General features: G+C 31.4%; 2 protein-coding genes across 2 annotated transcripts; both read right to left on the reverse strand.

Annotated features, from left to right (window-relative positions):
• Positions 1-19,004: 19,004 nt before the first annotated feature.
• Positions 19,005-19,340, reverse strand: LOC139859862 (secreted RxLR effector protein 161-like). The gene has a single exon (XM_071848629.1). It carries the CDS (start codon positions 19,338-19,340, stop codon positions 19,005-19,007), a length of 336 nt encoding a protein of 111 aa, XP_071704730.1.
• Positions 19,341-19,478: 138 nt separating this feature from the next.
• On the reverse strand, positions 19,479-22,668 carry LOC139859863 (uncharacterized). The gene is made up of 6 exons (XM_071848630.1): positions 22,438-22,668; positions 22,264-22,353; positions 21,587-22,215; positions 21,139-21,211; positions 20,943-21,027; positions 19,479-20,449 (listed from the first exon to the last, which is right to left on the reverse strand). The coding sequence occupies exons 1-6, from the start codon at positions 22,666-22,668 to the stop codon at positions 19,479-19,481; spliced, it is 2,079 nt and encodes a 692-aa protein (XP_071704731.1).
• Between the last annotated feature and the right edge of the window lie 49,421 nt (positions 22,669-72,089).

The following is a 72,089-nucleotide window of genomic DNA, read 5'->3' on the forward strand; positions in this document are numbered from 1 at the left end:
ATTGGGGTGGACTAGTTGACCTAGTCAACTAGTTTGCCCCGTGTCAATTTTAGTCCCTCGAGTTTAGAAGCGGGTGCGGGATTTTACCGAACGGATATTTTGAAAACGCTCGAGTAAATGAGTGATGTTATAATTAAATAATGGAAATATTATGAACGTTAGTCAACGAAAGTTACGAATTTTTAATAACGAAAGATATTATAATAAAAAAAAAAGACAGTGTTAAAAATAAATTTAACGGAAAAACGCGGGATGTTACACCAATCATTTTTATTGGTTCAACGGTTTTGGTTGGTAGAGATTTAGACTTTCGAATCATAAAGGTGATCAATTTTTCACCATTACTAAGTGTCATTATACCATCTATTACATCAAATAATGCCCGGCGGACGCTAAGAATGGTCGACCTAAAATTAGAGGAACGTTTGAGTCCTCTTCTATGTTAATGACAATAAATTTGACTAGAAAGTCCAATTGAACGGGTAGGTTGTCAGCAATTCCAACTGGGTGCCTAATGGTTTGATCAAAGAGCCGAACACTCATCTTCGTTGGACTTAACTCACCTACTCCTAATCTCTTATATAATGAAAGTGGCATAATACTCACACTTGAACCTAAATCTACTAGTGCATCATACATGACACAATCACTAAGTAGACAAGGAACAATAAATTCACTCGGATCACCCAACCTGGGTGGAAGTTTCGGTGGAACTGTCTTCACCGGGTTTATTTTTACGGTTTTTATTTCTTGTACTTTCTTATTCTTCTTCTTCTTCCCAAGGGTGTCACAAACTTTATTACCTATTACTTGCTTATACTCAACTCCCTTTCTTGGAAACGGGATGGGTGGTCTGTATGGTGCCACCACTGGCTTTACATACTCGAGTGGTGGTGGTGTTGTAACTTCTTCATTGTTACTCACATCTAAAACCTTCCCATCTTCTGGTGTTGGTTTTTCAGAATTTGTTGACATCATATTAACATTATCATTCCGAGGATTTACTTCATTATTACTCGGTAGATTTCCTTGTTCCCTCTCACTCATTATGCTAGCAAGAGTACCTATGTGTTTTTCTATATTCAAAATGGAAGCTTGTTGAGTTCTAAATGACTGATCAAACCTCTCATTCATTTGGGTTTGAGTTACAATAAATTGTGTTTGAGATTCAACTAGCTTTTGTTCTATTTCTTCTAGATTTGACTTTTTCTCTTCGGTTTGTTACTGTGACAACCCGAAAATTTCCAACCAAATTTAAACTTTAATCTTTATATGTTTCCAACACGATAAGCAATATTTGTTAAGTTAAATTTCAAGAATTTTAAACTATGTTCATACATTCATTCAACCTCGACCAAGTTCCAACGATTCACGAACCATTAAACGAATATGATTATATATGTATATGTGTATATATATTATAACTTGAAACGTAAACAAAATATTAGATTAAATACTTTATATGATTGTATCAGTTTCAAAATGTTTATCAATGGAATTAGAAGATAAGATCAAATGATTGAATTATCAGATATATTGAATTATGATTACAAGTCTCTGTTGAAAGGCCCACGTTGATTTGAGAAATCTTTCCATTTTAACAATATTCGAAAAATGGTAAAGTGATTTATAAATAAGAACAAATTGTCAATCATTGAGAACTAGACAAAGGATAGTGGAAGATTGAATCTCATAAAGACTCGATTGATCTATTTAGTTTCAAACGTACAAAAACGTTTTCAGTTTAAAAAGAACTTTATTATTAAAACGTATATAACTTTTATAAATATCTAGAACCACTTTTGACAACTCATTACTTAACTAGTATGATAAAGATAACGATATTTATATTTTATTTTATTAAATATATATAACGATTTAAATTAATATTATATATATTTATACGCGTATTATACGTACATAGTTTTATACTTTTACTATACTTAAACTTTACCTTTACTTTATTTTTACTTTACTTTAACTTTAATAATTCACTTTAATAATTCATACTTTAATAATTCACTTTAATAATTCATACTTTAATAATTCACTTTAATAATTCATACTTTAATAATTCACTTTAATAATTCATACTTTAATAATTCACTTTAATAATTCAAAAATCTATTATAAATAGAATTCAATATGTTTCATTATTTCATAGAAACTTGAAAATATTTTTCTCTAAACTCTCTCAATCGATTTACATATATATATTTACTCAGTATTATTTCAAGATATTATTAGTATACATAAAATATTACGACGGAGTGCTGTCCGAGTGATTTCGAAATTATTTTTCGAGTAGGATAGGATTAAGGAAATTATGGGTTATAGCTATGGAGGTGATTGAGTATGGTTCATGGGTATGCTCGTAAGGTCAATATAGTGTTTATCATTTCCGTTGCATCTACGTACCTTTCCTGCAATATTGAATCTCAATATTGATACGTGAGTACTCATAATTTAACTTTTACATACTAATAGTGTATCCCTGACTAGTGCTCGAGTATTTAGGATTATGCATGCTTGTACTTTTGATATTGCCCTTAGACAGGTTAGGTTGAATCTTGAATTAGTTACACTTGCGGTTGAGATAAGGTATAAGATATGCATGTCCTTGGAAAGCTAGCGAAAAATTAAGAACTTTTCCTTTAGATATCGAATGGTTTCGATGAACGGATTAGAAGTTATAATCAATTGAATTTTCGATATTTTTATTAAAAATGATTATTATTATCGTCGTTTTTATCGTCGTTCTAGTTTTATCTTATTATTATCATTATTATTATCTTTATCAATAAAAGGGATTTATCATTAAAAATTGTTATTTTTTTATTATTACTATCGTTATTATCGTTAAAGTTATAATTAGTATTATTATTATTATTATTATCATTATTAATATATATATATATATATCATTATTTAAAAATGGTTATTGTTATTGTTATTATTATTATTACTATATTATCATTAAGATAATTATTAGTATTATCGTTAATAATGTTATAGTAACTATCATTATTAATATTAGTGTAATTAAAACAAATATTTGTAACACCTAATTATTTTGATTACTATTATTATCATTATTATGAACACGATATAAAAGACGATTAAAAGCTATTAAACGAAACGATTAGGAAATAATGAGTAAGAGTATCATGATGAAATTAAAATATTATAAGATATTGATTTAGATAAAATTATTGTTCTTATTATTTTTATCATTACTATTATTATTAAAAGTATCGTTAGTATTAAAACTATCATTTTAACAAAAATTATCATTTTAGTAGAAATGTCATTGTTACTATAAAATATCATTATTATTATTATTTTAAATTGAATTATTATTTTAAAGATAATTTTAAAAATTATCGTAAATATTAAAGTTATCATAATTAGAATTATCGTTTTATCATAATGTTATCTTAGTAATTATAAATATTGATATTATTATAATAATTATTATTATTACAAAATAATACAACTTTTACTTACTATCATTATAGATATTATTTTATCAAATAAATATGTGATACAAACATATTTTACTACGTGTAATAACTTACTTTAATAATACCTATCATATTATCTTTATGATATTAAATGAACCCTATAAATTTTATTACTTAACATATATAAAAGTATATTTTATTATATAAATTTAATATAAAATTTTATTTATTAATAAATAAATTATATTATTTACTCTAATAAATCTTTTAAAAATATTTAAAAATATAAAACGACGATATTTAAACTATATACTAATCATGTATAGATTTTTGGAAATTATTTTGAGTCAAATTTACTTTTGTTGACTTTTGCATATTAGTCTCGAGCATTAGGATTGTGGTACACTATGACTTAACCTAATTTGTTAGACAAATATTGACCAACACATAAATATATATAATTAATTTAGGTTCGTGAATCCGAGGCCAACCTTGCACTTGTTCAATGACGTTATATGTATTTTTACTACGAAATACAGTATGGTGAGTTTCAATTGCCTTTTTACCCTTTATATTTTTGGGACTGAGAATACATGCGCTTTTATAAATGTTTGACGAAATAGACACAAGTAATTGAAACTACATTCTATGGTTGAATTATCGAAATCGAATATGCCCCTTTTTATTAAAGTCTGGTAATCTAAGAATTAGGGAACAGACACCCTAATTGACGCGAATCCTAAAGATAGATCTATTGGGCCTAACAAACCCCATCCAAAGTACCGGATGCTTTAGTACTTCGAAATTTATATCATGTCCGAAGGAGGATCCCGGAATGATAGGGGATATTCTTATATGTATCTAGTTAATGTCGGTTACCAGGTGTTCGCCATATGAATGATTATTTTTGTCTCTATGCATGGGACGTATATTTATGAGAACTGAAAATGAAATTCTTGTGGTCTATTAAAATGATGGAAATAAATGATTATGATAAACTAATGAACTCACCAACCTTTTGGTTGACACTTTAAAGCATGTTTATTCTCAGGTGTTAAAGAAATCTTCCGCTGCGCATTTGCTCATTTTAAAGATATTACTTGGAGTCTTTCATAGCATATTTCGAAGAACGTTGCATTCGAGTCATTGAGTTCATCAAAGATTATTATTAAATCAATTTATAGTTGGATAGTGGATACTATGAAATGGTATGCATGCCTGTCAATTTTCGATGTAAAGAAAGTTGTCTTTTAAAAACGAATGCAATGTTTGTAAAATGTATCATATAGAGGTCAAATACCTCGCAATGTAATCAACTATTATGAATCGTTTATAATGTATATGAACGGGTCCTTTCAGTTGGTATCAGAGCGGTGGTCTTAGCGAACCAGGTCTGCATTAGTGTGTCTAACTGATAAGTCGATAGGATGCATTAGTGAGTCTGGACTTCGACCGTGTCTGCATGTCAAAAGTTTTACTTATCATTTTGTGTCAAAAATTAACTACTTATCATCCTCAGGAAATTACCTGCTTATCATTTTTAGTCTAAGACACGTCTTGCTGCATTGATTGCATGAATAGTGTATAGACAAAAAAATTCATATCTTAGCATATCTGCTAAATCATATCTTATCGTATCTGTTACTTTAAACTTTGCCTGACATATCTCGCAAAGTCCTCCGTAATCTACGAAATCTTTTGATCTATATATATATATATATATATATATATATATATATATATATATATATATATATATATATATATATATATATATATATATATATATATATATATATATTGAAATAAATCTTTCCGTGCTAAGCTATTGTGTGTGAATCTTAACTACTCGGTTAATTCATATTACAAATATGCAATAATGTACGTCCTTCGGCCGCAACTTAACCACCGTTAACTACAATCTCTGTCGCAATTCAACAAATTCTAATTCATAATAAATCAAGTATATATTTGATTTTACACTTTCATCATCGATGTACCCGAAACTTTTCAGATAACATCATTCGTACTTTGCGAAATTCACAAGAATTCCACGAACCGAACATCATACATCAACAAATAACGAAGTATTGATTCATAATTTCAATGTCATTAAAGAAATACTGCGTAAAAGTTATGTACTTTTTAAAGCCTTTAGGGAATATTCAATTCTAGTTTCAACCGTAAATCAAATGAGTTTAATTTAACATTAACTCATTAAATCTATGTTACATCTGAAGAAAATATACATATATATATTTTCATAAAGACTGTAATAAAATTCTTTTGTACAAAATATTAATTGTGAAATTTTTTTTAACGGGTAGGTAATACCCGAGAGATATATAAATTCACAATTAATATGTTACATTCTTCGAATCTGATTCAGCAAATCATCCATTATACTCCCTACTTTCACAACAATATACATTATTTTATAGAAATCAAAACAACCATACTCATTCAAAATTTAATTACATATTCTGATTTTGAAATCTCAAAATTCAACTTGAGATATGACCAGAATCATCACTCTTAGATCCTTACATCTTTCACAAGCTATATTTTGACTTCAAAACTGTGTTAGAATATCAAATGTATGTTAACGATTACAATCTGTGTTCAAAACCTTCGAAAATTTCTGAAGACACTTCGAATGATGAGCAATGGAGATAATGATCCAACCACATGTTACCCACAGTTATGTACCCGAAAAACTCTTGAAACCAAAGTAAAAGTTTAGACAACGTATCCGCGTCAGATTCTTTGGCATTTATTAGCAAAAATAACTTTGCGACTCCTATTCAAAGTAGCCAGTTTTGTCACAGCTCCAGCAAATCAACTTCGACTTTTCAGTCAGACTAACCTTATTATAACCTTGAGATATACACCAACGTTACCAGGGAACCTTTTACATTCCACCACATTATTAGCAGATGTACCAACAACTTCATTACCCTTTGACTTTATCCTCTCCAAGAAGTCATTATAATTATTCATTGAAACCCCATCATTTACTCATTCGCATCTTGTAATGAGAATTACCATACGAATCATTGGGAATTAGCAATCAGTATTTTGAAATCTCGCAGCATGTCTACGCCAACAGTTATATGTGTATATATAACGTCTATCTTCTGGACTTAATTTGAATGTGAAGTTTCTAAAAAACACTCCGAACTACGAATTGGTTCTCCGAAAATGGAAAAAAAAAAATGCTGATGAAGCAGCAAAAACTATAAACGACTTTAAACGGTAAAAGCTGGATGATAATGATGAAGTGTGCTGGCAAAGCGCAGAAAAAGAGAAGTTTTGGAACTGGAAAACGGATTGAGCAAAGTAGGAATGAGGCTGTGGACAAATTACAAAGACTGAACCTGACTTCAAAGGATCCAAATGATTCAGTACCTGCTGAAGTCATTAACGAATACCTTTCTCCTGACTATAAACCCCTGCGGACAATATTCTTCATCATCCTCTGATATTAGAAATTCTAAAATATCATCATATCTTTCATTATAAATATCCTCCATATTTCTGAAGATATTTTCTTAATTTTTCTTATTTGAAATCATTTACCTCTTCGCGCTATCTGTATTACATCATAAAAGAAACTATTTTAGTTTCTAAATTCTGAAACATTCAAGTTTAAAATAGGAATATTTTGAAGTAGTGTTGGGAACTGAAGCATGAATTAGTATAATATAATGACACTTGATCAATGTGATTATATTACAGTAAGTCATGCTGAGTTTCTAAATAGAACGTGATGATTCACAGATCATAACATCATCATGTGCCATGTTATACGACTCTTGTATTCTATTTAACCTCTAAAATATCAAGAAAATATTTCTTGATGATTCGGCCTTTTCCAAGGTATTCTAGTAATTTGACAAGTCAAGATCGTGCCATCACAATTTCCTTCCTAGAACATTAACAATGTTCATTCCGAAATTCGTATCTGTGAATTCTGGACCATTACAAGCGGTGCTTAATCGCAAGAAGAAGAAACGAAAGGACAAAACTCCGAAATAGAAATTGGGGTATAAATTGCAGCAAATAAAAGAGAGCATTAACTGTGAATGATAATGATTATAGAAGACAGAAGCAGAGACTTTGAAATATAAGGGAACATATAAAGCCCAACGACAAACCATAAATTATAAACCATATATATCGATGCATATAGCAATATAAAGACACGGGAGAACTAGAAACACTATAAACCCAAGAGTATAGTAGAAGTAAATAGATTCTTCCGGCGGTAGATGAAAAAGAAGAATGACCGATATGAAAGTTAGAAGTATATCGAGAATCAGAACTGGATGGAGCATATTGATGAATACTTTAAAATATGAGTTGAGGGGGAAAGAATAGAAGGTGATGAAACATGACTAGGAACTTAGAAATCAATAGATTTAACTCACACAATGGCAGAATAAGTGAATCAAACCCTCTAGTGAATAGGTTAAGTTTTTTTTTTTTTGATTAATTTAGTCAAACCACAACTAAATCAAGTGTGATTAGATCAACACCTAGAGCTATTATTCACAACCTAGGAGATTTGGACTGAGAGAGAATCGGAGGAGCTCACTAGATCTGAGTGTGTGTAACAAATGAGAGGCTTAACCTAAAATGAAGAACATAAGACTTTATATACCCCTGCTGTTGACTCACCCATATGATTCATTCATCACACGTACGAGTTGTCTTCATCAGCCGTACGAGTGATCACTCACTCGTGTCTTCTCATTTAGATTGTAATTGTGACCTAGCTCAGCATCAACCGTGCGTATGAGCCTGTCAGCCGTACTAGTGAGGCTTCACTCGTACGTCTGACTAAGTCTAACATAGTCAAACATCTAAATCTCGTTCCTGCAATTCCTGTAACCACATACAAACACGGATAGGATAATAACGAGCAATCATGGTGGCCTGTAAACTGTTGTACCTGCAATGGACGTGGGTAGATGTCTAGGGACTTGCATAAAATGCATCAACAGAAGGTGTGAGTTGTAAAGAAACGAAGGAGGTAAATTTATAAGAAAATCTCCGACAAAACAATTAAAATGGACGATCGCATTTAAAGCGGATCCTAATTCCCTTGATTACCGGAGAGTCAAATCTTATTAAGAAGATTTTCTTCAAATCCCTTGAAATCTGGGAATCAATCATATCTACGTCAAATGATAAGATAAATTTACACTTACTCATTTCACTCTTCTATGTTAGCTTCATTCGTACTCTTCATATAAATGGATTGTTTATCCAAATTATTCGCTGATGATAAAACTCTAATTTTCAGCCCGTATGCATCATGAAAACATACTTATTATCATTCATGACCTTTCCACTCAAATTTCGGGACGAAATTTCTTTAACGGGTAGGTACTGTGACAACCCGAAAATTTCCAACCAAATTTAAACTTTAATCTTTATATGTTTCCAACACGATAAGCAATATTTGTTAAGTTAAATTTCAAGAATTTTAAACTATGTTCATACATTCATTCAACCTCGACCAAGTTCCAACGATTCACGAACCATTAAACGAATATGATTATATATGTATATGTGTATATATATTATAACTTGAAACGTAAACAAAATATTAGATTAAATACTTTATATGATTGTATCAGTTTCAAAATGTTTATCAATGGAATTAGAAGATAAGATCAAATGATTGAATTATCAGATATATTGAATTATGATTACAAGTCTTTGTTGAAAGGCCCACGTTGATTTGAGAAATCTTTCCATTTTAACAATATTCGAAAAATTGTAAAGTGATTTATAAATAAGAACAAATTGTCAATCATTGAGAACTAGACAAAGGATAGTGGAAGATTGAATCTCATAAAGACTCGATTGATCTATTTAGTTTCAAACGTACAAAAACGTTTTCAGTTTAAAAAGAACTTTATTATTAAAACGTATATAACTTTTATAAATATCTAGAACCACTTTTGACAACTCATTACTTAACTAGTATGATAAAGATAACGATATTTATATTTTATTTTATTAAATATATATAACGATTTAAATTAATATTATATATATTTATACGCATATTATACGTACATAGTTTTATACTTTTACTATACTTAAACTTTACCTTTACTTTATTTTTACTTTACTTTAACTTTAATAATTCACTTTAATAATTCATACTTTAATAATTTACTTTAATAATTCATACTTTAATAATTCACTTTAATAATTCATACTTTAATAATTCACTTTAATAATTCATACTTTAATAATTCACTTTAATAATTCATAAATCTATTATAAATAGAATTCAATATGTTTCATTATTTCATAGAAACTTGAAAATATTTTTCTCTAAACTCTCTCAATCGATTTACATATATATATTTACTCCGTATTATTTCAAGATATTATTAGTATACATAAAATATTACGACGGAGTGCTGTCTGAGTGATTTCGAAATTGTTTTTCGAGTAGGATAGGATTAAGGAAATTATGGGTTATAGCTATGGAGGTGATTGAGTATGGTTCATGGGTATGCTCGTAAGGTCAATATAGTGTTTATCATTTTCGTTGCATCTACGTACCTTTCCTGCAATATTGAATCTCAATATTGATACGTGAGTACTCATAATTTAACTTTTACATACTAATAGTGTATCCCTGACTAGTGCTCGAGTATTTAGGATTATGCATGCTTGTACTTTTGATATTGCCCTTAGACAAGTTAGGTTGAATCTTGAATTAGTTACACTTGCGGTTGAGATAAGGTATAAGATATGCATGTCCTTGGAAAGCTAGCGAAAAATTAAGAACTTTTCCTTTAGATATCGAATGGTTTCGATGAACGGATTAGAAGTTATAATCAATTGAATTTTCGATATTTTTATTAAAAATGATTATTATTATCGTCGTTTTTATCGTCGTTCTAGTTTTATCTTATTATTATCATTATTATTATCTTTATCAATAAAAGGGATTTATCATTAAAAATTGTTATTTTTTTTATTATTACTATCGTTATTATCGTTAAAGTTATAATTAGTATTATTATTATTATTATTATTATCATTATTAATATATATATATATATATATATATATATATATCATTATTTAAAAATGGTTATTATTATTGTTATTATTATTATTACTATATTATCATTAAGATAATTATTAGTATTATCGTTAATAATGTTATAGTAACTATCATTATTAATATTAGTGTAATTAAAACAAATATTTGTAACACCTAATTATTTTGATTACTATTATTATCATTATTATGAACACGATATAAAAGACGATTAAAAGCTATTAAACGAAACGATTAGGAAATAATGAGTAAGAGTATCATGATGAAATTAAAATATTATAAGATATTGATTTAGATAAAATTATTGTTCTTATTATTTTTATCATTACTATTATTATTAAAAGTATCGTTAGTATTAAAACTATCATTTTAACAAAAATTATCATTTTAGTAGAAATGTCATTGTTACTATAAAATATCATTATTATTATTATTTTAAATTGAATTATTATTTTAAAGATAATTTTAAAAATTATCGTAAATATTAAAGTTATCATAATTAGAATTATCGTTTTATCATAATGTTATCTTAGTAATTATAAATATTGATATTTTTATAATAATTATTATTATTACAAAATAATACAACTTTTACTTACTATCATTATAGATATTATTTTATCAAATAAATATGTGATACAAACATATTTTACTACGTGTAATAACTTACTTTAATAATACCTATCATATTATCTTTATGATATTAAATGAACCCTATAAATTTTATTACTTAATATATATAAAAGTATATTTTATTATATAAATTTAATATAAAATTTTATTTATTAATAAATAAATTATATTATTTACTCTAATAAATCTTTTAAAAATATTTAAAAATATAAAACGACGATATTTAAACTATATACTAATCATGTATAGATTTTTGGAAATTATTTTGAGTCAAATTTACTTTTGTTGACTTTTGCATATTAGTCTCGAGCATTAGGATTGTGGTACACTATGACTTAACCTAATTTGTTAGACAAATATTGACCAACACATAAATATATATAATTAATTTAGGTTCGTGAATCCGAGGCCAACCTTGCACTTGTTCAATGACGTTATATGTATTTTTACTACGAAATACAGTATGGTGAGTTTCAATTGCCTTTTTACCCTTTATATTTTTGGGACTGAGAATACATGCGCTTTTATAAATGTTTGACGAAATAGACACAAGTAATTGAAACTACATTCTATGGTTGAATTATCGAAATCGAATATGCCCCTTTTTATTAAAGTCTGGTAATCTAAGAATTAGGGAACAGACACCCTAATTGACGCGAATCCTAAAGATAGATCTATTGGGCCTAACAAACCCCATCCAAAGTACCGGATGCTTTAGTACTTCGAAATTTATATCATGTCCGAAGGAGGATCCCGGAATGATAGGGGATATTCTTATATGTATCTAGTTAATGTCGGTTACCAGGTGTTCGCCATATGAATGATTATTTTTGTCTCTATGCATGGGACGTATATTTATGAGAACTGAAAATGAAATTCTTGTGGTCTATTAAAATGATGGAAATAAATGAGTATGATAAACTAATGAACTCACCAACCTTTTGGTTGACACTTTAAAGCATGTTTATTCTCAGGTGTTAAAGAAATCTTCCGCTGTGCATTTGCTCATTTTAAAGATATTACTTGGAGTCTTTCATAGCATATTTCGAAGAACGTTGCATTCGAGTCATTGAGTTCATCAAAGATTATTATTAAATCAATTTATAGTTGGATAGTGGATACTATGAAATGGTATGCATGCCTGTCAATTTTCGATGTAAAGAAAGTTGTCTTTTAAAAACGAATGCAATGTTTGTAAAGTGTATCATATAGAGGTCAAATACCTCGCAATGTAATCAACTATTATGAATCGTTTATAATGTATATGAACGGGTCCTTTCAGTTGTGATGGTTTATACAAGCTAGGTCTTTGTTGATTGAAAGTGTTGTTTTGAGTTGGTTGGTTATTCAGACCTTGTTGGCTGTATGAGTTATTGTTGGGTCCATTTAGATTGTAAAGAATGTTTTGATTTCGATTGAAGTTTGGCCTTGGCGGTTGATAATTATTTTGATAATTATTTCCCGGCCTTTGGTTCATATAGGAAACATTCTCACGTTGTTCCATGGTTTGTTCAATGTGACAATCTTTTGTTAAGTGTGGTCCACCGTATTGCTCACCACTGATTCGTATTGCGTGAATATCTTTATTCATCTTTTCCATTCGTCTCTCGAAAGCATCTATTTTTGCGGAAACAGAATCAAAGTCATGGCTAGAATCGGCTCTAGCCGCTTTAGATGAATGAAAGATATCTTTTTCTTGATGCCACTCATGAGAGTGGGAGGCTGTGTTATCAATTATATTTTGAGCTTCAGTTGCGGTTTTCTTCATAATGGAACCACCAGCTGCTGTGTCGATGTCTTTTCGTGTGGTGAGGTTGATGCCTTTATAGAAGATTTGCACTATTTGAAAAGTATCTAAACCGTGTTGAGGACATCCTCTCAACATCCTTCCGAATCTTGTCCACGCCTCATATAACGTTTCATTTGGCTTTTGCATGAATGTGACAATTTCTCCTTGAAGTCTCACGGCTTTAGATGCTAGAAAGAATCTTTTAAGAAATTTCTCAACTAAAACATCCCATGTATCAATTGCTCCTTCAGGTAATTCTAACTAATCTTTGGCTTCTCCTTTTAACGTCCAGGGGAACAGCATAAGATAAATAGTTTCATCCTCAACTTCTCGGATTTTGAATAGATTACAAATCCTATTAAAAGTTCGAAGATGTTCGTTTGGATCTTCTTTTGTTGTACCACTAAATTGGCATTGATTAGTGACCATGTGTAGGATTTGTCTTTTGATTTCAAAATCTGGCGCATTAACATCTGGCTGAATAATGGCGTGACCTTGGCCCGTGCGTATGGCTCTCATTCGGTCTTCCATACTTTGAGGTTTCGTTACTTCCATATTTGAATTTGTTGAATCTGAATCACTAGAAGATTCTGATTTAACGGTTTCTGGTTCAGGAGGAATGATTAGTGGTTCAGGATCTTGGAATTGTCCTTGAATATCCTCCGGGTTCTCAATTGTGAAGTCGGGTTCAAAAATGGATTATCGGATTTTTGAATTGGAGTACTTATTCGACTTGACGATGATTCTAAAGAAAATTCAACGGTGATAATATTGGCTAGATGTCTTGATCGGGTTACATGTGGTGAACGTATGAAAGGTGGTGAACGTTTTGCTCGGTGCATTCACTGAATATCCTATTAGTTATAAATATAAAAATTATATAAGTTATCAAATTAATAGACTTTTTTGATTTTACCCTCGTTTCGAATAGCCAATAGATGCAGCAGGTAGCCAGGACCCTTTAAATCGGAAGCCCACAACTCGCCACTAACAAATTCAACTATTACTACAAACTAGAAAATTTGGATGTCTATTGATTTAATCGCTTAAAATAATTTTTCGTCGAAATTTAAAGATTAAAAATTATATGTCCTAAAAACTAGAGCGTAGAAATGAAAAAGAAAAAGCACGCGTCGAAAAACGTCAAAAAATAGAAATAAGAAAAAACGTCGAAACTTAAAAGTCTAAAAATTAAATCTAAAAAGTTGCGCCTAAAGGTATTAAAACTTAAATGCAATTCTATTCGAAAAACGGCAATTACTTAAAAGGCACTAAAATTTAAAACGGCGTCGCAAAATTTAAAGCGCCCAAATCTTAATTCTAAAGAAAAAGCACTTAAGGGATTTTACGGCAAAGTCTTAAAAGCTAAAAATCTACGGCAAATCTATAACTACGAAACTAATATTACAAACGACAAAAATAAGAATTATGAATTTAAACAAATAAAAAGATACAAAATATAAAACTGAAAATATAAAAATACAATTTTTATAAAAATATTATTTTTATATTATTTATATAAAAGTATTAATATAAATATGTAAATAATAATAACTAAAACTTAAAATACAAATTTAATTAAAAATTAAAACTAAATATTATTAAAAATAAACCCTAATTGATTTAAATAATAATAATAAAAATTAAACCTACTTCGTAATTAATGTGGTCCGAGGTCAGGCCTGTCACATCATCTCATGCGATCGCATGAGATAATGCCTGCAGGCTCATGCGGTCGCATGGGCCAGTAATCCAGAAATGATTCGAAAGCCCAATTTGTTTCGTCCCGTTTAAAATTTAATTATTTTTATGATTTAATTTTCTAAATATTACAAAAATATTAATATATTGAAAATAAACTTACATTTTAAAAATCTAAAAATAAAAATACTTCTTATAGAAAAAAAATATATATATATATTTTTATATTTTTATTATTATTTTTTAACACTTATAATAAATACAAAATATTTTTACGAAATAAGAAATAATATATTTTTACAAAAATATAGTTTTAATATAATATAGCATTTTTCACCGAGTACTCGGCAGCGGCGCCAAAAACTTGATGTGTGAGCGGAGGTATACGAAATACTATTATTTTCAATACGAAGTATGATACAATTTACACAAGTTTTAATTATTTATTTATGGATGGGATATACCTAAACCTTGCTACAACACTATAGGCAGTGTATCTAATCGTAGAGTAGTGTAGTTTTTAGTAAGTCTGGTTCATTTCAAAGGAAGCTAATGATTACGTACTATATTTTTAAAAACTATATATATATATATATATATATATATATATATATATATATATATATATATATATATATATATATATATATATATATATATATATATATATATACAAAAAGGGGGTTTTACCGTTTAAAAGCGTAAAGATAAATGATGATAATTTAAATGCGTAAAATAAATAACAATATTTAAAGTTGCGATAATTAAAATTGCGAATAATAAAATGACAATAATTAAAAGTACGATGAGAAATACAATAAAATAATTATGCTTATTTAAACTTTCGCAATCATGATGTTTGACATTTTGATTTTAATTTATTTCTCTGGATTAATTGTCCTTGTTAACAATTACACCAATTACCCTTGTATGTAATCCACCCCTATTTTAATTAATCCATGATACATTAATTTATTCACTTGGCCATAATGAATAATAAATTACCCAATCTAATTGATTAATTAAATGATTTGTAAAAGATGTCGTATAAACGTCACTAAATAGGACATTCATAATCATTTAATAATTATTAGATTAACTAATTTGAAGATAGGTTCGACAGATTCTATTGAGTTGTCATTTGATTAGACAATACCCCCCATCTATTAATAGTCCATAGTCCAATGTCCACAAGTGTCGGTCTTTTGTCCAAACCCTAATTATGGTACAAAATCCAATAACCCCATCTTAATATTTAGTCCAACATCACGATTACTTTGATTTAAATAAGCATAATAATAACTTAGTTACGATACATTAATTTAAAAAGGAAGAACATAGCTTACAGTGGTTATTAATCGCATAGCGTTACACGGACAGAGTTCCGACTTTTAAAACCCGTAAAACATTTCTTACAATAACCCAATTATTATTAAACTTAACTTAAACTTAAAATTATAAATATAAATATATATAATTCTTTACAGAGGAAGAAAGAAAATTGTGGTGTGTAAACTCGTCCAAAAATTGCTAAATTTATAGACTTAGCCAGGATTCTGAAGCTATGCGGTTTCATGATTTTTCTTCTTCCTGGCCATGCGATCGCATGGCCAGCTGTACTCAGATATTTTGCTTTTAAAACGTGGGATGCTCGATTATTTAATATATATAATATAATATATAATTTTATATAATTATATATATATAATATTATATTCTTGTGCAATGTTGACTTGTAATTTTAGGTCCGTTGACTCGCGCATTGATGCTCGGTTTATGTCTCGGTTCTAGATTTTTGAACGTCCTTTCGTACGCTTAGATATCTTGTACTTTGCGTTTCGCGACTTGTACTCTTATCAATATTTAGACGTTAATTATCAATAATTGGTACCACTTGGAGTTTAACTTGAACATTTGAGCTTTTTGGTCATTTGCGTCTTCAAATCATCGTTTTCTTCTTTTGTCTTCGCACTTATTTATTTAAACGAATATTACATAAAAATAGAACAATTGCAACTAAAAGCTTTACATATTGGAAGGATATTGCTCCTAAATATATGTTCATTTGGAGTACTATCAGCCACCAATATTTTTCCTTGAGATCGTGGTATATCTTACCAGCTTCGGGATGAATCGAATACCGTGACTTATGGGTCTCGTCTAGAATAAGGCCTCGTAAATCCCCAGAACTAGGTACCCAAATTCTTCCAGTGAAATATGAAGGGTTTTGTATGAAATTTCATAAAAATATTTAGCAGCGAAAGCATGTACAACAATTTTCAAACCTTTCAAAAACTCCCCACCAAGGATCCAATTGCATGTTGTTAAGAAAACTAAATAATAAAGAGTGAGTTTAAAGACTACAACCTTTGAAGACTTTGAACTTGAGAAGTATGAATGCTAAGAATGTAGGAGCCAAAGTAGCCTCCCTCTATCGATAATCCACACGAAAAAAACTCCAATATCAACCGGATGCTAGTCCTTTATAACCCTTGAAAACAAGTATAAGAAACAATCTTTCTTATTTTTTATTTTCTAAAACTATCTTGTTTTAGTAACTCTTTCAACTTGAAAGAAAACTTAGAATCTTTTGTAAGTAACTAAAAGAACATGTTTGATAATACTTGCAAAATATGTTTTCTTCAAAAAAAATACAAGTATCCGTATGTATTCTTTCATTTTAAAGAAAACCACAAATAAGCCATCATGATTCATCATTTCACTTTTGCTTTTCTTCCACCAATTAGTGTAAGGTTATCATGAGATCCATTATATGTTTATAATACACATTTATCTTTTAAAAGGTTGAATAAATAATGTGTATGTATAGCCTTTAATGATATGACTTAGATAATGTATACTTGCACATTATATAATTAAATTACTAGATAGAATCAAGTAACAAATTTTACTTGTTATATTTATATATATTTGTGATATTATTACTTCAATCAAATAATAATGTCAAAACATATATAATAGGGTTAAAATTATTCAAATCATATTCAAATATGCAATTGATATTTATTTGCTCATTGTGTGTGACCCTATAGGTTCAAATGTTATTAGTAGTATAGACATAAGTTGTGTCTTGGGCATTAATAATCAACAATTTCCCACTTGCACAAGATTCAACATATGTCAACACAGACAGTGGTAAACGTCTAGCAACATGCCACTGCCCCTAACAACACATGAAAAATGTCATTCCGAGCATCCATTGATTCTTAAGTTACTTCTTCAAATCAATATATAGGTAAGGTATCAGTTATCCCTTTGTTACTGACATCACGTTGAGCATGAGACATGGATAGCAATCAATCTCATATTTAGCTCATACATTATGTTACTCGATCAAGATTGAAAATGATAAAACAAACACCATTGAATACATCAATATAGTTTGAGCGTGGCCACGCATCTTAATCAATTTAAATCATCGAGGGGCCCATAGATGTCAATCTCTTATCCAGATAAGAGGAACAAATCCCATCTAGACTACACACGTCGCTCTTGTGTCTCATATTATACTTAACAATAGCTTTTATGATTGCCTGGCTAAAGAACAATGTTTGACTATGTTAAAGTATAACAATCCTCACACTTAAGACCCAATATGTATCTACGGTCTAAGGATATAAACATATTACCATTTTCAAGAATCACTTATGACATCGATCCATGAAGTGATCTTGAAAGCGGGTCATGTCCAATGTTTATTCTCTAATAAACATAGGTGAATTTGGTTGCAACTCCCTTGCTCTACTTTCATCTTCATGAAAGTCAACCAACTTATTCACATTAGTCTTAACTCACAACTATTCCCATAATTGTGATCGACTATGGACGTTTTAGAATAACAATGTTATTCAAGGATTTAAACATACTAATAAGGAACACAACAATTATTAATGAGGATGATTATATCCTAATACATCATATCATTTAAGATAAATGTTGCATAAATGTTCCAAAATATCATAATACTAAATTACAAATCATTCCAATCATTAACATTACGAAGCCCTATGCACCGAGCATGACCCTCGTGTTTTGATTGTGCCAAAGCCTTTGTAAAAGGATCAGCAAGGTTTTAGTCTGTGTGAACTTTACGAATACAAACATCTCCATCTCCCACTATGTGATGTATGTAGTTGAATCTCCTAAGGATATGTTTGGTGCTGTGATGCGATCTAGGTTCTTTTGCTTGAGCAATAGCACCATTGTTGTCGCAAAATATTTCTATGGGGTCTTCTATGCTTGGTATCACCCCTAAATCAGCAATGAACTTTTTTATCCATGCAGCCTCTTGTGCTGCCTCCTATGCAGCAATGTATTCAGCTTCTGTAGTAGATTGTGCAACTACTTTCTGCTTAGAACTTTTCCAAGTTATAGCTCCTCCATTCAAGATAAAGACATATCCAGATTGTGATCGTGAATCATCTCTATCAGTTTGGAAACTAGCATCTGTGTAGCACTTTACAGTAAGATCTTCTTCCACACCACCATAAATTAAGAACATATCTTTAGTCCTTCTCAAGTACTTTAGGATGTTCTTGACAGCCATCCAGTGGCTTTCACCCGGATTTTGTTGGTATCTACTCGTCATGCTCAAAGCATACGATACGTCTGGTCTTGTGCATAACATGGCATACATAATGGATCCAATTGCAGAAGCATATGGAGTTCAATTCATTCGTCTAAGCTCATCATTTGTGCTAGGACTTTGAGACTTGCTCAATATTTTACCATGTGACATTGGCAAAAATCCGCGTTTGGAATCTTGCATCTTGAATCATTTTAGAATCTTTTCAATATATGCACTTTGGCTCAAGCCGATTAGCCGCTTTGATCTATCTCTATGAATTTTTATTCCTAGAATATAAGCAGCATCGCCAAGATCTTTCATTTGAAAACACTTCCCAAGCCAAGACTTTACCTTTTGTAAAGTTGGGATGTCATTTCCAATAAGTAGTATATCATCTACATATAAGATTAAAAATACTACTATGCTCCCACTAGCCCTTTTGTAAACACATATATCATCTTCATTTTGGATAAAATCAAACTCTTTTATTTTCTCGTCAAAACGAAGATTCCAGCTTCTAGATGCTTGCTTTAATCTGTAAATGGCTCTTTTAAGCTTACACACTTTATTAGGATACTTAGGATTTACAAAACCTTCTGGTTGTTCCATATAGACATCTTCACTTAAGTATCCATTAAGGAATGGGGTTTTGACATCCATTTGCCATATCTCATAGTCATAATATGCGGCTATGGCGATGAGTATTCTAATTGATTTTAGCATGGCTACTGGAGAGAAAGTTTCGTCATAATCAACACCATGAGTTTGAGTGAAGCCTTTCGCCACTAGTCTTGCCTTAAATGTATGTACATTTCCGTCCATATAGGTTTTCTTCTTGAAAATCCATTTGCTCCCAACAGCCTTGCTATCAGGAGGTAGATCAACTAAGTCCCATACTTCGTTGTCATACATGGACTGCATCTCTTCATTCATGGCTTCATTCCATTTCTTAAATTCAGGATCTAATGTAGCATCTTTGTAGTTAGTGGGCTCACTTTCATCCACTAAGAAAATGTCGTCATATCTTTGGGGACTATGACGAGGTCTACTAGATCTACGAATGTCTTGTGTTACTTCAGGTTCTTGAGCAACCAATTGTTCAGGTTCTTCAACAATTTGTTGATAGCTAGTGCCAACCTCAGGTGTGATATTTTGTGATTCTTGAATTTCTTCAAGTTCTACATTACTCCCACTTGCTTTATTTAATAGAAACTCCTTTTTCTAGAAAAGTAGCGTGTCTAGAAACAAACACTTTGTTCTCGGTAGGATTGTAGAAATAATATCCCATAGAATCTTTTGGGTATCCCACAAAAATGCATTTGATAGATCTGGGATCAAGTTTGTTGGAAGTTTCTTGTCGAACATGAGCTTCGCAACCCCAAACTTTCAAATAAGATAAATTTGGAACCTTTCCATGCCATAACTCATATGGTGTCTTATTTACCTTTTTGGTTGGTACCATATTTAGTATGCGAGCAGCATATAATAAGGCATAGGTCCAGAAAGATGGAGGAAGTGAAGTATGATTCATCATAGATTGAACCATATCAAGTAGGGTTCGATTCCTCCTCTCAGAAACACCATTATGTTGTGGTGTTCCGGGTGGAGTGCGTTGTGAAATAATTCCACAATTCTTTAGTTGATCGTCAAACTCTTGACACAAGTACTCACCTCCTCGATCCGATCGAAGAACCTTTATCGTTTTGCCTAGCTGATTTTGAACCTCATTTTGAAACACTTTGAATGTTTCAAATGCCTCATGTTTATGTTTCAATAAGTAAACATAACCAAATCTACTGAAATCATCAGTAAATGTAATGAAGTATCTTTCACCATTTCTTGACATAGTTCTAAAAGGACCACATACATCGAAATGTATAAGTCCCAAAAGATCCTTTGCTCTTTCTCCGGAACTGGAGAAAGGTGCCTTTGTCATCTTCCTGCTTAAACAAGATTCACATACATCAAATGACTCAGAGTTAGTTGATTTTAAAATTCCATCAGATTAGAGTTTGGTTATGCATTTCTTGTTTATGTGACCAAGACGACAATGCCATAGATAAGTTTGATTCAAGTCATGCTTGGATCTTTTGGTGTTTATGTTATACATAGAACTATTATTGGATGAATCTTGTATGTTAACTTCATATATGCCATTGTGAGGCCGTGCCTCAAAGTAAAAAACATCTTTATTGAAAACTGAAATATTACCATTAGGAAAAACATACGAATAACCGAATTCATACAAATGTGCAGCTGAAATAATGGTCCTAGTTAGACTAGGGACATAATAACAATTATTTAATATTAAATACATGTCATTTGGTAATAAAAGTTCATAAGTGCCTATTGCTACGACCGCAACATGTGCTCCGTTGCCAACATGTAATACCAAATCGCCTGGTTTCAGCTTCTTAATCTTTCTTAGTCCCTGCACATTATTACAAATGTGAGTTCCACAACCAGTATCAAATACCCATGAATTACTAGAGAAAACAAATAGTTCTATCATATAGATACCTGAGGTGCTAGCATTGCTAGCCTTTGTCTTCTTCAGCTCTGCAAGATAAGTCGGGCAGTTTCGCTTCCAATGACCAATTTCTCCACAATGGAAACAAGTGGCATCTTTGGCAGGTTTTTCTTTCTTCTTGACAGAATCCTTTGGGATAAACTTTTTGCCTTTGTAGTTGCCCTGACTCTTAGGTTTGCCTTTACCTTTGCCTTTGGCTTGTGGCTTCTTGATTTTTCCTTCCCGAATCATGAGGACTTTAGAGGTTTTGGATGGAATATTCTTCTCGGCAGTCTTAAGCATTAAATGCAACTCTGAGATAGATTTCTCCAAATTGCTCATATTGTAGTTCAAGACGAACTGGTCATATGACTTTGGTAGTGAGTTGGGGATCAAGTCTATTGCCAACTCAGGACCAATGGAAGATCCAAGCCTCTTAAGTTAATCTATGTAGCTCTTCATTTTTAGAACATAAGAGCTTACAGATGTCCCCTCTGTCATCTTGCATGCGTGTAACGCTCTGACAGTTTCAAAGCGTTGTTGCCTAGCTTGTTGCTGGAACATTTCCTTTAGCTGCTTAAGCATCTCAAAGGCGTCATGATGTTCCAGGTCCTTTTACAAGTCTGGAATCATGGTGGCTAACATGAGGCATGCTACCTCTGTGGAGTCATCCATATGCTTAGTACAAGCATCTCGGATGCTCTTAGTGGCATTAGTAGGGGGTTCCTCGGGAACGGGTCCATCAAGTATATACGACTTCTTTTCGACTTTGAGAACAATTCTCAAATTACGATACCAGTCTAAGAAGTTCGTATCATTGAGTTTTTCCTTCTCTAAGACAGATCTTAGAGAAAGGTGGTGAACGGGTGTAGTTGCATTGGGTGACATCTACAAAATTAACAAAGTTCTTTTAGTATTTTAATATTTGATCCTTTAATAATTAATTACCCTAACTTTGTTATGAAAAATTAATTTGTTAAAGGCTAGAATCCAAGTTACATTTAACCTTGAGTGGTTGGCTGATGCTCTCTCCACTAAGTTTAAATTAACAAGGTAGGTAGCGATTACCAATTGCAAGTCTAATACAATATCTATATCTTAATGGGATCTTTAACAACAATTGTCAACTGGTATGTTTAATCCCATCTATGCCTTGGGCCTCTTGTGTTTGGCTCATGCTCTCTCCACAAGAAGCACCAATTAAGTTGTCCTATTTAAAAACTATGATGTTCAGCCCAAGACTGTCATGGGAATCGCGAAACACCATCTCGGTAATCACAAGACGACCATGGTGGTTGGATGATGCTCTCTCCACAACGACGTACAAATGACAAGCGAGTGTCTTAAAAAGGATGGCATAAACTTACATTTTAAAAGGGATTTTGTGTTTTGTATTATTTCAATTTGACAAAACATTTCGTATAATAATTGTTGCATGCATTCAACAATATATTATACATATACTTTAGATAAAATCATATTTTATATGTTGGTCTTAAGTTTATAGAATCTCTATTTTAGTCACTCACGGCGTGTCCAATTTTAAACTAATATCCTATATTAATATGTATACATTGAGCGCGCTAACTTAAGACCAATTTTAGTTTCTAATAAAACTCATTTTATTTAAAACTTTATACAAGAGTTTGGTTTAAATTTATTAAATTCATAATTTTAATGTTAACTTTGAGCTTTATGTAAAAACTCATTTTTATTAAAACTCATTTTATACTTTTACAAAAAACCATTTTCAAAATTATATATAAATTTACCAAACTCTTATTTGTGTTTGATTTGTTAAAAAAAAATTATTTTCTAGCATGCAAATATCCTATATTCAAACATGCAACATACAAACATAAACACAACAATTAATAAGTGCATAGCCAAGCCTTTTCCTAATCGGTTTTCGTGAGCCAAATGAAGGGACCGGGTCAATCTAAGGACATAACAAATATCCATGCTTTATTGTGATGTCTTGAAGCTCCCACTTGCCTAGTCAACATTTGGTGTTGCAAATGGCTCCAAAATTGCTTAGAACTCCATCTTGAATTTTCTTCATGTGTTGTTACATTTTTATAGATAAAATATACAAGTCTACACTAATACTTTTACATCTCAAAATTAAACAAAACATGAAAAATAAAATTATTACAAACCATTATAAATGAAAGAATAATTTACAACCCAATCGAATTTCAACACAACCAAACATCACAAAATGGTCTAAAGGCTTTCTATGCACTATGCAACTTAATATATCAACTATTTATATATATATATATATATATATATATATATATATATATATATATATATATATATATATATATAGCAACTTCTACAACCATACATGCATGTAAAAGGAATGGTTGTAGCAAATAAAATAACTAAGTTGCATTTTAGAAATCTACAACTTTTCCTTTTTAGAAAAAAAAAGTTGTTCATTTTTAATAATAAGAACAAGTTCTTATTGTATATAACATAAGTTTCTTAACACATGCAAAAGCGGCTCTGATACCACTGAAGTGTTTTGTATGAAATTTCATAATACTATTTAGCAGCGGAAGCATGTACAACAATTTTTAAACCTTTCAAAAACTCCCCACCAAGGATCCAATTGCATGTTGTTAAGAAAACTAAATAATAAAGAGTGAGTTTAAAGACTACAACCTTTGAAAACTTTGAACTTGAGAAGATTGTATGCTAAGAATGTAGGAGCCAAAGTAGCCTCCCTCTATCGATAATCCACACGAAAACAAACTCCAATATCAACCGGATGCTAGTCCTTTATAACCCTTGAAAACAAGTATAAGAAACAATCTTTCTTATTTCTTATTTTCTAAAACTATCTTGTTTTAGTAACTCTTTCAACTTGAAAGAAAACTTAGAATCTTTTGTAAGTAACTAAAAGAATATGTTTGATAATACTTGCAAAATATGTTTTCTTCAAAAAAATACAAGTATCCGTATGTATTCTTTCATTTTAAAGAAAACCACAACTAAGCTATCATGATTCATCATTTCACTTTTGCTTTTCTTCCACCAATTAGTATAAGGTTATCATCACATCCATTATAAGTTTATAATACACATTTATCTTTTAAAAGGTTGAATAAATAATGTGTCTGTATAGCCTTTAATGATATGACTAAGATAATGTATACTTGCACATTATATAATTAAATTACAAGATAGAATCAAGTAACAAATTTTACTTTTTATCATTTATATATATTTGTAATATTATTACTTCAATCAAATAATAATGTCAAAACATATATAATAGGGTTAAAATTATTCAAATCATATTCAAATATGCAATTGATATTTATTTGCTCATTGTGTGTGACCCTATAGGTTCAAATGTTATTAGTAGTATAGACATAAGTTGTGTCTTGGGCATTAATAACCAACAAAATATCGGTGTCCGGTCTCTTTAACCTCGGATCGAGAGACGATAACGTTCGAGCGTTCTTGGGCAATATTCTTCTCAGTCTCCAATTTCTTCACATGTGCCAAAATAGCAAAACGTCCTTTTCTCATGACCTTTTGTGCCTTCATGCAACTAATAAGGTTCAGCTTCGGGCTACTTCTCTCCCCGTAAACTATTAATGGCTCACCATTCTCGCGAGGTATACGAATAATCTTCTCACTATAAATAACTTTCGCTTTCATCCTTGAAAGCCAGTCCATTCCAACTATTACATCAAAGCTTCCTAACTTGAATTGTATTAGGTTAATCCTAAAGTCCATTCCAACTATTACATCAAGCTTCCCAAATTGATGGGTGTTAGGTTAATCTTAAGGTTCAACCAAATCTTATTATACTACCTTGAAAAATTATATCAATCTTCTCAAATAACATATGCTTGTGCGTAGGTAACTAATCCTTTCCAACTACTACTTTAAAACTTCCAAGTTTTGTTGACATGAGGTCATCTTCAGATGACCCACCCGTTAATTTTAAGGTACTACCTTAAATTACTCCTCTATCTCTGCCAGCTAACCATTAGCTTTTCCTATAGAATACTTAATTTTCATGGTTGTTAATGGCTTATTAGTCATAACACTAAGGTTCTTAGATATACGGTTTCTATCGCTCTAGTATTAAACAACTTCGAGATAATAAAACGTTGTGAAGAAACGTACTCTAACTAAAATCAGGATCCATGCGAGTCTCCATAGCTGAGATAACGATTGCTCTACCACAAGTAAGTCCAATGTTTTTCCTATTTGAGAACTTTTTCTTATGTGTCCAGGGTGGCTATATCTATAACAAATTTTCGAGTTATCAATTCTGCAATCAAGGCCCTTCTTGTACAGTATCTGGGCTACGTGGTTATTCTTTCCCTACCTCTAACAGACCATAATGCGTATACTCAAGTGGTTCCTACCAAAATTTTCTTAAAATCACTTCATATTCCTTATGTAGTAACATTGGAACTTCTGCATGATTTACTTCAATATAATCACGCTGGCCGGGTGTCAATATATTGTACTAAATCGTACGTTCATTCCAATATCACTCCATATGGTCAATGTAACGTGATCACTTCAAGTTCTACTCAATTTCATCTAACGGTGCTTTATCTATGCTATCTCAAAACAAAATCAACATAATTAATCTCACGGCTTCTCAGTGTGGGTGCGTAGGTTACGTAGGTCATGCATCAATGCCTAAATGTCCCAAAATTTTCTTCCAAATGTTCAGATTCAGGTAATGTCATTAGGTTCCTTTCTAGAAATTTAATCTGGGTCTCGTGTCGAGTTGTACGTGTAGCAAGTAGTAATACGATATGTCTTGAGGCGACTCCCAAGTCTTTGGGTATGGCTGAGCATCAGTAGAAGACACTCTGACCTTGTGAAAGGAGATGCCTCCCCGAATTCTCCAATGCCTAAGAGTGTTAGGGACCTAAGTCCAGAAGTGTCGTTAGATCGTTGAGTAGTGGTGAAGGATGAAAGAGATAAGTGACGGTCATGAAAGCGTACGGGATACGGGTCAACTTGCAGAAACTGAACAACCTTCTAATATTCATACATTGTACGTGGCTAATTAGGGTTGAGCTCGGGGGGTGGGGCGAGGTGCGGTTACTCCGACAAGTCCTCACATATCTCCTCCTCCGAAGATCAACTTTAGTGGGCGTGTAATCTGAGGGGTACTCTTCCTAGATTCCGTGAAGTAATGTTTCGATCTCTGGAACGGTGGAACGGTAGCAACAGGTGGATTACATTACTAGTTCTTAAGGTTAGACGAGTGAAAAAAAGGTTCAGAAAAATATCTGAACTAGAAAAGATAAATTTTCCAAGTCGGTACAACGGATAGCATAAATGTTGCAAGAAATAGCATCAACAATAACCTAGGTAGTCTATTGCAGTACACAAACTGTAGTAGATAGTAGTGTCATGCAGTAGTTGAAATGTCCCGTTCATATTGATTATAAACAATCCATATTAATTGATTTCGTTGCGAGGTTTTGACCTCTATATGAGACGTTTTTCAAAGACTGCATTCATTTTTAAAATAATCATAACCTTTATTTTATTAATAAAGGTTTTAAAAACATTAGGTATATTATCAAATAATGATAATCTAAAATATACTGTTTACACACGACCATTACATAATGGTTTACAATAGAAATATATTACATCGACATATGTTTCTTGAATGCAGTTTTTACACAATATCATACAAACATGGACTCCAAATCTTGTCCTTATTTTAGTATGCAACAGCGGAAGCTCTTAGTATTCACCTGAGAATAAACATGCTTTAAACGTCAACAAAAATGTTGGTGAGTTATAGGTTTAACCTATATATATCAAATCGTAACAATAGACCACAAGATTTCATATTTCAATGCACATCCCATACATAGAGATAAAAATCATTCATATGGTGAACACCTGGTAACCGACATTAACAAGATGCATATATAAGAATATCCCCATTATTCCGGGACACCCTTCGGATATGATATAAATTTCGAAGTACTAAAGCATCCGGCACTTTGGATGGGGTTTGTTAGGCCCAATAGATCTATCTTTAGGATTCGCGTCAATTAGTAGATCGGTTTACTAATTCTTAGGTTACCAAGCAAAAAGGGGCATATTCAGCTTCGATCATTCACCCATATAATGTAGTTTCAATTACTTGTGTCTATTTTGTAAAACATTTATAAAACTGCATGTATTCTCATCCCAAAATATTAGATTTTAAAAGTGGGACTATAACTCACTTTCACAGATATTTCCTTCCTCGAAAATAAGACTTGGCCACGGATCGATTCACGAACCTATACAAATATGTACATATATATCAAAGTATGATCAAAATATAATTACAACCATTTTTATTATGTTTTAAAGATTTGACTGTATTAAGTCAGCTGTCCTCGTTAATAACCTACAACTAGTTGTCCATAGTTAGATGTACAGAAATAAATCGATATATATTATCTTGAATCAATCCACGACCCAGTGTATACACATCTCAGGCTAGATCACAACTCAAAGTATATATATTTTTGGAATCAACCTCAACCCTGTATAGCTAACTCCAACATTACTGCATATAGAGTGTCTATGGTTGTTCCAAATAATATATATACATGGGTCGATATGATATGTCAAAATATTTGCATACGTATCTATGGTATCCCAAGATTACATAATATATTAGAATACATGTATAATACAATATAAGTTAGCTAGGATATGATTTGTATAGATTTGTTAAACATTTCCCGTAGCTAAAAAGATCAAAAATATCCAATCTTGTTTTACCCATAACTTCTTCATTTTAAATCCGTTTTGAGTGAATCAAATTGCTATGGTTTCATATTGAACTCTAATTTAAGAATCCAAACAGAAAAAGTATAGTTTTATAGTCAGAAATTTAAGTTACATGTCAATTACTAAAGAGGTAGTCATTTCCGTCGAAAGAATGACATCTTGATGACCATTTTGAAAAACATACTTTCACTTTGAGTTTAACCAAGATTTTTGGATATAGTTTCATGTTCATATGAAAAATCATTTTCCCAGAAGAACAACTTTTAAATCAAAGTTTATCATAGTTTTTAATTATCCAAACCAAAACAGCCCCGGTTTCACTACGACAGCGTATATCCGATTTTATGGTGTTCATCGTGTTTCCAGGTTTTAAATCATTAAGTTAGCATATCATATAGATATAGAACATGTGTTTAGTTGATTTTAAAAGTCAATTTAGAAGGATTAACTTTTGTTTGCGAACAAGTTTAGAATTAACTAAACTATGTTCTAGTGATTACAAGTTTAAACCTTTGAATAAGATAGCTTTATATGTATGAATCGAATGATGTTATGAACATCATTACTACCTCAAGTTTTCTGGATAAAACTACTAGAAATGAGAAAAATGGATCTAGCTTCAAAGGATCTTTGGATGGCTTGAAAGTCCTTAAAGCATAATCATGACACGAAAACAGTTCAAGTAAGATTTTCACTCGAAATAAGATTGTTATAGTTGTAGAAATTGAATCAAAGTTTGAATATGAATATTACCTTGAATTAGAAAGATAACCTACTGTAAATAACAAAGGTTCCTTGATCTTAGATGATTACTTGGAATGGATTAGAAAGCTTGGAAGTAGACTTGCAAACTTGGAAGTATTCTTGATTTTTATGAAACTATACTTATGGAATTTATGAAGAACACTTAGGACTTGAAGATGGAACTTGAGAGAGATCAATTAGATGAAGAAAATTGAAGAATGAAAGTGTTTGTAGGTGTTTTTGGTCGTTGGTATATGGATTAGATATAAAGGATATGTAATTTTGTTTTCATGTAAATAAGTCATGAATGATTACTAATATTTTTATAATTTTATGTGATATTTCATGCTAGTTGCCAAATGATGGTTCCCACATGTGTTAGGTGACTCACATGGGCTGCTAAGAGCTGATCATTGGAGTGTATATACCAATAGTACATACATCTAAAATCTGTGTATTGTACGAGTACGAATACGGGTGCATACGAGTAGAATTGTTGATGAAATTGAACGAGGATGTAATTGTAAGCATTTTTGGTAAGTAGAAGTACTTTGATATGTGTCTTGAAGTCTTTCAAAATTGTAAGAATACATATCAAAACACAACATGTATATACATTCTAATGGAGTCGTTAAGTCTTCGTTAGTCGTTACATGTAAGTGTTGTTTTGAAACCTTTAAGTTAACGATCTCAATTAAAGTTGTTAACCCAATGTTTATTATATCAAATAAGATGTTAAATTATTATGTTATCATGATATTATGATGTATGAATATCTCTTAATATGATATATACATTAAAATATCATTACAACGATAATCGTTACATATAAGTCTCGTTTCGTAATTCTTGAGTTAGTAGTCTTGTTTTTACATATGTAGTTCATTGTTAACACACTTAATGATATATTTAAATATCATTTTATCATGTTAAATATAGTGTATAAATATCTTAATATGATACATATGTATTTAGTAGACGTTATCATAACGATAATCGTTATATATATCATTTCGAGTTTCTTAACTTAGTAATCTCATTTCTTATGTATATCACACATTGTTAATATACTTAGTGAGATACTTACTCATCATAATCTCATGTCAACCATATATATATGTCTATATATACCACAACATGTAGTTTTTACAAATTTGAAACGTTCGTGAATCGCCGGTCAACTTGGGTGACCAATTGTCTATATGAAACTTATTTCATTTAATCAAGTCTTAACAAGTTTGATTGCTTAACATGTTGGAAACATTTAGTCATGTAAATATCAATCTCAATTAATATATATATAAACATGGAAAAGTTTAGGTCACTAAAGTACCTACCCGTGAAATAAATTTCGTCCCGAAATTTTAAGCTGTTGAAGGTGTTGACGAATCTTCTGGAAATAGATGCGGGCATTTCTTCTTCAGCTGATCTTCATGCTCCCAGGTGAACTCAGGTCCTCTACGAGCATTTCATCGAACCTTAACAATCGGTATCTTGTTTTGCTTAAGTTTCTTATCTTCACGATCCATTATTTCGACGGGTTCTTCAATGAATTGAAGTTTTTCATTGATTTGGATTTCGTCCAATGGAATAGTGAGATCTTCTTTAGCAAAATATTTCTTCAATGTCGAGATGTGGAAAGTGTTATGTACAGCTGCGAGTTGTTGAGGTAGCTCCAGTTGGTAAGCTACTGGTCCGACACGATCTATAATCTTGAATGGTCCAATGTACCTTGGATTTAGTTTCCCCCGTTTACCAAATCGAACAACGCCTTTCCAATTTCAAACTTTATATCTTTTCTTTTACTGTCCGTGTAGCTCTTTTATCGACTCTGGGCGGTTTTCAATCGTTGTTGAATTTGGATGATTTTCTCGGTAGTTTCTTGTATTATCTCCGGACCCTAATCTGTCTATCCCCCACTTCATTCCAACAAATCAGAGACCTGCACTTTCTACCATAAAGTGCCTCAAACGGCGCCATCTCAATACTAGAATGATAACTGTTGTTGTAGGAAAATTCTGCTAACGGTAGGTGTCGATCCTAACTGTTTCCGAAATCAATAACACATGCTCATAGCATGTCTTCAAGCGTTTGTATCGTCCTTTCACTCTGCCCATCAGTTTGTGGATGATGTAGTGACCCGAACTTTTCCATGTTTATATATATTAATTGAGATTGATATTTACATGATTAAATGTTTCCAACATGTTAAGCAATCAAACTTGTTAAGACTTGATTAATTGAAATAGGTTTCATATAGACAATTGACCACCCAAGTTGACCGGTGATTCACGAACGTTAAAACTTGTAAAAACTATATGATGACATATATATGGTTATATATATAGTTAACATGATATTATTATAAGTAAACATATCATTAAGTATATTAACAATGAACTACATATGTAAAAACAAGACTACTAACTTAATGATTTTGAAACGAGACATATATGTAACGATTATCGTTGTAACGACATTTAATGTATATATATCATATTAAGAGATATTCGTACATCATAATATCATGATAATATAATAATTTAAAATCTCCTTTGATATTATAAACATTGGGTTAACAACATTTAACAAGATCGTTAACCTAAAGGTTTCAAAACAACATTTACATGTAACGACTAACGATGACTTAACGACTCAGCTAAAATGTATATACATGTAGTGTTTTAATATGTATTCATACACTTTTGAAAGACTTCAAGACACTTATCAAAATACTTCTACTTAACAAAAATTCTTACAATTACATCCTCGTTCAGTTTCATCAACAATTCTACTCGTATGCACCCGTATTCGTACTCGTACAATACACAGCTTTTAGATGTATGTACTATTGGTATATACACTCCAATGATCAGCTCTTAGCAGCCCATGTGAGTCACCTAACACATGTAGGAACCATCACTTGGCAACTAGCATGAAATATCTCATAAAATTACAAAAATATGAGTGATCATTCATGACTTATTTACATGAAAACAAAATTACATATCCTTTATATCTAATCCATACACCAACGACCAAAAACACCTACAAACACTTTCATTCTTCAATTTTCTTCATCTAATTGATCTCTCTCAAGTTCTATCTTCAAGTTCTAAGTGTTCTTCATAAATTCCAAAAGTTCTAGTTTCATAAAATCAAGAATACTTTCAAGTTTGCTAGCTCACTTCCAATCTTGTAAGGTGATCATCCAACCTCAAGAAATCTTTGTTTCTTACAGTAGGTTATCATTCTAATACAAGGTAATAATCATATTCAAACTTTGGTTCAATTTCTATAACTATAACAATCTTATTTCAAGTGATGATCTTACTTGAACTTATTTTCGTGTCATGATTCTGCTTCAAGAACTTCGAGCCATCCAAGGATCCGTTGAAGCTAGATCCATTTTTCTCTTTTCCAGTAGGTTTATCCAAGGAACTTAAGGTAGTAATGATGTTCATAACATCATTCGATTCATATATATAAAGCTATCTTATTCGAAGGTTTAAACTTGTAATCACTAGAACATAGTTTAGTTAATTCTAAACTTGTTCGCAAACAAAAGTTAATCCTTCTAACTTGACTTTTAAAATCAACTAAACACATGTTCTATATCTGTATGATATGCTAACTTAATGATTTAAAACCTGGAAACACGAAAAACACCGTAAAACCGGATTTACGCCGTCGTAGTAACACCGCGGGCTGTTTTGGGTTAGTTAATTAAAAACTATGATAAACTTTGATTTAAAAGTTGTTATTCTGAGAAAATGATTTTTATTATGAACATGAAACTATATCCAAAAATTATGGTTAAACTCAAAGTGGAAGTATGTTTTCTAAAATGGTCATCTAGACGTCGTTCTTTCGACTGAAATGACTACCTTTACAAAAACGACTTGTAACTTATTTTTCCGACTATAAACCTATACTTTTTCTGTTTATATTCATAAAATAGAGTTCAATATGAAACCATAGCAATTTGATTCACTCAAAACGGATTTAAAATGAAGAAGTTATGGGTAAAACAAGATTGGATAATTTTTCTCATTTTAGCTACGTGAAAATTGGTAACAAATCTATTCCAACCATAACTTAATCAACTTGTATTGTATATTATGTAATCTTGAGATACCATAGACACGTATACAATGTTTCGACCTATCATGTCGACACATCTATATATATTTCGGAACAACCATAGACACTCTATATGTGAATGTTGGAGTTAGCTATACAGGGTTGAGGTTGATTCCAAAATATATATAGTTTGAGTTGTGATCAATACTGAGATACGTATACACTGGGTCGTGGATTGATTCAAGATAATATTTATCAATTTATTTCTGTACATCTAACTGTGGACAACTAGTTGTAGGTTACTAACGAGGACAGCTGACTTAATAAACTTAAAACATCAAAATATATTAAAAGTGTTGTTAATATATTTTGAACATACTTTGATATATATATGTATATATTGTTATAGGTTCGTGAATCAACCAGTGGCCAATTCTTACTTCCCGACGAAGTAAAAATCTGTGAAAGTGAGTTATAGTCCCACTTTTAAAATCTAATATTTTTGGGATGAGAATACATGCAGGTTTTATAAATGATTTACAAAATAGACACAAGTACGTGAAACTACATTCTATGGTTGAATTATCGAAATCGAATATGCCCCTTTTTATTAAGTCTGGTAATCTAAGAATTAGGGAACAGACACCCTAATTGACGCGAATCCTAAAGATAGATCTATTGGGCCTAATAAACCCCATCCAAAGTACTGGATGCTTTAGTACTTCGAAATTTATATCATATCCGAAGGGTGTCCCGGAATGATGGGGATATTCTTATATATGCATCTTGTTAATGTCAGTTACCAGGTGTTCACCATATGAATGATTTTTATCTCTATGTATGGGATGTGTATTGAAATATGAAATCTTGTGGTCTATTATTACGATTTGATATATATAGGTTAAACCTATAACTCACCAACATTTTTTGTTGACGTTTAAAGCATGTTTATTCTCAGGTGAATATTAAGAGCTTCCGCTGTTGCATACTAAAATAAGGACAAGATTTGGCGTCCATGTTTGTATGATATTGTGTAAAAACTGCATTCAAGAAACTGATTTCGATGTAACATATTTGTATTGTAAACCATTATGTAATGGTCGTGTGTAAACAGGATATTTTAGATTATCATTATTTGATAATCTACGTAAAGCTTTTTAAACCTTTATTTATGAAATAAAGGTTATGGTTTGTTTTAAAAATGAATGCAGTCTTTGAAAAACGTCTCATATAGAGGTCAAAACCTCACAACGAAATCAATTAATATGGAACGTTTTTAATCAATAAGAACGGGACATTTCAGTTGGTATCAGAGCGTTGGTCTTAGAGAACCAGAATTTTGCATTAGTGTGTCTTATCGAGTTTTTTAGGATGCATTAGTGAGTCTGGACTTCGACCGTGTTTAGTTGAAAAATGATTGCTTAACAAATTTTGTTAGAAACTATATATTTTTAACATGTGAATATTATGTGATATATTAATCTCTTAACGCGTTTGATATTATGTGATAGATGTCTACCTCTAGAACAAGTCCCATTGACTCACCTAATAATAATGAAGAGTCAAATGTAAATTGGAATGATTCGTGGACTGATTCACAAGTTCCTGAAGAGGAACCGGAAGAAGAGTCGGAACCGGAAGAAGAATCGGAACCGGAAGAAGAATCGGAACCGGATGAAGAAATAAAACCGGTGGGGGAAATAATAAAACGGTTAAGTAAAAGAAAATCCTCAACCAACCGACCAAGGTTAATTATGGTCAATGGTGTTTCCGCCAAGGAAGCAAAATATTGGGAGAATTACCAATTCTCTGATGAATCGGATTCCGACGAGAATTCCGGTGATGTTATAGAAATTACCCCAACTGAATTTAAAAAGGCAAAAGAAAATAATAAGGGAAAGGGCATAAAAATAGAGAAATCTAATTCCAACCCCGATGAACTTTATATGTATCGTCAACCCCCGAAGTCCTTAAGTTGTAACAATGACCCGGGAACCTCTAAACCACCAGGTTTTTCTAAACCAATGTGGATAACGACGGCTCGTATTAGGGGAACATCATATATCCCTAGAAACTTGGCAAAACGAACCAAAACTGAAGAAGAAGAAGAAACAAGCGAGTCGGAATAAGATAGTTGTATTCGTGTGGTGTAATATAAGTAATATAGTGTGCTTATGCTTTATGATATATGTAAAAATTGCTTGTATTAATAAGTATTTTTTTATGAATCTAACTCTTGTTTATTTTACAGTATAAAAACACAAAATGGATAGACAACCCAATATTTTAAGAGACCTACCCGGAGACATGATTGATGAAATCTTGTCTAGAGTCGGTCAGAATTCTTCGGCACAACTATTTAAGGCGAGATCAGTTTGTAAGACATTCGAAGAACGTTCCAAGAATGCCTTGGTTTATAAAAGGCTTTCGTTCGAAAGATGGGGGATATCACATTGGGAAATCCATAAGTTACGATGTGTTTACTTTGACGCATATATTGCGGGGAACCCAAATGCTATTTTACGCAATGGGTTAAGAAATTATTTTGACTCAATATATCCGAATATTGGACTTCGTGATTTAGAAAAAGCGGCTAACATGCAACATAAAGAAGCATGTTATGCTTACGGATTAGTAATGTTCGCTTCTCACCAAAGTGAGAACAAGAACATCGGGCTACAACTATTAAACAAAACGTTCCCACAAGTGACGGAGTCGGTAATTGGGGTAAGAAATGAGGTTTTTAGATTGTTACGGGACTGTTGGACATTACATAACCCTCGTCCCTTTGACGACGTTACAACACGCTGTCTTATCAACGGCCATAACGGTTATGTTCCACAAGACCAAGGATGGGAAGTAATCCTAGTAAAACCAGAATGCGTGACTTGTTTCTGGACGTATGAATTACGTGTCTTTATTGCCTTTGCTGAACGACTTGTGTACTAGCTAGAACTATCTTCACAACCATCTTGTATCAAATTTATTGTGTGCTATATTTCATGCTATATGTAAAATAAGCGGTATTGTAAGTTTGTAAAATATTGTGTAAAAGTTTGAACGCGAAATATTATTATAATCAGTTTTTCATATAGAATTGTAGTAGTTGAATTGTATATTAGCTACTAAGTATGAACTTAACGGGTAGGTACTACCCGAATTTAAACTTATAAAACGCTAATATGAAGAAAAAGCTTTTATAAATGAGTTCATATTATGCTACAAAATACTATTAACTACTCTTAATATTCTGTATGATTAACTTGTTCCATTTGACTATTTTGAAGGCAATGGCACCGACTACTCGACACACCGTGAATATGAATGAAGAGGAATTCCGTACTTTTCTAGCTTCAAACATAGCCGCAGTACAGGCTGCGCTACCAGGAAATCGTGTAGGATGCACCTACAAAGAATTCACTGCCTGCAAACCTTTGGAATTTGATGGAACCGAAGGACCGATCGAATTGAAACGGTGGACCGAGAAGGTCGAATCGGTGTTTGCCATAAGTAAGTGTACTGAAGAGGACAAAGTGAAGTACGCTACGCATACCTTCACAGGTTCTGCGTTAACATGGTGGAATACCTATCTAGAGCAAGTGGGACAAGACGATGTGTACGCACTACCGTGGTCAGCATTCAAGCACTTGATGAACGAGAAGTACCGTCCCAGAACCGAGGTCAATAAGCTCAAGACAGAACTTAGAGGGTTACGAACCCAAGGATTTGATATTACCACGTACGAAAGACGATTCACAGAATTGTGCCTATTGTGTCCGGGAGCATTCGAAGATGAGGAAGAGAAGATCGACGCGTTTGTGAAAGGATTACCGGAAAGAATCCAAGAAGATATAAGTTCACACGAGCCCGCCTCCATACAACAGGCATGTAGAATGGCTCACAAACTAGTGAACCAGATTGAAGAAAGAATTAAAGAACAGACTGCTGAAGAGGCCAATGTGAAGCAAGTCAAAAGAAAGTGGGAGGAAAATGGTGATAAGAATCACCAATACAACAACAACAGCAATCGCAACAATTATCCCAACAATCGCAACATCAATCGCAACTACAACAAACGGCCCAACAACAACAACAACAACAACAACAGCAACAGCAACTACAACAATCATCTCAACAACAATAATAACCGCAACAACAACAACAACAACAATCAGAAGCAGCTATGCCAAAGGTGTGAAAAGTATCACTCGGGATTCTGCACCAAATTTTGCAACAAGTGTAAAAGAAATGGTCATAGCGCGGTGAAGTGTGAGGTCTACGGACCAGGGGTTAATAGAACGAAAGGAACAAATGGTGTCGGAACGAGTAATGGCGGAGCAAGTAGTGTCGGAGAAAGTTATTCCAATGTAGTTTGTTATAAATGTGGAACACCGGGCCACATTATTAGAAATTGCCCGAACCAGGAGAACACGAATGGACAAGGCCGCGGAAGAGTTTTCAATATTAATGCGGCAGAGGCACAAGAAGACCCGGAGCTTGTTCCGGGACGTTTCTTATTGACAATAAATCTGCTTACGTTTTATTTGATCCGGGTGCGGATAGAAGCTATATGAGTAGAGATTTTTGTGCTAAATTAAGTTGTCCATTGACGCCTTTGGATAGTAAATTTTTACTCGAATTAGCAAATGGTAAATTAATTTCAGCAGATAATATATGTCGGAATCGAGAAATTAAACTGGTTAGCGAAACATTTAAGATTGATTTGATACCAGTAGAGTTAGGGAGTTTTGATGTGATAATCGGTATGGACTGGTTGAAAGAAGTGAAAGCAGAGATCGTTTGTTACAAAAATGCAATTCGCATTATACGAGAAAAAGGAAAACCCTTAATGGTGTACGGAGAAAAGGGCAACACGAAGCTACATCTTATTAGTAATTTGAAGGCACAAAAACTAATAAGAAAAGGTTGCTATGCTGTTCTAGCACACGTCGAGAAAGTACAAACTGAAGAAAAGAGCATCAATGATGTTCCCATAGCAAAAGAATTTCCCGATGTATTTCCGAAAGAATTACCGGGATTACCCCCACATCGATCTGTTGAATTTCAAATAGATCTTGTACCAGGAGCTGCACCAATAGCTCGTGCTCCTTACAGACTCGCACCCAGCGAGATGAAAGAACTGCAAAGCCAATTACAAGAACTTTTAGAGCGTGGTTTCATTCGACCAAGCACATCACCGTGGGGAGCTCCTGTTTTGTTTGTCAAGAAGAAAGATGGTACATTCAGGTTGTGTATCGACTACCGAGAGTTGAACAAACTTACCATCAAGAACCGCTACCCACTACCGAGAATCGACGACTTAATTGATCAACTACAAGGCTCGTCTGTTTATTCAAAGATTGACTTACGTTCCGGGTATCATCAAATGCGGGTGAAAGAAGATGATATTCCAAAGACTGCTTTCAGAACACGTTACGGTCATTACGAGTTTATGGTCATGCCGTTTGGTTTAACTAATGCACCAGCTGTGTTCATGGACCTTATGAACTGAGTGTGTGGACCATACCTTGACAAGTTTGTCATTGTTTTCATTGATGACATACTTATTTACTCAAAGAATGACCAAGAACACGGTGAACATTTGAGAAAGGTGTTAGAAGTATTGAGGAAGGAAGAATTGTACTCTAAGTTTTCAAAGTGTGCATTTTGGTTGGAAGAAGTTCAATTCCTCGGTCACATAGTGAACAAAGAAGGTATTAAGGTGGATCCGGCAAAGATAGAAACTGTTGAAAAGTGGGAAACCCCGAAAACTCCGAAACACATACGCCAGTTTTTAGGACTAGCTGGTTACTACAGAAGGTTCATCCAAGACTTTTCCAGAATAGCAAAACCCTTGACTGCATTAACGCATAAAGGGAAGAAATTTGAATGGAATGATGAACAAGAGAAAGCGTTTCAGTTATTGAAGAAAAAGCTAACTACGGCACCTATATTGTCATTGCCTGAAGGGAATGATGATTTTGTGATTTATTGTGACGCATCAAAGCAAGGTCTCGGTTGTGTATTAATGCAACGAACGAAGGTGATTGCTTATGCGTCTAGACAATTGAAGATTCACGAACAAAATTATACGACGCATGATTTGGAATTAGGCGCGGTTGTGTTTGCATTAAATACTTGGAGGCACTACTTATATGGGGTCAAAAGTATTATATATACCGACCACAAAAGTCTTCAACACATATTTAATTAGAAACAACTGAATATGAGGCAGCGTAGGTGGATTGAATTATTGAATGATTACGACTTTGAGATTCGTTACCACCCGGGGAAGGCAAATGTGGTAGCCGATGCCTTGAGAAGGAAGGACAGAGAACCCATTCGAGTAAAATCTATGAATATAATGATTCATAATAACCTTACTACTCAAATAAAGGAGGCGCAACAAGGAGTTTTAAAAGATTGAAATTTAAAGGATGAAATACCCAAAGGATCGGAGAAGCATCTTAATATTCGGGAAGACGGAACCCGGTATAGGGCTGAAAGGATTTGGGTACCAAAATTTGGAGATATGAGAGAAATGGTACTTAGAGAAGCTCATAAAACCAGATACTCAATACATCCTGGAACGAGGAAGATGTACAAGGATCTCAAGAAACATTTTTGGTGGCTGGGTATGAAAGCCGATGTTGCTAAATACGTAGGAGAATGTTTGACGTGTTCTAAGGTCAAAGCTGAGCATCAGAAACCATCAGGTCTACTTCAACAACCCGAAATCCCGGAATGGAAATGGGAAAACATTACCATGGATTTCATCACTAAATTGCCAAGGACTGCAAGTGGTTTTGATACTATTTGGGTAATAGTTGATCATCTCACCAAGTCAGCACACTTCCTGCCAATAAGAGAAGATGACAAGATGGAGAAGTTAGCACGACTGTATTTGAAGGAAGTCGTCTCCAGACATGGAATATCAATCTCTATTATCTCTGATAGGGATGGCAAATTTATTTCAAGATTCTGGCAGACATTACAGCAAGCATTAGGAACTCGTCTAGACATGAGTACTGCCTATCATCCACAAACTGATGGGCAGAGCGAAAGGACGATACAAACGCTTGAAGACATGCTACGAGCATGTGTTATTGATTTCGGAAACAGTTGGGATCGACATCTACCGTTAGCAGAATTTTCCTACAACAACAACTACCATTCAAGCATTGAGATGGCGCCGTTTGAAGCACTTTATGGTAGAAAGTGCAGGTCTCCGATTTGTTGGAGTGAAGTGGGGGATAGACAGATTACGGGTCCGGAGATTATACAAGAAACTACCGAGAAGATCATCCAAATTCAACAACGGTTGAAAACCGCCCAAAGTCGACAAAAGAGCTACGCTGACATTAAAAGAAAAGATATAGAATTTGAAATTGGAGAAATGGTCATGCTTAAAGTTGCACCTTGGAAAGGCGTTGTTCGATTTGGTAAACGAGGGAAATTAAATCCAAGGTATATTGGACCATTCAAGATTATTGATCGTGTCGGACCAGTAGCTTACCGACTTGAGTTACCTCAACAACTCGCGGCTGTACATAACACTTTCCACGTCTCGAATTTGAAGAAATGTTTTTCTAAAGAAGATCTCACTATTCCGTTAGATGAAATTCAAATCAACGAAAAACTCCAATTCATCGAAGAACCCGTCGAAATAATGGATCGTGAGGTTAAAAGACTTAAGCAAAACAAGATACCAATTGTTAAGGTTCGATGGAATGCTCGTAGAGGACCCGAGTTCACCTGGGAGCATGAAGATCAGATGAAGAAGAAATACCCGCATTTATTTCCAGAAGATACGTCAACACCTCCAACTGCTTAAAATTTCGGGACGAAATTTATTTAACGGGTAGGTACTGTAGTGACCCGAACTTTTCCATGTTTATATATATTAATTGAGATTGATATTTACATGATTAAATGTTTCCAACATGTTAAGCAATCAAACTTGTTAAGACTTGATTAATTGAAATAGGTTTCATATAGACAATTGACCACCCAAGTTGACCGGTGATTCACAAACGTTAAAACTTGTAAAAACTATATGATGACATATATATGGTTATATATATAGTTAACATGATATTATTATAAGTAAACATATCATTAAGTATATTAACAATGAACTACATATGTAAAAACAAGACTACTAACTTAATGATTTTGAAACGAGACATATATGTAACGATTATCGTTGTAACGACATTTAATGTATATATATATCATATTAAGAGATATTCGTACATCATAATATCATGATAATATAATAATTTAAAATCTCTTTTGATATTATAAACATTGGGTTAACAACATTTAACAAGATCATTAACCTAAAGGTTTCAAAACAACATTTACATGTAACGACTAACGATGACTTAACGACTCAGCTAAAATGTATATACATGTAGTGTTTTAATATGTATTCATACACTTTTGAAAGACTTCAAGACACTTATCAAAATACTTCTACTTAACAAAAATGCTTACAATTACATCCTCGTTCAGTTTCATCAACAATTCTACTCGTATGCACCCGTATTCGTACTCGTACAATACACAGCTTTTAGATGTATGTACTATTGGTATATACACTCCAATGATCAGCTCTTACCAGCCCATGTGAGTCACCTAACACATGTAGGAACCATCATTTGGCAACTAGCATGAAATATCTCATAAAATTACAAAAATATGAGTAATCATTCATGACTTATTTACATGAAAACAAAATTACATATCCTTTATATCTAATCCATACACCAACGACCAAAAACACCTACAAACACTTTCATTCTTCAATTTTCTTCATCTAATTGATCTCTCTCAAGTTCTATCTTCAAGTTCTAAGTGTTCTTCATAAATTCCAAAAGTTCTAGTTTCATAAAATCAAGAATACTTTCAAGTTTGCTAGCTCACTTCCAATCTTGTAAGGTGATCATCCAACCTCAAGAAATCTTTGTTTCTTACAGTAGGTTATTATTCTAATACAAGGTAATAATCATATTCAAACTTTGGTTCAATTTCTATAACTATAACAATCTTATTTCAAGTGATGATCTTACTTGAACTTGTTTTCGTGTCATGATTCTGCTTCAAGAACTTCGAGCCATCCAAGGATCCGTTGAAGCTAGATCCATTTTTCTATTTTCCAGTAGGTTTATCCAAGGAACTTAAGGTAGTAATGATGTTCATAACATCATTCGATTCATATATATAAAGCTATCTTATTCGAAGGTTTAAACTTGTAATCACTAGAACATAGTTTAGTTAATTCTAAACTTGTTCGCAAACAAAAGTTAATCCTTCTAACTTGACTTTTAAAATCAACTAAACATATTTTCTATATCTATATGATATGCTAACTTAATGATTTAAAACCTGGAAACACGAAAAACACCGTAAAACTGGATTTACGCTGTCGTAGTAACACCGCTGGCTATTTTGGGTTAGTTAATTAAAAACTATGATAAACTTTGATTTAAAAGTTGTTATTCTGAGAAAATAATTTTTATTATGAACATGAAACTATATCCAAAAATAATGGTTAAACTCAAAGTGGAAGTATGTTTTCTAAAATGGTCATCTAGACGTCGTTCTTTCGACTGAAATGACTACATTTACAAAAACGACTTGTAACTTATTTTTCCGACTATAAACCTATACTTTTTCTGTTTAGATTCATAAAATAGAGTTCAATATGAAACCATAGCAATTTGATTCACTCAAACCGGATTTAAAATGAAGAAGTTATGGGTAAAACAAGATTGGATAATTTTTCTCATTTTAGCTACGTGAAAATTGGTAACAAATCTATTCCAACCATAACTTAATCAACTTGTATTGTATATTATGTAATCTTGAGATACCATAGACACGTATACAATGTTTCGACCTATCATGTCGACACATCTATATATATTTTGGAACAACCATAGACACTCTATATGTGAATGTTGGAGTTAGCTATACAGGGTTGAGGTTGATTCCAAAATATATATAGTTTGAGTTGTGATCAATACTGAGATACGTATACACTGGGTCGTGGATTGATTCAAGATAATATTTATCAATTTATTTCTGTACATCTAACTGTGGACAACTAGTTGTAGGTTACTAACGAGGACAACTGACTTAATAAACTTAAAACATCAAAATATATTAAAAGTGTTGTTAATATATTTTGAACATACTTTGATATATATATGTATATATTGTTATAGGTTCGTGAATCAACCAGTGGCCAAGTCTTACTTCCCGACGAAGTAAAAATCTGTGAAAGTGAGTTATAGTCCCACTTTTAAAATCTAATATTTTTGGGATGAGAATACATGCAGGTTTTATAAATGATTTACAAAATAGACACAAGTACGTGAAACTACATTCTATGGTTGAATTATCGAAATCGAATATGCCCCTTTTTATTAAGTCTGGTAATCTAAGAATTAGGGAACAGACACCCTAATTGACGCGAATCCTAAAGATAGATCTATTGGGCCTAATAAACCCCATCCAAAGTACCGGATGCTTTAGTACTTCGAAATTTATATCATATCCGAAGGGTGTCCCGGAATGATGGGGATATTCTTATATATGCATCTTGTTAATGTCGGTTACCAGGTGTTCACCATATGAATGATTTTTATCTCTATGTATGGGATGTGTATTGAAATATGAAATCTTGTGGTCTATTGTTACGATTTGATATATATAGGTTAAACCTATAACTCACCAACATTTTTTGTTGACGTTTAAAGCATGTTTATTCTCAGGTGAATATTAAGAGCTTCCGCTGTTGCATACTAAAATAAGGACAAGATTTGGCGTCCATGTTTGTATGATATTGTGTAAAAACTGCATTCAAGAAACTGATTTCGATGTAACATATTTGTATTGTAAACCATTATGTAATGGTCGTGTGTAAACAGGATATTTTAGATTATCATTATTTGATAATCTACGTAAAGCTTTTTAAACCTTTATTTATGAAATAAAGGTTATGGTTTGTTTTAAAAATGAATGCAGTCTTTGAAAAACGTCTCATATAGAGGTCAAAACCTCGCAACGAAATCAATTAATATGGAACGTTTTTAATCAATAAGAACGGGACATTTCAGATGATAGGCAGTACTCATGTCTAGACGAGTCCCCAATGTTTGTTGCAACGTCTGCCAGAACCTTGAAACAAATCTACCATCCCTATCAGAGATAATAGAGATGGGTATTCCATGTCTGGAGACAACCTCCTTCAAATACAATCGCGCCAACTTCTCCATTTTTTCATCTTCTCTCATTGACAGGAAGTGTGCTGACTTGGTGAGACGATCAACTATTACCTAAATAGTATCATAACCACTTGCAGTCCTTGGTAATTTAGTAATGAAATCCATGGTAATGTTTTCCCATTTCCATTCCGGGATTTCAGGTTGTTGTAGTAGACCTGATGGTTTCTGATGTTCAGCTTTGACCTTAGAACACGTCAAACATTCTCCTACATATTTAGCAATATCAGCTTTTATACCCGGCCACCAAAAGTGTTTCTTGAGATCTTTATACATCTTCCCCACTCTGGGATGTATTTAATATCTGGTTTTATGTGCTTCCTTAAGTACCATTTCTCTCACATCTCCAAACCTTGGTACCCAAATTCTATCAGCCCTATATTCAGTTTTGTCTTCCCGAATATTAAGATGTTTCTCTGATCCTTTGGGTATTTCATTCTTCAACTTTCCTTCTTTTACAACCCCTGTTGCGCCTCCTTTATTTGAGTAGTAAGGCTAGTACGAATAATTATATTCATAGCTTTTACCCGTATAGGTTCTCTGTCCTTTCTACTCAAAGCGTCAGCTACCACATTCTCCTTCCCCGGGTGGTATCGAATCTCAAAATCATAATCATTCAACAGTTCAATCCACCTGCGTTGTCTCATATTCAGTTGCTTCTGATTAAATATATGTTGGAGACTTTTGTTGTCGGTATATATAACACTTTTGACCCCATATAAATAATCCCTCCAAGTCTTTAATGCAAAAACAACAGCACCCAATTCTAAATCGTGAGTCGTATAATTTTGCTCGTGAATCTTCAATTGTCTAGACGCATAAGCAATCACCTTCGTTCGTTGCATTAATACACAACCGAGATCTTACTTTGATGCGTCACAATAAATCACAAAATCATCATTCCCTTCAGGCAATGACAATATAGGTGCCGTAGTTAGCTTTTTCTTCAATAACTGAAACGCCTTCTCTTGTTCATCCATCCATTCAAATTTCTTCCCTTTATGCCTTAATGCACTCAAGGGTTTTACTATTTTGGAGAAATCTTGGATGAATCTTCTGTAGTAACCAGCCAATCCTAAAAATTGACGTATATGCTTCGGAGTTTTTGGGGTTTCCCACTTTTCAACAGTTTCGATCTTTGCTGGGTCCACCTGGATACCTTCTTTGTTCACTATGTGACCGAGGAATTGAACTTCTTCCAACCAAAATGCACACTTTGAAAACTTAGCGTACAGTTTTTCTTTCCTCAATACATCTAGCACTTTTCTCAAATGTTCTTCGTGCTCTTGATCATTCTTTGAGTAAATAAGTATGTCATCGATGAAAACAATGACAAACTTGTAAAGATATGGCCCACACACTCATTTCGTAAGGTCCATGAACACAGCTGGTGCGTTAGTCAATCCAAACGGCATAACCATAAACTCGTAATGACCATAACACGTCCTAAAAGTAGTTTTTGGAATATCATCCTCCTTTACTCGCATTTGATGATATCCAAAATGTAAATCGATTTTTGAATAAATGGACGAGCCTTGTAGTTGATCAAATAAGTCGTCAATTCTCGGCAGTGGATAACGGTTTTTGATGGTAAGTTTATTCAACTCTCTGTAGTCAATACACAACCTAAATGTACCATCCTTCTTCTTGACAAACAAAACAGGAGCTCCCCATGGTGATGTGCTTGGTCAAATGAAACCACATTCTAATAGTTCTTGCAGTTGGCTTTGTAGTTCTTTCATCTCGCTGGGTGCGAGTTTGTAAGGAGCATGAGCTATTGGTGCAGCTCCTAGTACAAGATCTATTTGAAATTCAACTGATCGATGTGGAGGTAGTCCCGGTAATTCTTTCGAAAATACATCGGGAAATTCTTTTGCGACGGGAACATCATTGATGCTCTTTTCTTCAGTTTGTACTTTCTTGACGTGTGCTAGAATAGCATAGCAACCTTTTCTTATTAGTTTTTGTGCCTTCAAATTACTAATAAGATGTAGCTTCGTGTTGCCCTTTTCTCCGTACACCATTAAGGGTTCTCCTTTTTCTCGTACAATGCGAATTGCATTTTTGTAACATACGATCTCTGCTTTCATCTCCTTCAGCCAGTCCATGCCAACTATTACATCAAAACTCCCTAACTCTACTCGTATCAAATCAATCTTAAATATTTCGCTACCCAGTTTAATTTCTCGATTCCGGCATATATAATCTGCTGAAATTAATTTACCGTTTGATAATTCGAGTAAAAATTTACTATCCAACGGCATCAATGGACAACTTAATTTAGCACAAAAATCTCTACTCATATAGCTTCTATCCGCACCCGAATCAAATAAAACGTAAGAAGATTTATTATCAATAAGAAACGTACCCGTAACAAGTTCCGGGTCTTCCTGTGCCTCTGCCGCATTAATATTGAAAACTCTTCTGCGGCCTTGTTCATTTGTGTTCTCCTGGTTCGGGCAATTTCTAATAATGTGGCCCAGTTTTCCACATTTATAACAAACTACATTGGCATAACTTGCTCCGACACTACTTGCTCCGTCATTACTCGTTCCGACACCATTTGTTCCTTTCGTTCTGTTAACCCCTGGTCCGTAGACCTCACACTTTGCCGCACTATGATCATTTCTTTTACACTTGTTGCAAAATTTGGTGCAGAACCCCGAGTGATACTTTTCACACCTTTGGCATAGCTGCTTCTGATTGTTGTTGTTGTTGCGGTTGTTATTGTTGTTGGGATGATTGTTGTAGTTGTTGTTGTTGTTGTTGTTGTGCCGTTTGTTATAGTTGCGATTGATGTTGCGATTGTTGGGATAGTTGTTGTTGTATTGGTGACTCTTATCACCATTTTCCTCCCACTTTCTTTTGACTAACTTCACGTTGGCCTCTTCGGCCACCTGTTCTTTAATTCTTCCCTCAATCAGGTTCACTAGTTTGTGAGCCATTCTACATGCCTTTTGTATGGAGGCAGGCTCGTGTGAACTTATATCTTCTTGGATTCTCTCCGGTAACCCTTTCACAAATGCGTCGATCTTCTCTTCCTCATCTTCGAACGCTCTCGAACACAATAGGCACAATTCTGTGAATCGTCTTTCGTACGAAGTAATATCGAATCCCTGTGTTCGTAACCCTCTAAGTTCTGACTTGAGCTTATTAACCTCAGTTCTGGGATGGTACTTCTCATTCATCAAGTGTTTGAATGCTGACCACGGTAGCGCGTAAGCAGCATCTTGTCCCACTTGCTCTAGATAGGTATTCCACCATGTTAACACAATACCTGTGAAGGTATGTGTAGCGTACTTCACTTTGTCTCCTTCAGCACAATTACTTATGGCAAACACTGATTCAACTTACTCGGTCCACCATTTCAATCCGATTGGTCCTTCGGTCCCATTAAATTCTGAAGGTTTGCAGGCAGTGAATTCCTTGTAGGAGCATCCTACATGATTTCTTGCGCCGTTAGCTGTATTGCTAGATTCAGAGTTATTGTTGGTATGTAGCGCGGCCTGTACTGCGGCTATGTTTGAAGCAAGAAAAGTACGAAATTCCTCTTCGCTCATATTCAAGGTGTGTCGAGTAGTCAGTGTCATTTCCTTCAAAATAGTCAAATAAAACAAGTTAATCATACAGAATATTAAGAGTAGTCAATAGTATCTCATAGCATAATATGAACTCATTTATAAAAGCTTTTTCTTCATATTAGCATTTTATAAGTTTAAATTCGGGTACTACCTACCCGTTAAGTTCACACTTAGTAGCTAATATACAATTCAACTACTACAATTCCATATGAATAACTGATTATAATAATATATCACATACAAATATTCTTCAAACTTACAACTTCGCTATATTACATATAACATGAAATATAGTACACTATGATACAGGACAGTTTTGAAGATAAATCTAGTTAATACGCAAGTTGTTCAGCAAAGGAAATAAAGACACGTAATTCATAAGTCCAGAAACAAGTCATGCATTCTGGTTTTACTATGACAACTTCCCATCCTTGGTCTTGTGGAAAATAACCGTTATGACCATTGGCTAGGCAGCATGTTGTAATGTCGTCAAAAGGACGAGGGTTTCGTAATGTCCAACAGCCCCGTAATAATCTAAAAACCTTGTTTCTCACCCCAACTACTGAATCCGTCACTTGTGGGAAAGTTGTATTTAAAATCTGCAATCCGATGTTCTTTTTCTCACTTTGGTAAGAAGCGAACATCACTAACCCGTAAGCATAACATGCTTCTTTATGTTGCATGTTAGAAGCTCTTTCTAATTCACGAAATCCTATGTTGTGATATGTTGAGTCAAAATAGGTTCTTAACCCGTAGCGTAAAATTGCATTTGGGTTCCCCGCATTTAACGCTTTAAAGAAAACACGGCGTAACTTAAAGTCTCCCCAATGTGATATACCCCACCTATCAAAGGAAAGCCTTTTATAAACTAAGGCATTTCTGGAAAGTCTTTCAAATGTTTGACAAGTTAATTTCGCCATAACTAAATGTGCTGATGAATTCTGACCGACTCTAGACAAGATTTCCTCAATCATATCCTCTGGTAGGTCTTCTAAAATATTCGGTTGTCTACCCTTAACGTCCATTTTGTTTTTATACTGTAAAATAGACAAGGATTAGATTCGTAATAACAAACAATACAAGCAATTTTTACATAGAACATAAAAGTACAAGAACACTACAATACATTTATTACACAACATGCTCACACCCTTCTAATCTGAATCACTGGTTTCTTCTTCTTCAGACTTGGTTCTTTTTCCTAATTTTCTAGGGATATATGATGTTCCTCTAATACGAGCCGTCATTTTCCACATTGGTTTAGAAAAGCCTGGTGGTTTAGAGATTCCCGGGTTATTGTCACGATATTGAAAATACGGGTGTTGACGGTACATATAAAGTTCATCGGGGTCGGAATCAGATTTCTCTATTTTGATGCCTTTTCCCTTATTATTTTCTTTTGTCTCATTAAATTGGGTCGGGGTAATTTCTATAACATCATCGGAATCCTCATCAGGATCCGATTTATCAGAAAATTGGTAATTTTCCCAATATTTTGCTTCCTTAGCGGAAATACCATTGACCATTATTAACTTTGGTCCATTAGTTGAGGATTTTCTTTTATTTGACCGGTTTTTTGTGATTCCTACTATTCTCCCCTCCGGGACCTCTTCTTCTTCCGGTTCCTCTTCTTCTGGTTCCCCTTCTTTCGGTTCCTCTTCTTCCGGTTCCGTTTCCTCTTCTTCCAGTTCTTCGGGAACTTGTGAATCTTGCCAATATATATTCGACTCTTCGTTATTATTAGGTGAGTCAATGGGATTTGTGCTAGAGGTAGACATCTATCACACAATATCAAACATGTTAAGAGATTAATATATCACATAATATTTACATGTTAATAATATATAGTTTCCAACAAAACTGTTAAGCAATCATTTTTAAAGAAAATACGGTCGAAGACCAGACTCACTAATGCATCCTAACAAACTCGATAAGACATACTAATGCAAATTTTCTGGTTCTCTAAGACTAACGCTCTGATACCAACTGAAATGTCCCGTTCATATTGATTATAAACGTTCCATATTAATTGATTTCGTTGCGAGGTTTTGACCTCTATATGAGACGTTTTTCAAAGACTGCATTCATTTTTAAAACAACCATAACCTTTATTTTATCAATAAAGGTTTTAAAAACATTACGTAGATTATCAAATAATGATAATCTAAAATATACTGTTTACACACGACCATTACATAATGGTTTACAATAGAAATATATTACATCGACATATGTTTCTTGAATGCAGTTTTTACACAATATCATACAAACATGGACTCCAAATCTTGTCCTTATTTTAGTATGCAACAGCGGAAGCTCTTAGTATTCACCTGAGAATAAACATGCTTTAAACGTCAACAAAAATGTTGGTGAGTTATAGGTATAACCTATATATATCAAATCGTAACAATAGACCACAAGATTTCATATTTCAATACACATCCCATACATAGAGATAAAAATCATTCATACGGTGAACACCTGGTAACCGACATTAACAAGATGCATATATAAGAATATCCCCATCATTTAGGGACACCCTTCGGATATGATATAAATTTCGAAGTACTAAAGCATCCGGTACTTTGGATGGGGTTTGTTAGGCCCAATAGATCTATCTTTAGGATTCGCGTCGATTAGTAGACCGGTTTACTAATTCTTAGGTTACCAAGCAAAAAGGGGCATATTCGGCTTCGATCATTCACCCATATAATGTAATTTTAATTACTTGTGTGTATTTCATAAAACATTTATAAAACTGCATGTATTCTCATCCCAAAATATTAGATTTTAAAAGTGGGACTATAACTCACTTTCACAGATATTTCCTTCCTCGGAAATAAGACTTGGGCACGGATCGATTCACGAACCTATACAAATATGTACATATATATATCAAAGTATGATCAAAATATAATTACAACCATTTTTATTATGTTTTAAAGATTTGACTGTATTAAGTCAGCTGTCCTCGTTAATAACCTACAACTAGTTGTCCATAGTTAGATGTACAGAAATAAATCGATATATATTATCTTGAATCAATCCACGATCCAGTATATACACATCTCAGGCTAGATCACAACTCAAAGTATATATATTTTTGGAATCAACCTCAACCCTGTATAGCTAACTCCAACATTACTGCATATAGAGTGTCTATGGTTGTTCCAAATAATATATATACATGGGTCGATATGATATGTCAAAACATTTGCATACGTGTCTATGGTATCCCAAGATTACATAATATATTAGAATACATGTATAATACAATATAAGTTAGCTAGAATATGATTTGTATAGATTTGTTAAACATTTCCCGTAGCTAAAAAGATCAAAAATATCCAATCTTGTTTTACCCATAACTTCTTCATTTTAAATCCGTTTTGAGTGAATCAAATTGCTATGGTTTCATATTGAACTCTAATTTAAGAATCCAAACAGAAAAAGTATAGGTTTATAGTCAGAAATTTAAGTTACATGTCAATTACTAAAGAGGTAGTCATTTCTGTCGAAAGAACGACATCTTGATGACCATTTTGTAAAACATACTTTCACTTTGAGTTTAACCAAGACTTTTGGATATAGTTTCATGTTCATCATTTTCCCAGAAGAACAACTTTTAAATCAAAGTTTATCGTAGTTTTTAATTAAACAAACCAAAACAGCCCCCGGTTTCACTACGACGGCGTATATCCAATTTTATGGTGTTCATCGTGCTTCCAAGTTTTAAATCATTAAGTTAGCATATCATATAGATATAGAACATGTGTTTAGTTCATTTTAAAAGTCAAGTTAGAAGGATTAACTTTTGTTTGCAAACAAGTTTAGAATTAACTAAAATATGTTCTAGTGATTACAAGTTTAAACCTTCGAATAAGATAGCTTTATATGTATGAATCGAATGATGTTATGAACATCATTACTACCTCAAGTTTTCTGGATAAAACTGCTGGAAATGAGAAAAATGGATCTATCTTTAAAGGATCATTGGATGGCTTGAAAGTTCTTAAAGCAGAATCATGACACGAAAACAGTTCAAGTAAGATTTTCACTCGAAATAAGATTGTTATAGTTGTAGAAATTCAATCAAAGTTTGAATATGAATATTACCTTGAATTAGAAAGATAACCTACTATAAATAACAAAGGTTCCTTGATCTTAGATGATTACTTAGAATGGATTAGAAAGCTTGGAAGTAGACTTGCAAACTTGGAAGTATTCTTGATTTTTATGAAACTATACTTATGGAATTTATGAAGAACACTTAGAACTTGAAAATGGAACTTGAGAGAGATCAATTAGATGAAGAAAATTGAAGAATGAAAGTGTTTGTAGGTGTTTTTGGTCGTTGGTATATGGATTAGATATAAAGGATATGTAATTTTGTTTTTATGTAAATAAGTCATGAATGATTACTAATATTTTTATAATTTTATGAGATATTTCATGCTAGTTTCCAAATGATGGTTCCCACATGTGTTTGGTGACTCACATGGGCTACTAAGAGCTGATCATTGGAGTGTATATACCAATAGTACATACATCTAAAAGCTGTGTATTGTACGAGTACGAATACGGGTGCATACGAGTAGAATTGTTGATGAAACTGAACGAGGATGTAATTGTAAGTATTTTTGTTAAGTAGAAGTACTTTGATATGTGTCATGAAGTCTTTCAAAAGTGTAAGAATACATATCAAAACACAACATGTATATACATTCTAATGGAGTCGTTAAGTCTTCGTTAGTCGTTACATGTAAGTGTTGTTTTGAAACCTTTAAGTTAACGATCTCAATTAATGTTGTTAACCCAATGTTTATTATATCAAATGAGATGTTAAATTATTATGTTATCATGATATTATGATGTATGAATATCTCTTAATATGATATATACATTAAAATATTGTTACAACGATAATCGTTACATATAAGTCTTGTTTCGTAATTCTTGAGTTAGTAGTCTTGTTTTTACATATGTAGTTCATTGTTAACACACTTAATGATATATTTAAATATCGTTTTATCATGTTAAATATAGTGTATCAATATCTTAATATGATACATATGTATTTAGTAGACGTTATCATAACGATAATCGTTATATATATGATTTCGAGTTTCTTAACTTAGTAATCTCATTTCTTATGTATATCACACATTGTTAATATACTTAGTGAGATACGTACTCATCATCATCTCATGTCAACCATATATATATGTCTATATATACCACAACATGTAGTTTTTACAAATTTTTAACGTTCGTGAATCGCCGGTCAACTTGGGTGATCAATTGTCTATATGAAACTTATTTCATTTAATCAAATCTTAACAAGTTTGATAGTTTAACACGTTGGAAATATTTAGTCATGTAAATATCAATCTCAGTTAATATATATAAACATGGAAAAGTTCGGGTCACTATAGTAGTATCAGGTAACCAGTAGCATGCAGTAATAATAAGCAGTAACATGTAGTAGCATGCAGCAGTTTCGCAGAAACAAGTAAACAAGCAAGTTGTAGATTAGTCCTATTAGTGAAACCTACTCAACTCGGTCAAGACACACTAATGCAACCTAATTCCCTACAACCAATGCTCTGATACCAAATGTGATGCCCCGTACAAAATCAACGTGTACGGATCATCAACAACAGGATCATTACACGGTTACAACACTATATACTGTTTTAAAAACAAGTTTTGCATTCATGAAAAAGTAACATTTTTACCAACGTCAAATGTTTTACAAAAGATAACGTGCTTCTATGAATAGAAAGCATTAACATAAGTACGTGACACAAAGGTCATTACAAAACCATTGTTCAAATGTAACATAAGTTGTGAATGCAAAGTAAAAGTTCCATGATTGAGACATCTCTAAACAATGCAGCGGAAGTCTAACACATCGTGTCTAAAACAGCAAGTCTAATAGCGGAAGCAACAACGTCTAAGCACCTGAGAAATAACATGCTTTAAAATATCAACACGAATGTTGGTGAGCTATAGTTTTTGGAAACAGCGATAAAATGTAGACCACGAGATTTCGTATTCAAAACAGTATGAAAAGTATATGCTTATCTGTGGGCACCCGGTAACTAACTTAACAAAGTAATATAAATATCACCCCCTAAAAGTACAATTGGCGAGTGCGTAAGTTTACGAAGTATTAAACACCCGTTAAATGCTAGCGCAACTAGCCCGGCCATATCTAAGATTCGCATTCACTAGTTCATAAACCAATGACTAAACGTTACCATGCTATGGGGAATCTTTGTGACGTTATATCACCCACACATATATAAAGTTTAAGTACTCGTGTCTAGTATGTAAAACATAAAAAGCGTATGTATTCTCAGTCCTAAAAATAGTTAAAGTAAAAATGGAGCTATAACTCACAGTGAAAGTGCGGTAAAAGTCGATATGAAAAGTATGCAAGTAGTAAGTCGGTCTGAAAGGTCCTCAACCTAAGTCAAAAGTTACTAAGTCAGAAAATTGTCCCAAAAAGTTCTAAAGTAAATAAGTTAAGTCTTAAGTATCATCATCATCATCATCATCATTCGTAAAAGATAAAGTAAGTTTTCAACAAGAATAGAGATCGAAACAAAAGGCTGACTTCGGACAGCTGCTACGACCTCTATACAAACCGAAAATATGCATGGTCCATGGCCAAGGCTCCGTATATGATTCCTCGTACCTCTATCCAATTTTCAGATCCTAACTCGATGTCGTTTGACCGTGGCGACGGTTCAAGCGCAAGTAGGTCAGAATTTTCAGCACGTCGTTACAAAGGCGCAGTGATTTTCGGAAGGCTATAAATCCTAAACCGTATATCGGATTTAGGTGAGTCTTAAACGAAAAGTCATCTAATCGAACCGAACTATCTGAAAATCAACTTTCCAGAAGTTCCAGGAGTTTTATCAGACCCTGAAAACAGAAAACAATGCTCCGATAGGTTTCTTAGTGCTTGATGCTTATCACAGTTCTCATCCTTGATGCGTATAAGCCTCAAATGTACAACTCTTTGATGTTTTAGCATCACTTTAACCAAGTTTCAACCATCAACACACGATGTCAAGCCTAAGGAGAAATATAACTCACTAAGAGTTTTAGATGAATGATGAACCAATGTTACATCATGTTCTTAGTGTCAACACAAATACAAGTTCTATTTATATCTACAAACTTTGATTCAATCAAACAAGCAAGACCTTAAGTTACATAAATTTGATTAAACAAACTAATGAAACCCTAAGCTAGAAAGCTTGGATCCTTTAACAATAATTATGAGATTTCAAAGCTAGAAAGCTTGAATCTTTTATGTCCTTGAAGACTGTGACGACCCGGGAATTTCTGACTAAATTTAAACTTAATCATTATATGATTTCGACATGATAAGCAAAGTCAATTATCTTAAGTCTCAGAATTTTTGAACTATTATCATGTATACAATTACCCTTTGACTATTCCTGACGATTCACGAACAATGGTATGTAAATAAATAAATAAATAAATAAATAAATATATATATATATATATATATATATATATATATATATATATATATATATATATATATATATATATATATATATATAATAATTAGAAAATAATAAAATATAAGATATAAATAATTAAGTTGTAATTAAAATGAATCGATATATAAATATATGATTTATATATATAATTATTATTATTATATGTATATTTTAATATATGTTAAAATGTATAAAAGTTAATACTAAATATAATTTATTATGTAATGTATATGTATATTAGATAGATGTATTACCTACACAATAATATGTAATACTAAAATATAGAATCTTTATTATAAATATAGTTATTATAATTATGTTATTATTACTTTCAATAATAATATAAATACTAGTGCTATTTATATTGTCTTAAATATATATAATCTATATATACGAATGTGAGATATGTAAATTGTGATAGTATTATTATTACTAATATTATTATTAACATTAATAGTATTAGTATTATTATAATTATAATTAGTATTATAATAATAATAATAATTATTATTATTATTATTATTATTATTATTAATATTATTATCATATATGTTATTGTTATTATTATCATTATCATCAATTATAATACTATTATTACTAATATAGTATTATAAGTTATAGTATTTATAATATTGAGAGAATTATTATAATAATTATAGTTATAAGATTTATATAGTAATATAATTATAATTAGTAAGATTAATTATAATTTATAAATATATATATATGAATACAGATATATATACAATTTTATAAAATAAATACTGATATACACAAAATTACGTGTATTATATAACATCACCATCAGTGTTTTATATTTCTGTTTTGCTTGTGACTTAGTGTCGTTACAATCATCTACAAACAACCAAACTGATCACCTCATTATCTCAACGTTAATCATTCAATTCAATGATTCTCAATATTATTCCTAACTGCAAGTACCCATTACCTATCTGTTATATCAAGATATATTTTTTTATTCGATATCCTGTACGTACAGACTCAAAATCAATTGCTTATTTTCATATTGAATTTCAAAAACCTGTTAGTGTGGTATTGTTAGGAACCCTCCACTCAAACTACCTGTAAATTCTGAGCCTCCAATTTCTCTTAACGATTATTAATTCTCAAGTCAAAGTTTTATGCTTCAAAAGTCAACTCTGTGTTCTTGATCAAATTCAAACTTTCTATTTAGATTTAGGTTAAATTGATAGTTTCTATAGTTTTAAGGAGTGGATTACAACTTAACTTATATTATAAGTTTGATCTAAAAAGTTCTCTAGAATCAAAATCATAATTTTTTTCCTTCCTTTACCCATAGCAGCGACGGTAACAATGTCCTATCCTTTATTATTATTATTTTTTTGGGCTCGTTTAATATAATTACAATTCCTAATTTTACTGAAAGAATGGGTGATTGTGTCTCTTGTCGAGTTCCAAACTGATGAGGAAGAAGATGATAATTAATCACAGTTATATTTTAGAGGTTGGGATATTAATCAGAAAAACCACGCATGGAACCATGGTCTTGAGTGATTGGGAGTAATCGAGAGGTCTCGGGTTCGAGTCTCGCTCAGGGTATTTCTTTTTGGAAAAAGCTATAAAAGGCGTATACACTCTTATTTTTTTTTCCCTATTATTATTACTATTAGTTATTATTATTATGTTTATTATTATTATTATTATTGTTATTATTATTAGTTATTGTTATTATTGTTAAGATAATTATTATTATTACTATCATAATACATGTTATTATTATTATTATAAGTATAAGTATTAGAATTGTTATTATTAGTAATGCTAAAATCGATGTTAGTTATTATTATAAATATAATTACAATTATGAATAATATTAATATTATTATCATTTTATTTCCAAGTAACATTATTAAACATTATTAGTGTCATTATTATTAGTATTAGTGATATTGATGTAGGTATTATTATGATTAGGAATATCATTATTATCATTACTATTAAAATAACACAAACTAGTTTTATTATCATAAATATTAGTATTAGTATCACTTTTGTAAAATTTAGTATTATAATTATCATTATTATTATTATTATTATTATTATTATTATTATTATTATTATTATTATTATTATTATTATTATTATTATTATTATTATTATTATTATTAGTAAACCATTAATATCAACACTATCATTTTTAAACAAATAAATATTTTGTACATAAAACATAGTTATTACATATACTATAATTATATTAATATTTCATGTAACTATATATAAAACATATTAACATTTCTTATATAAAAACTTATATACAACAAATTAGGTATTTATAATATAATACTAAATATATATAGATATTAATATAACTATATTAGTCACTTTAACTACATATACAAAATAAATATATAACATATAATTTAAGATATAAAATAAAGTATATGTTTTTAAATAGAATCTAGTATAAATCTTATATAACTACGAAATATATATAAATAATATATATAAATAAATAAAATTATGAGATTTCTATTATATGTTTTAATAGAAATACAATTGATATAGGTTCGTGTATCTGAGGCCAACCTTGCATTGTTCTGTTGTTTAATATCGTCATATGTATTTTTACTACAAAATACATAATGGTGAGTTTCATTTGCTCCCTTTTTAAATGCTTTTTGCAATATATATTTTTAGGACTGAGAATACATGCGCTATTTTATAAATGATTTACGAAATAGACACAAGTAATCGAAAGTACATTATATGGTTGAATGATCGAAGCCGAATATGCCCATTTTGCTTGCTAAACTAAGAATTAGTAAACCAATCTACTAATTGACGCGAATCCTAAAGATAGATCTATTGGGCCTAACGAACCCCATCCAAAGTACCGGATGCTTTAGTACTTCGATGTTATTTTTATCATGCCCGAAGGATTTCCCGGAATGATAGGGGATATTCTTATATGCATCTTATTAATGTCGGTTATCGGGTGTTCAATCCATATGAAAGATATTTTTGTCTCTATGCATGGGACTTTTATTTATAAGAACTGAAAATGAAAATCTTGTGGTCTATTAAAATAATGGAAATGATTATTTATGTTAAACTAATGAACTCACCAACCTTTTGGTTGACACTTTAAAGCATGTTTATTCTCAGGTATGAAAGAAATCTTCCGCTGTGCATTTGCTCATTTTAAAGATATTACTTGGAGTCATTCATGACATATTTCAAAAGACGTTGCACTCGAGTCGTTGAGTTGATCAAGATTATTATTAAGTCAATTATAGTTAGATATATTATGAAATGCTATGCATGCCGTCAATTTTCGATGTAATGAAAGTTTGTCTTTTAAAACGAATGCAATGTTTGTAAATTGTATCATATAGAGGTCAAGTACCTCGCGATGTAACCAAATATAATGTATTCGTCCAGATGGATTAGGACGAGTCCTTTCAGTTAGTATCAGAGCGGAGGTCTTAGCGAACCAGGTCTTGCATTAATGTGTCTAATTGATAGTCGTTAGGATGCATTAGTGTGTCTGGACTTCGACCGTGTCTGCATTCAAAAGTTTTGCTTATCATTTCTAGTCAGAAATCATCTGCTTATCATTCTTAAGAAATTACCTGCTTATCATTCATAGTCTAGACATGTTTTACTGCATTGACTGCATGAATAGTGTATAGACAAAATTCATATCTTAGCGTATCTGTTATTGTTACCTTTGCCTGACAGCTTCCGTAGATTTCTCCGTAACTTATGGGATTTTAGTATTATATATGCATATGTAAATTATGTATTGCAGGGTACTAATCTACATCCTATAATCTATTTCTTATCGAAAAGTCCTTCATCTGATCGTACGAGATGAATCCCTCAACCAGTTCGAATTCCTCGAATTTCGACAGCTATTCCGATATGAGTTTCACCTATCAGCGTCACCAGAATGAATTAACCAATCAGTCATCCCCAATTCATCTGATAGGTTCGTAGTCGATTTAATCAATGGAGACGCGAAGAAGGCAATCCCTTCCACCTACCGAATTTACCTCTTCGAGATGAACCTGAAACACTTACTGGCGAACCTGTTTGTAATACTATTTTCTCTCCCATTTTCCCGAATATCTCACTAAGATTATATTCTATCTAAAATTCTAAACCTTATTCATTAGCTCGTTCCAACTGACAATCACCCCGGAATAATAGAAGAAGTCAACAAACTTCTCGCTCGAAAAATAAATTTGGAGAATATGGTGCAAAATATACCAGCTTCAGCAACATCACCGGCACCAACAGTACCACCAGTAACAGCACCAGTACCATCAACAATCCATGCCTCAACATCTCATTCTGTACCTCGAGTATAATTATCGTTCTACATATCGTTCTACATCAATTATCTTCGTTCTTCATGGCGATTATGTAATCTATAGTGTTTTAGAGATTATCTATTCTTGTTCTAATGGTAGATCAAATGAGTTTAATATCATATTGACTCATTAAATACATGATTACATCTGAAGAAAATATATATGTATATATGTTTTCATAAAGATTGTAATTAAAAATTTTTTTTTTGTACAAACTGTTAAAGGTGAAAATATTTTAACGGGTAGGTAATACCCGAGGAATATTTAAATTTCACATTAATAAATTACACTGTACATTCGTTAAATCTGATTCAACAGTTAATTACTATCCCACTTACATCCACCGATGCACATATTCGTTCACCGCAGAATAACCATTTTCATTCAATTTCATATTTGGATTTTGACCTATCAGAATCCGACAAGTGGCATAATGAAGAAAACATTGGATAAAAATAAAATTTGTTAGAAACAAACGAATTAACTATGAGAAATTCTATTAAGAATCCACGCTAACAAAATTCTAGCTAACTGTTCCTAGCTAACTGTTAATTAATTATTACATTTATTTATCGCAATTTTAATTCTCGCAATTTTATTTATCCTCATTTAATTTCTGTTATTTATTTTACGCACTTTAAATATCTGGACACGTATACAAGGTTTTGACATATCATATCGATGTATATATATATATATATATATATATATATATATATATATATATATATATATATATATATATATATATATATATATATTATTTGGAATAACCATAGACACTCTATATGCAGTAATGCTGGATTTAGCTATACAGGGTTGAGGTTGATTCTACAATAATATATATACTTTGAGTTGTGATCGAGTCTGAGACATGTACACGGGTCACGATACGTATTAATTAATTTAAATATTATATATTAAACTATATATGAATTATTGGACTGTTAACTGTGGACTATCGACTGTGGACTGCCAACATTGGACAATTAAAATGAATTAAAATATTGATTATAACATATGAAACTAAACAATTCTTCAAGTTTGCCACTTGATTTCATCTTAAACCTCATTTGTATCTTAATGATTATAATCTGCATTCAAACCTTTCATGATTCTAGAAAACACCTCAAACTAGAGGATGATTCAACCACACGTTATCTACGAAAGAAAAGATCGATGCATCTAGTTATGCACCTGAAAACTCTCGAAAACTGAGTAAACGTTTAACACGTATCTGTGCTAATTCCTTTAGTGTTATTATTACCCAAAATAACTTGGTAATTCCTTTCAAATTTGCAAATTTTGTCACAGCTCCAGCTAGTTAACTTTGACTTTTCGTTCGAAACAACCTTATTAACACCTTGATATATATGTATGCTCTTGTATTGTTACCGGGAAACCTTTTATATTCCACCATATTACCATCAGCGTTTAATCATCTAAAAACACCATTCTCTTGAAATCACCTCGGATTGATAACCAATGATTCAGGTATGGTAGCATTAAATGCAGAGGAAACAGAAAAATTGTAGATGGTCTAAACGGCTAAAAGTTTGATGATAAAGAAGGGAGTGTTAGGAACGCTCGATAGAAAATTTGGTACTGAAAAACAGATTGAGCAAATCATAAAGGAGACCAAGGCCAAATACAAGGACCATACCATATATTCCAAGAATCCAGGTAATTCTGGATCCGATGAAACCTTCAACGAATATCTTGCTCCGTACTCATATTAAAATCTTGCGGAAAATCTTTCTTCATCAACCATCGAACTTAGAAATTCCAAAATATCATCATAAATATCTTCGATATTTCTGAAGATATTTTCATAAATATTCTCGTCCGAAATTATTTATCTCTTCGTGCTATCTATATTACATCATAAAGGGAACTATTTTAGTTTCTAAATTTCTTTAAAATTAGATTTTGAATTATGAATGATTTGAAGTAGTGTTGAAAATTGATGCATGAGTTAGTATAATATAATGATATTTGATCAACATGATTATATTAAAGTAAGTCATGCTGAGTTTCTAATGGGACATAATGATTCACAGATCATAACGTCATCATGTGTCATGTTACATAACTCTTTCATTCTGCTAAACTTCTGAACATATCAAGAAAGTATATTCTTGATAGTTCTATTCTCAGTGATTCTGGTAATTTGACAAATCAAATCGTGCTACTACGTTCTTTCTTGTTTATAACATTAAGTTCATTCGAAACTCCATACTTACGAATTCTGGACCGTTACTCGCTTTACTAGAGGTCGAGAGGAGAATAAAAAGGCAAAGAGCTCCAAAATATAAGAGAAAATATAAAGCCCAGTAACAACACGGAAGTTACAAACCGTGGATATCAATACGAATAGCAATATAAAGAGACGGTATAATTAAGAATAGTATCACCCAAAGTAATAGTAGAAGTAAACCGATTTTTCTGGTGAAAGATTGAAAAAAAGGATGATAGAAATGATAATTAGGAAAATATCGAGGATTAGAACTGGATTAAGCATTTTCACAATCTTTTGGATGTAAGAATTAAGAAAGAAGGTATAGGAATGGCGAAAATAATAGAACGAAAAAAAAAGTTATAATGGAAATATCAGACAGAGTAATCAAGGCAGATCACCGTATTTAATTATAGAGATCTTAATTTCCTTATTCGTCGAAGAATCAAATCTTTTAGATTTCGAAGATTTTCTTTAAAATCCCTGGAATTTCGGAATTCAAACTAGACAACGTCAAAAGTTAAGACGCACCTTATTTTTCTAAATCAACCGTGACTACGTCACGGGTTAAGTCAAATCTGCAATTACTCCTTTCACTCTTTTGAAATAGCTTCACTCGTACACTTCGAATAATCGAATTGTTTTATCTATATCACTCAATGATGATAAAACTCTATTTATCAACTTATATTCGTCATGAAAACATTTTTATTGTTAGCTATGACCACCTCACTCAAATTTCGGGACGAAATTTCTTTAACGGGTAGGTACTGTGACGACCCGGGAATTTTTGACTAAATTTAAACTTAATCATTATATGATTTTGACATGATAAGCAAAGTCAATTATCTCGAGTCTCAGAATTTTTGAACTATTATCATGTATACAATTACCCTTTGACTATTCCTGACGATTCATGAACAATGGTATGTAAATATATATATATATATATATATATATATATATATATATATATATATATATATATATATATATATATATATATATATATATATATATATATATATATATATATATATATATATAAGTATATATAATAATCAGAAAATAATAAAATATAATTTAAACATTTAAAATTTAATATGTCAAATAAGATATAAATAATTAAATTGTAATTAAAATGAATCGATATATAAATATATGATTTATATATATAATTATTATTATTATATGTATATTTTAATATATGTTAAAATGTATAAAAGTTAATACTAACTATAATTTATTATGTAATGTATATGTATATTAGATAGATGTATTACCTACACAATAATATGTAATACTAAAATATAGAATCTTTATTATAAATATAGTTATTATAATAATGTTATTATTACTTTCAATAATAATATAAATACTAGTGTTATTAATATTGTCTTAAATATATATAATCTATAGATACGAATGTGAGATATGTAAATTGTGATAGTATTATTATTACTAATATTATTATTAACATTAATAGTATTAGTATTATTATAATTATAATTAGTATTATTATAATAATAATAATTATTATTTTTATTAATAATAATATTATTATCATATATGTTATTGTTATTATTATCATTATCATCAATAATAATACTATTATTACTAATATAGTATTATAAGTTTTAGTATTTGTAATATTGAGAGAATTATTAATATAATTATAGTTATAAGATTTATATAGTAATATAGTTATAATTAGTAAGATTAATTATAATTTATAAATATAGATATATGAATACAGATATATATACAATTTTATAAAATAAATACTGATATATACAAAATTACGTGTATTATATAACATCACCATCAGTGTTTTATATTTCTGTTTTGATAATGACTTAGTGTCGTTACAATCATCTACAAACAACCAAACTGATCAACTCATTATCTCAACGTTAATCATTCAATTCAATGATTCTCAATATTATTCCTAACTGCAAGTACCCATTACCTATCTGTTATATCAAGATATATTTTTTTATTCGATATCCTGTACGTACAGACTCAAAATCAATTGCTTATTTTCAGATCGAATTTCAAAAACCTGTTATTGTGGTATTGTTAGGAACCCTCCACTCAAACTACCTGTAAATTCTGAGCCTCCAATTTCTCTTAACGATTATTAATTCTCGAGTCAAAGTTTTATGTTTCAAAAGTCAACTCTGTGTTCTTGATCAAATTCGAACTTTCTGTTTAGATTTAGGTTAAATTGATAGTTTCTATAGTTTTAAGGAGTGGATTACAACTTATGTTATGTTATAAGTTTGATCTAAAAAGTTCTCTAGAATCAAAATCATATTTTTTTTCTTCCTTTACCCATAGCAGCGACGGTAACAATGTCCTATCCTTTATTATTATTATTTTTTTGGGCTCGTTTGATAATTGAAACTCTTATACGAATCGTTTTTAATATAATTACAAGTCCTAATTTTACTGAAAGAATGAGTGATTATGTCTCTGGTCGAGTTCCAAACTGATGAGGAAGAAGATGATAATTAATCACAGTTATATTTTAGAGGTTGGGATATTAATCAGAAAAACCACGCATGGAACCATGGTCTTAGGTGATTGGGAGTAATCGAGAGGTCTCGGGTTCGAGTCTCGCTCACGGTATTTCTTTTTGGAAAAAGCTATAAAAGGGGTATACACTCTTATTTTTTTCCCTATTATTATTACTATTAGTTATTATTATTATGTTTATTATTATTATTATTATTATTATTATTATTATTATTATTGTTATTATTATTAGTTATTGTTATTATTGTTAAGATAATCATTATTATTACTATCATAATACATGTTATTATTATTATTTTAAGTATAAGTATTAGAATTGTTATTATTAGTAATGCTAAAATCGACGTTAGTTATTATTATAAATATAAGTACAATTATGAATAATATTAATATTATTATCATTTTATTTCCAAGTAACATTATTAAACATTATTAGTGTCATTATTATTAGTATTAGTGATATTGATGTAGGTATTATTATGATTAGGAATATCATTATTATCATTACTATAAAAATAACACAAACTAGTTTTATTATCATAAATATTAGTATTAGTATCACTTTTGTAAAAGTTAGTATTATAATTATCACTATTATTATTATTATCACTATTATTATTATTATTATTATTATTATTATTATTATTATTATTATTATTATTATTATTATTATTATTATTATTATTATTATTATTATTATTATTAGTAAACCATTAATATCAACACTATCATTTTTAAACAAATAAATATTTTGTACATAAAACATAGTTATTACATATACTATAATTATATTAATATTTCATATAACTATATATAAAACATATTAACATTTCTTATATAAAAACTTATATACAACAAATTAGGTATTTATAATATAATACTAAATATATATAGATATTAATATAACTATATTAATCACTTTAAATACATATACAAAATAAATATATATAACATATAATTTAAGATATAAAATAAAGTATATGTTTTTAAATAGAATCTAGTATAAATCTTATATAACTACAAAATATATATAAATAATATATTTAAATAAATAAAATTATGAGATTTCTATTATATGTTTTAATAGAAATACAATTGATATAGGTTCATGAATCTGAGGCCAACCTTGCGTTGTTCAGTTGTTTAATGTTGTCATATGTATTTTTACTACAAAATACATAATGGTGAGTTTCATTTGCTCCCATTTTAAATGCTTTTGCAATATATATTTTTGGGACTGAGAATACATGCGGTGTTTTATAAATGCTTTACAAAATAGACACAAGTAATCAAAACTACATTATATGGTTGAATGATCGAAGCCGAATATGCCCCTTTTGCTTGGTAACCTAAGAATTAGTAAACCGATCTACTAATTGACGCGAATCCTAAAGATAGATCTATTGGGCCTAACGAACCCCATCCAAAGTACCAGATGCTTTAGTACTTTGATGTTGTTTTTATCATGTCCGAAGGATTTTCCGGAATGATAGGGGATATTCTTATATGCATCTTGTTAATGTCAGTTACCAGGTGTTCAATCCATATGAATGATATTTTTGTCTCTATGCATGGGACGTTTATTTATGAGAACTGAAAATGAAAATCTTGTGGTCTATTAAAATAATGGAAATGATTATTTATGTTAAACTAATGAACTCACCAACCTTTTGGTTGACACTTTAAAGCATGTTTATTCTCAGGTATGAAAGAAATCTTCCGCTATGCATTTGCTCATTTTAAAGATATTTACTTGGAGTCATTCATGACATATTTCAAAAGACGTTGCATTCGAGTCGTTGAGTTCATCAAGATTATTATTAAGTCAATTATAGTTGGATATATTATGAAATGGTATGCATGCCGTCAATTTTCGATGTAATGAAAGTTCATCTTTTAAAACGAATGCAATGTTTGTAAAATGTATCATATCGAGGTTAAGTACCTCGCGATGTAACCAAATGTAATGTATTGGTCCAGATGGATTAGGACGGGTCCTTTCAAAGATCTTTAAAGCAAAAAGCTAGATCTTCAAGTTTCATGAAGATCATAAACACAAGTTTTGATCTTTTAACAAAAATAAGGTGATCTTAAGCTACAACACTTAGATCCAACAAAGTAATGAAGATCCAATTTCTAGCTTGAATCTTTTATGTTCTTGAAGATCTTTAAAGCAAAAAAGCTAGATCTTCAAGTTTCATGAAGATCATAAACACAAGTTTTGATCTTTTAACAAAAATAATGTGATCTTAAGCTATAAAGCTTAGATCCACAAAGTAATGAAGATCCAAAGCTAGAAAGCTTGATTCTTTTATGTTCTTGAAGGATTTAAATCAAAGTTTGAATCTACAAGATATAACAAGATCGAAAAGCTAAAAAGCTTGATCTCATGAAGATGATGACGATATCGTGATTAAGAAGAAAAAATAAGAAGAAGAAAATTTAAGAACTTACAATTTTAGTGTGAGAAAGACTAGAGAGAAAATTAGAGAGCAAGTGTGTGTAAAAATGAGAATGACATGAAGTGTGAAATGAAGAATGATGCTTGATATTTATAGTGGTGGAGGTGGTGGTGGGTGTCTCCAAAACCGTAGGCCTCATGGGACACAAGGGGGGACAACTTTTGCTTTTTACATGGTGATGGTCTAAAGGTGGTGCTTATTGTTGGGATCCCATGCAACATATGTAGTAATGGCTAACAAAAATGCTAGTATGTTGGCTCATTTTAATGGGTTTTTGTCTTACATCTTAATGGATCATAAATCCATTAAAGTTGGGCTAATTTAATGGTCCATTAACTAGAGTAGGGTGAGCTAAGTCCATTAAGGTAAAAAGTCCATTAAGACTAACTAGTGTGCATTAGTAAATCACTAAGCGTAATTAAGAAACCATCAAGCCAAGTAATTGTCATTAGAAAATAACAATTAGTATTATGTAGTCATAATATTCCAATTATGAAAAAAGTTTAACGTGTACAAAGTACATAGCTCGTTTTAAACGTCAAGTGACACTAACGGTTGTAAAAGCATTCGGAGATCAAGTTAAGTGAGTACGCACTTAATAACACGTTGTAAGATATTAATGAAAGTAATTAACCATAAATAAAGATCCCAGAGCATAAACTAGCTCAATGCACACATATACACAGATTCGCGAAAGTATAGAGCACAAAAGTATAAGTCGAAAAAGTCGGATCGTTACAGGTAATGTGTCAAAAATTCCAACTTGGTGTTTGCATGTGCTAACTTGTTCACTAGCTCACTTCATTTTAACCTAAAAACACATTTTTATTTCTTTTTCTTCCTCCCTTTGCTCTCTTGGCCATTCTCCATCATCAACCATCAATCATCATCTCCTTTTGATCTTATTATTGAAGATTTAGGGCTTTTCACACATCCGGAATCTCCATTTCAAGATCTACGCATCCATACTCTTGATTCTTTGATTGGGGTATATTCATGAACCCTAATTTTTCATTTCTCTTTCATTTTTACTGATTTTGATGTTATTATGATAGTATAGCACTTTTGTATTATTGTATTGATGATTGTATGCATAGAAATGCTCGATTGTGTATGTTTTTGGTTTGATAAAATTTGGACAGTGGACTATTTGATCATTTCAGTACATTTAACTGATGTTTTTGATAAATTAAAGTATTTAGATGTGTTCCTCTCATCAATACATTGATTTTAGACTCCGGATTCTTGTTATTTCGATTCCCGGAACTTAAGTTATGCATCATTTGGTGTTTTCATGAAATTAAAATATAAAAACGAATGTATTCAATTTTAGTCCGACTTTGTGACCACTTTTGGAGTCTCTAGGGTGTACTAGTATGTTAGGATTGATGATTGGATGAACATTCATATTCGGGTCATCGAAATCCGAGCCACGGATCACCCAGTATGACTAAAACAAGTTTTTGATCGGATTAAAGTTCCAAGTGGATTCATGGCTATAGGTCACGACTTGGGACTGATCCTAGGGTGTTCTTGAATAGACTAAGGTGTCGGGTGGTTGGGTTAGACGAGGATATATATAAAATTCGTCAAAAAGTGACACCCGGGGCTCAAGTTATGACCCGATAAACTTTTAATTAAAACTTATGGTTATAAAATTTAACTTATGGTATAAATAATGATTTTCATTATTATTAAATTACTTATGATATAAACGTAATTAATTTAATTTAAGACTTATATATATTTATTATATCATTTATTAATTACTTTATGATTTAATTAAACTTTTAATTAAATTTATGATTAATAATACTTTTATTATTAATGAAAAATACTTATGACAAGTATTAAACTTATGTTATAAAATTACTATTATAAGACTTATAATAAAGATTAATTAATTATTTAATTATTATAAGGCTTAGTTATTATTTAATTATACTTAAATTATTAAATACTTATGGTTTAATAATTATAATTAATTACTTATGATATGATTAATAATTCATTATTAATTAATAATACTTATGATATGATTAAAAATTTATTATTAATTAATAATACTTATGTTATGACAAATATTTAATTAATAAATTAAATATTTATGTTATATTAATTATATCATTTAAACTTATGTTAACTGTATTAATTCAATTTAATTTAATTAAACTTATGTTATGACATGATTATACATATATGACTTTAAATAACATTATAACTTATATTATTATTATTATTATTATTATTATTATTATTATTATTATTATTATTATTATAACTTATACTTTAAAATTTAATGTTGACTATGTTTGACGAAAGTTGACTTGTGAGTTGACTTTCAGTTGACTTTTGTTGACTTTCTAATTAAGGAAACTTTTCTAAGTTAAAAACTTTCCTAAAATAGAAACTTTCCAAAAATAGAAACTTTCTAAATATAGAAACTTTCCTAAAATAGAAACTTTCCTAAAATAGAAAGTTTCAAAAAATAGAATTTTTCTACAAATGGAAACCTGCCAAAAATAGAAAGTCCGTGTTAAACGTTGTCCTAATCAAACAAAAGCATACTGAGTGTTGTTCTATGTTTACTTGCAACAAGTACTATAGCTATCATACTAAGACTTGACCTAAGTTAGTTATTTATATCGACCTGCTTTATTTATAGGTCGGCGTTATGATCATTCTTGATCACTTTACTTCCTGCGGTTCACGTTTCTGTATTATTACTTCGTTACGTTAAGGTGAGTTATAGTCTCATTTTTCTATTTTAAATCTTTTGAGATGAGAATACATGCATTTTATTTTTCATATTGGACACCAGTGGAAGTTGGTTTAAATTATTCATTGTGAGTCGAACAAAAATATTCCCTAATCTGGTAATTGTAATCACTGGTTTCTACTGGTGAACGCGAATCCTATGGATATATCTATCGGGTTTGACAACCCCATTTCGAGCTAGTCACGCTAGCAATTTATAATCGGAATGTATTAGTACTTATTTATTTTTGAAGATACACCTGTTCAGTGTATAATGATGTTTGGTAAGGGTATGGAATTGGTTAAGTGGTTACTAGGTGGCTCACGCGTAATGGAATAATGTTTTTATATGTTTTTGAGCATATAATTTTGTGGTCCAAATTGAGTTTTTATGTTTTCAAACATAAATTTTTATGGTTTAATTTAAATATTATTTGCAATATTAAACCTATAATTCACTCAATATTTTTGTTTACAGTTTACTCGCATGTTTTATTCTCAGGTTCATTAATGATTGCTTCCTCTGTGCTTAGAGAGTCTGTATATTTATAATGGCAGCTTTTGTTAAACATTAAACTTGCATTCTATTTTGATACATTAAATTATAGGTGTTTGTTGACTTTGTCTGGTCAACTTTTGGTTAAGTATTTATGTATGGTTTTTCTAAACTTACATATTTTGGTAGGTTTCCTTTATAGGAAATCATTTTTTAAATAAAAAATGCAAGGTTATTTATTAAATTCATTTAGAGTTATGATCAAGCTGTGGGACCAAGATAACGATGGTCGTCAATTGTACTTTGATGGGTTATTAAAGTTGATATCAGAGCCTTGGTTGTAGGGAATTAGGCTGCATTGATGTCGTTACCCGAGTCAATAGGGTGCATTAGTGAGTCTAGTCTACAACCCGACCTATAGCATATTATTATATGTGATTATTTGTAATCTATAGTATGTATGTTGTTATCATACATACATCTCTTTTATGTTTTGAATCCGGGAGGAACTCCCATTCCGATTTAAACGTATTCGTCGACTCATGCGAGTTTATCTTTATAAGAACACCTCGGATAGTGAAACCGAGGAATGTCATTCTTGACTTCTGAAATTCTCGACATTTCTATGTCATCTATTATGGTTATGTATATAACATTTGAGTTATATTACGCGAGATGTCATTCTTGACTTCTAAATGCTCGACATTTCAATGCCAGCTATTATGTTTAGGTATATAACATTCTTGTTATATTATGTGCCTTTGTGCAGTTGTGCCTTTGTGCTTTGGGTTGCGAACCGGAAACGTCATTCTTGACATTTAAAGATTTTTGATACTTCAAAGACATTTTTATGTCATCGTTACTCTTATTCATTACTTTTGATGTTTTTGTCTCTTGTGCTATCCTTAGCACATTGTTTAAGAAATTGTTTTAGAGAAATTGTGTGGAAATTCGAGGTTGATCACGTGTCCTGACCTCATGTAGTGATATTGGAATGGAACTATGAACTAGTATAATATAATGACGTCAAGCCAACGTGATTATATTACGGTAATTCATATAGAAATTTCAATATTGTGACATTAGGAATAGAAAGTGAATCAAAGAAACTCCTCACGCTATTCATTCAAAAATTTAAATGTTATTACATGAGTAAGGAAAATACTCATTTTCTTAATTGTTGAGATACGGGAAACTCGTTTTAACCAAACTACCTATCTCATGCTTTATCCTTCATACCTCACTCGTTAGCAACAGCTTCGCACGTGAACAGTTTTGGCCCAAGGACTTATATCCTGATAATAGTGTAAACAATATTTAACTCATTGGTTTTCATGACCTCGTGACATTTGTGGGTCAAATGTCGCACGACAATTCAAGTCTTTCACTCGATCTTCTATGATCTTACTTTAACCCGTAAC

Source organism: Rutidosis leptorrhynchoides, chromosome 7 (genome assembly GCF_046630445.1).
Source record: "Rutidosis leptorrhynchoides isolate AG116_Rl617_1_P2 chromosome 7, CSIRO_AGI_Rlap_v1, whole genome shotgun sequence".
Lineage (NCBI taxonomy): Eukaryota > Viridiplantae > Streptophyta > Magnoliopsida > Asterales > Asteraceae > Rutidosis > Rutidosis leptorrhynchoides.

Excerpts from the sequence above, each read along its gene's own strand:
- LOC139859862 (XM_071848629.1), bottom strand. The coding sequence starts at position 19,340 with ATGTATGCCATGTTATGCACAAGACCAGACGTATCGTATGCTTTGAGC.
- LOC139859863 (XM_071848630.1), bottom strand. The coding sequence starts at position 22,668 with ATGTCACCCAATGCAACTACACCCGTTCACCACCTTTCTCTAAGATCT. Across the intron at positions 22,216-22,263 it reads AGATGACAGAGGGGACATCT|AGGCTTGGATCTTCCATTGG; the intron begins GTAAGCTCTTAT and ends GATTAACTTAAG. Across the intron at positions 21,212-21,586 it reads CTTTTATTACCAAATGACAT|GAAGATGACAAAGGCACCTT; the intron begins GTATTTAATATT and ends TTGTTTAAGCAG.